The sequence below is a fragment of the Melanerpes formicivorus genome, unplaced genomic scaffold (assembly GCF_026170545.1).
Source record: "Melanerpes formicivorus ecotype bairdi unplaced genomic scaffold, bMelFor1.0.p_v2 SCAF_21, whole genome shotgun sequence".
Lineage (NCBI taxonomy): Eukaryota > Metazoa > Chordata > Aves > Piciformes > Picidae > Melanerpes > Melanerpes formicivorus.
The window spans coordinates 9,240,102-9,310,136 of record NW_027142373.1 but is presented as its reverse complement, the minus strand read 5'-3'; the positions used below and the strand labels follow the sequence as shown (position 1 = coordinate 9,310,136).

Sequence of the window (70,035 nt, the reverse complement as noted above, 5' to 3'; positions counted from 1 at the left end):
AGGCTGGATGAGGCTTTGAGCAACCTCATCTACTGAGAGGTATCCCATGGCAGGGGGGTTGGATATTTAAGGTCCCTTCAAACTCAACCCATTCTATGATTTTCTCTGCACTGATGGTGTCTCTTTAGCCCTCTCCTTGCACTGCCTTTTGCAGTGCCCTGATACTGTCTCAGGCAGAGCAGAGGGCAAGGATCACCAGGGCCATGGTGGACAGTGCCACGCTGTGTGTAGCAGCAGAGTCCAGCAGCCACGTCCCGGTGTGCTTGTCCAAGACCAGGAGTGATGATGGAAGGGAGGCCAGAGACTGGTTGTGTCCTCCAGTACCAAATCCTGGTACAAAGCCAGCTGCAGAGCAGCAGCCAGGGTGGTAACTCAGCCAAGCAAATCCTTCATCAGCTGAGCATGAAATGGATATTTATGTGTGCAAGTCAAAAATAATGAGGAAGGAGGCAGAGATGTTTGCATATGCACCCATGTTTCACCTCAGCTGTAGTCAGACCATATCCTGAGCACTGGGGTTGCACTGGGAGGAAAGCCAGACCCCATGAGAGGGCAACAGCTCCTGTGTGGGCAGGGGTACGTGTCCTGGCTGTGATGAATGGAGGCAAGGGGTGGGCAGGCAGCTGCCAAGGTGGGGCAAGTCAGTGAGCAGTGGGGGAAACTGCTCTGACCCCCAAGTACATCACAGCAGGTGCCTTGCTGTGGAGGTGACTTCTCCCCTTACACTAAGCCTTTAGCTCCCATAGCCACAAGGCCACTTTCCTCCTCTGCCAGGTTAGGCCTCAAGAGCTGACCAGGAACCAGCACCATGCAGGCATACGCCAGGAGCTTGGCTGTGCTCTGAGGTCACCTTCTGCTCTCCCCTCCTCTGTTCCTGGTTTGTGTTTAGGCTGGAAAAGCCCTGGTGTCTGTGCCTGGCAGGCTGGCCCTTGAGCAGGGACAGGAATGGGTTCGTGCTGTCAGCGCGTTCCACCGAGCACTGAACTTTGCACTGCTGGAAGAGGAAATGTCTGCACTTTTGCCCTGATTTGTACAGGAGCTGAGAGCCTGGAGAACTGGGGCTGGGTAAACTGCCAGGGAACTGCCTGGTTTCCACCTTTCCTTCCTCTCCACTGCTTGCTAAAGAGGCTCCAGCAACTCTCTTAAAAGCATAACACCTAGGACTAGTGCTAGCAACCACCAGTCCAGCCTAGATCCTTCCACTCAGCATCACTCAGCCTTTAGTGAAGGTTCACTTCTACTAAGGGGCTGCTTTTAGCTGCTCCCTTGAGAGCTGTTTTTAGGCCTGGCTGTAGTATTGGTTTTCCTTCAGCAGCAGATGAAGTCCTGTGTTCACTGCACAGGCTGCAGGGAGGTCACATCCAGGTGTCTCCCTGCTCTTGACCTTGGGGAAGGAATGCATTGCTTGGGGCCTTAGTTCCCACTTGTGGTAGGAGCTGAGTTCAGTCGCTGTACTGTGATGATGAAGGGAGTGGGGGAAGCAAAGAAACCACCTTAAAAACACCTAGGATTGGGGTTTTTTTTAAGCTGTAGCTAAGAAATCTGCCCTGGCTGCAAGCTGGACCTTCCAGGCAGAGGTGAACAGCCTGAATCTGAAAGCTATTTCTTAAATATTTTAAAAGCTGCCTGGAATAAACTGAATGCTTCCGAGTAGTGACCTAAATTCTGCTTGCTGTAAATTTCATTAGAAAGTGGATTTGTGTGCCTGCCAGGAGCAGGCCACTTTGCAGCCTCATTGATCTGCCCAAACCATGTGTTGTGCAAGTACCTTCCTCAGCAGATTTTTAAAGAGCTCACTGCTGCTTGCTCCTACCCCCAAAATGTGCCTGGTTTCCTTGCTAGTCTCCTCTCTTCCCCTCTCTCTCTCTCTCTTTCTCTCTCTTTTCTTTCTGGTGCAAATGCATCATTTGTTTACTAATCACGTTGCATCCTCAGCTGAATAGAGTCAGCCCACCGGCTGTGTGGGCAAGGATAGAGCAGCTGAGAAGGAAAATGTCACTCGTCCTTCAGTTCATTTGATGTGCTCTGCGCTCAAATGCCCGTCCCACGCTGTGGAGGCCAAAGATTTTTCACAACCCCTGCATCTCTTAGCTCTCCAGTGAGGTCACCTGTGGTTCTGACACCCCTTCGAAGAAGCTTCCTTCCCTTCTGCTGTCCCCAGAGCTGTCTATCCCTGTGCAACCACAGCTCTAGATCTTGTGGGGAGGTGTGATGGAAGCACAGATGGTATATTCTGTCTTACTAGGGAAAAAATGCCCAGGGAGCTGTGGCACTGCCAGACTTGTGGATGCACAAGCAACATGCACCTCCCCAAGGCTGGGCAGGGGAATGTAGCTGATGCTGAATCTCCTTTGCCTTACAGCATGTTTGCAGCACATCTGCCCAAGTTAAAGGTAATGCAGGGGGGTTCTGAGCAGCCACTGCAGGGGCATTTAGCCTGTGTGAAACTACAGCTGTGTCGTGAGACGTGGGGCAATGGCTGAACGTTGGGAAGAAAAGCCTGGGGGAGCCTCTGGTGCTCTTGGTGTATGGGTGAAAAACGTGGGAAGAAATCCCCGTGCTGGAGCTGTGGAACACAGGGATGTCCTGCCTCCTGCCAAGGACTGCCACAGAAGGGGCTGAGGTTTGGCAAGATATTGGCAAGGCTGGTCCAAAGCAGCAGCAGCTCTCCCTCCCTGTGGGCTGCCAGCACAGTTGATGCCCAGGCCTGGTGAACCTGGCTGTCCTCTCTGCTGGGAGAGAGGCTGCTTCACCTCTGCTGTACAGCTGAGAGTTATTTTGAGAAGTTAAACCCAGGGCCTGAACAAAGAAGCCACAGCCTGGGCCAGCAGTATGGGCTGGCCTGGGGACAGGGCCTTGCTGACTGTCAGCATCCAGACAAGGGCTGAATTCATTGCCCATAAAGCTGAAGTGCTCTGCTGGTTTCCTGGCTCCTCAGCATCTCTGCTGGAGCTGCCTGTTATTTATGTGCTTGCTGTCCAAGCAGATGTGCAAAAGCTTTCACTGAGGCAATGGCCTGGGTCCTGCTCCCTCCTGCCACCAGCACCTGAGCTCCTCCATACTCGGGCCAGTGATGCAGGGTTTCCCACCTGGCCATAGGTGGCTTCTGTCCCCAAGCCTTGTCTATCCCCAGCTACAGGAGAGGCAGAGAGGAAGAATTGGAGGCAGGTGGTCTCCTGGGTCTTTCCTGCATTGTTTGTTGGGGCAGTGTGGGTGGTTCAGCCCCTTTGAAGGGAGGCACACAGTGTGTGCCCACCCATCTGTGCCCAGCAGAGGCACCTGGGCACTGCACTGACTTGTGACAGGGCACTGGGCTGGCACTAGGAGCTGCCTTGCTTTGCTCCTTTGCCCAGCATGGTGATGCTGCTCAGCAGCCCAGAGCCTGGCCTTCCTGGCTGGAGCTAATGCAGTTGTTAGGCTGAGGAAAGGGGTGGCCAGGGTGCAGCTGCCAGGGGAATTGGAAGTGCTGGAAGCCTCCCCGAAGCAGCAGTTTGCTCTCTGCAACCCACGAGGGGGTTAAGTGAAAAATTAAATGTCTCTATCTCCTTCCTTGTGCTTTCTCATCTCCACCAACTGAGCTGAAGATGGGGGAGGATTTTTTTTTTCCCTTCTATATTTATCTTTGGAGAAATTGCTATAACTAATCGGCTTTAGGGTACTGGGGCTCTCTCTTTTATTTTATCTTCTTCTGTCACTAAGACCTCATCATGTGGCTGGGGACTGCAGCTTGCTGGCTTTCTCTCTTTGCCAGGCTCAGGTTCTGCTGGCTTTTTCTTTTTGTTGTTGTGTGTTGGCTCTTTTTTTTTTTTTGGTTATGGAGTCAATTAATAACCCATAAAAATAACACCTCCAGCTGTTCCACTTGCAGCTGCTGGGCTGGAGTCTAATTACCCTGCCTTGGATCCCAAAGCCTGCTTTGCATGTAAAAGTGCCAGTGGATAGGAGCAGGCAGAGGAGATGGCAATGCAGGAAGAAAAAAAAAGGTGCTATTTTTAGCCTTTTCAAGCCAAATGTAAAAAGACCCTTAGGCTGCTTGTGTCCTGCTGGATCTGATCCTCTGCACAATATTGTTCCCATGGCTTAGTACAGCAGCCAGGGTGGGCTGGGGTTTATTTTTGGCAGCTTGCTTGTCTGCCTTTGAAACGTCTTCCTGGGTCGGTTTGAGCAGTGCTGTGTCGATGTGTCTCGCATCCATGTTCTAATGGTTTTCCTGCAGCCACGTGTGGTTCTCTCTGTGATGCTGAGTGGGGCAGTGCTGCATGTGATGGGGGTGGCAGGGATGGAGAGGGAAGTGTGACAGTTTTAGGCTGTGCCTTTAAGCAAAGGACAGCTACTGAATTCTCTACTACCCCAGGAAGGGACACACGGTGGAGTTCGTACCTCAGAGTGGTGGTTAAGTGGTGCTTGGACCCCCTCAGGAAGTCCTTTCCTACTGACTGAGATATCAAATTGATTTAGCAAGAACACTGGTAGGTGCAGTGATCTTCTCAAGCCATCCTGTCTGTCTTGCACCCTCTTCTGAATTCATTAGGCAAACCTGCTGGGCAGGATGTCTTCTGCCACTCTGCAGCCTGGGGGTCTGCTCAGCTGGTGCTTCCTCAACTCCCCACACTGCCATATTCAGCTGACTCCTTGGGTGCTCAAGGCCCTTCTCCTTTCTTGCTCCCTGTAGAGGTGGTGCAGCAAAGGCTCAGGAAGGCCCCAACACATGGGGTTGGCGACAGGGCACTAAGGAAGCATTGGGATTGTTTCCAGTCTCTGTCCAGGCAGCTGTACTGGGCCATATTGGTTCTTGTCATCATTGGGCTGTTGTTTCATTCAGACTCTGGCTCGTTTTGACCAAAAGCAAATCCAACAGAACAGCTGTTCATTAGCTAATTTGAAACACTTAGTGGTCACACATCAGTCTGTCACTACCAGCTTGAAACCACGACTCCAAATAGGCTTCCTGTGCTGTAGCTCATCTCCTTCATTAAACCCAGTGATTCTGAGACTGCTGTTTGGAAGCTGCCCTCAAAAAAACCCAAACCAAAACAACCCAAACAAACCAAACCTCACCTCCTACACATCCCACTTGCACGTAGGTGGCAGAGCTAGTGCTTGGCTCAAAAGGCAACTCTACTTCTTCCTTCTCTGCTCAGGCTCTCCCTCCCCCATGCTGACAGCTACAAGAGCCAGGAGGTGTTAAATAAGTCATCTCTCATCCCTAGAGAGATGGAGCCTGACCCTCAGTGGATATCCCTTCAGTGGAGCTCTGCCACCACTTCACTTATCCAGGGATAGAGGATACTTTCAATCTCCCTTCAATCTTGCCCAGCAAAGAGATTGCAAACCTGGCTTTCCATCACACACTGCATTAGCCAAATTAATTCCAGGACTGAGAGCCAGGCAGCGGTGCTCGAGACCAAGGCAGATTAATGCTGCGGCCATGTCAAAATCAGCATTGCTGCTGCCAGGATGCAGCCAGCCTCCTGCCCAGCAGTGCCCTCCATCTCACACTTCCCAGGAGCACTGAACTCGCTGGGATCTGTGACATTGACAACTCAATTGGAAGGAACATCTGTCTCTAAACTGCGCTCCCCATTCAGGCCGCCGCCGCCACTGCAAGCGGGCGACATCTTTCATGCGTCCTGCCCGCTTTCTTTTAATCTCCCAAGCTCAGGCATGCCTGTGGAGCACAGGAAGGTTCCTCCCCTGTGACAAGGAAAAAGAAATTAGCGAGCAGATTGAGCCTGTGTAGCAAATAATGAGATTGCCTTGGATACAGGACTGGAATTCATGCGAAGAATCCTGCTGATCGGAGAAGATAAGCAGCATTTCTTGGGCGTCATAAGACTTATGTTCCTCGTGTGTTGTCTAAGAGACCTTTAGATGGAGGCTGCCAGCTCTGGACTTCTCCACAGAGAGTGTGATTTGAAAAATAAGCCCTGAAATAGCTAGACTGGTGGTTATTTTGGTGTGCCAGTGCCTCATAATGATATGCCTTCAGGCAGGAGAATAAGCTATACAGATAGAGGCGGTGTTGTGTTGGAGGAGCAACCACCACAAAGGAAGCTTGTCCTGACTGAGCTCCAGTGAAAGGCCCAGTGTTTACCCACAGGGTGCAGACTGGTGGAGTCAGGGCACACTTGAAAAGGAGCTAGATGTGTGGAAAACTTTTAATAATAAGTAATAGTTTCTTATTACTCTAAGGGTGTTTAAAATATATAAACATAAACTATCAACGTTTTACAGGCAGACAGGGGCCTGGAGAGCAACTCCCAACAGCTGGATTCAGCACTTGAAGTAGAGGAGAGTATTTGTATTATCAGGCTCATTAAAAAGAGGGATAGTAAACAGCCTTTGGGTTTATTTTTACAAGGAATTTATTCATCCTGCATTTGCTATGCCCCTTGGCTGAAATGGGTATTTTTTTTCTAAGGACTGAAAAGTGCTATTAAGAACTGATCTGATCCAGGCATCTCACTTAAAGGGGTGATTGGTAACAGGCTGTGTGCTCTGAGCTGGTACCAGGCAGCTCCTGGGCAGTGATGGGCACAAGGGGTGTTTCTAAAGACAATTACAACATTTGGGCATCCCCAACAGCTCAGTAAACCTCCCTTGCTTTCAGCTCCAGCTCCCTGTATTATGAGCATGACATCTTCAGCAACAATAAAATGTCCCAGCAAGTAAGTTACCATCTGAATGTTTTTTCCCTTTATACTGGGAAAAAGGTTGTGGGGAGTGAGTTCTCACTGATATTCTGCCCACCCTGTGCCACCTCCTGAGATCTGAGGGATGAAATAATCCTGTGGGAGCCCCAGAGGGTGTCTTTCCTAAGAAGGGAGCTAATGCCCTGGTTACAAGTATCCAACATGGGTACTAGAATGAGTGTTGGACTTGATGCTTCATTCACTCTGCTGGCTCTTCATGCTTCAGTTATTTCTGCAGGAGCAGCCCCCCCTTGCACCACCTGCTCTCTGCTTTACTCAGGAGCAGGGACACTAAATTCCATGCAGGAACTCTTGTATGGTTATGGGCTTTGCAGTGAGAGGCTGTGAATAAAGGCTGGGATGCTTTCCACACACTTCATCCTGATTCATCTGTTTTATGAATCAGGACTTAGTTCTATTTGCTAATGATTGGCTACGTAATGTTTGCTATGTCAATGGTGCCTGCGCTCTGATGTCAGCTGCTGGAGGCCAAGAGCTGGCAGCTGGTGTCTCTGGCCAGCTCCCAGCCTACAATTCAATTTCCCTATCAGCCACTTAAGAAGAAAGGAAAAAAACATGGTTCTGACTGTCTGTGGCATCAAAACATACAGGGCTCTGGTCTACAAGGACATTAAAGGCCTTTCTACACTCTGACACATGGGGAAAGTTCAGGTAACTCAAATAATGGTGTAAAGTTAACACACCTTCATTTAGGCTGCGCTTAACAGGCCAGTTTTATCCTTACTAGAAGGCTCACCACAAGAGTTGAACGCCTTCTAGGTTTTGTACATTAGCATCACTTCTCTGAACACAGATGGATCTGGAGGTATTTTATTCTGTCCCAAATCTTGTCATTGGTGGAAAACTATCACAGAGATCAAAGGCAGCAGCCTCTGGGAATCAGGGGATCACCTTGGAAGGGAAGAACTCCAGTCTGCTTTCTCATCCTGACTTACTGCATGGCTTTCCCTCCAGCAGTTTGAGAGCCTCAGAATTTGTTTCTGTGTCTTGTGATTATTAGTATCTTCCTGGCTATTACAAAGAGCTTTAAGATCTCCAGAGATGGGTGGAGAAATTTCTCCTGCGGTGTCCTTTCCCCAGGGAGCTTACAAAAAATCCCTAGAGATGTCACAGAGAGCACTGAATGCACTCAAGAGTGCCACAGCTCCTTTAGTTTCAGGAGTAAAGGAGTGAAGGAATTCACACCACCTCATACCCATTACCACCAGATGCTGGCTCCCTAGATTAACAAGGAAAGGAAAAAGAAAAGTGACACTAGTTAAGTACCTATAAGGCATTTAGGAACAACGCTGTATAAACCAGAATTGCCTTGCCCCAGGGCACAACTCTGTCCCATTAGCAGTCATCATGTTTATTTTAGCTGTAAATGTTGTCATTTGGGACCATTTTTGTGGTGCTAAAGGTTTGGGAAGCAGGGATTTATTTCAGTGTAGCTGGTGGTACAATAAAAAATATTCCACTGACTCCGATGGGACTGATTTATTAGGGAGCAGCTCTTGAAGAACTCCAGCTTATCTGAACTCAACATCTCATCCCTCTTTCACAGCCTTTTAATAAACATCCAGCTTAGCTGCAAGACCTTGAATGAACACATGTTCTCTCTTGTTCAGCACTCCTAACAGCCTCCTCTTTTCCATGCAGGAGCTGCAAAGATGAGACCTGCTGGACAGTAAACCAGGACCACTTCACTTTTAGTCACCATCTGTGATGCCAATAAAGGCACCAGAGCGAGTCCCTGCCTGCTGGAATTCCAGAGGTTTGCACTGAACTACAGCAAGGCCAGAGGCGTTTTGAATCTTGTACACACCACCCCTGCACTGCTCCCAGGCACAAGTTAGTTATTACTAAGGATAAACTAGCAATGGTTCTCATTCCTTCCTGTGGCAACATTGCCTAAAACAGCTTGGAGCTGTGTAACCACAGTTCCTATCGTGAAGGAATGTGATCCAGGAAAAGTGGAGCGGAGTGACCAACCTTGCATAACCTCCTGAACGCCCTTCTGCCCTTCATGTCTAGCAAGCAGCATTCCTCCTTTTCTGCCAGTACCAAACAGTTTGCACTTCCAGCCTGCATCCTCTGGGCTTTACTCTTCAGCATGCCTCACAGTTTTCCTTAAACATTTCACCCACCCTTTTTTTCATTTATATTCCTTCTAATGATGCACTGCTGGGGCTTCCACAAGAGATGTAACAGGAGCATAGGCAACAACAGAACTATTTAACCCCCCATTATTTGCCTTTTCTCTGTGTGTCTTGCTAAAATGATTCTTTCTGCAGAGAACAGGCAAGACACCTACCATGACTGATGTAGGCATTAAATTATGGACTTTCACTTTAATGCTTTCACTCTATCAATAAACTTCAGACATCTTTAAAAGTCCAAATAAAGCTTGTGGAGTTATGTGGCCATTTGCTTAAATCGAACAGTGGCAGTAACTAAGAATTCAAACACTTCCCAGAACCTAAAGAGAGAAATGTTATGAACTAAGAGGAATCTGAGTGGGTGTAAATTCCTTGCCCTGGTGAGATTGTATCTCAGGCTTTCAGAGCAGGAAAAGGATGTTACAGGCGTAATGGCATGGAATATCAATCAGATAGCCAAATCTAATTACAGAGCTACTAGATTAACTAGTTAACTTCAGCTAGACGAAGGCAACTGGCCAAGTGCCATGACAGAAACCAGATTCAGAGAGGCAATTTCACAACAGATTAAACTTCTTGTAATGACTAGTCTTAGATCAGACAACAGAGTGTTCCTCACCAACTTTAAAAGACATGTGGTTTGTGTAAGAAAGAACTGTAGCTGAATCACTCATTAATAGTAACCACAAACTCAGCCTTCCTAGAGAAAGGATCACACTAAAAGGACATGATAATGTCTCTACATTTTAGAAGGAAGATTTATTTTCCAAGGGGATAAGCCAGCACTAAAAAATACATTGTGGGGGGGAAAAATACCTTAATAGAGTCACTAAAGTGAACAGAGGCATGGGTCCCATATTTCCCAGTCCTTCTTTTAACAGTTTGTGATACAATGGTTCTGTGCAAAACACAGTTCCTGCTTTTAGTACATCATAGTTAAACTCTGTTTGGTATGGTCTAAGATGTAACTCTTTCAGACATCCCAAACTGCAAAGCACCCTGGGCTGGGTGACTGCTGGCTGAGGATAGAGACAGATGAGGCAGAAAGATTCTCAAGAGGTGACTGAGGCAGGTCCCTGCTCATGGGGAAGAGCTGGGCACCTACAGAGCTCCCTGCAGTGCCATGCCTTTGGAGTTCCTGGGACAGGTCCAGCACCTCCTCCGGTGATTAGCCGAACGAGTGCAACTGCTCACCGCTAATGAAATGATATGGTGCTTTGTCTTTTGTCCAGCAGATACCATCTGTGATCTCAGGCTGCAGACCTTTGTCCTTGCAGCAGCAATAAGCAGTATCCAGCAGGGTCTTTAGGGCAGTTTCCCTCCTGTTCTTGCTCCACCCTGAAGCACCCAGTGCACCACTACAGCTGCCCCATGCTGTAGCCATTACACTGGAGCCTCACACCCTCTGCTTCTAATCCTACCTGGCACCCACTCAGAGCCCCTTGGGAGCCACAAATCCAGGCAGAGCTGTGGCCTCAAGACCAGGAGGGATGTATAGAATCATAGAATTGTTTTGGTTGGAAAAGACCTTTGAGTCCCAACTAACAGTCGAGTTCACCACTCAGCCATGGCCCTCTGCACAGCATCTCCATGGCTTTTAAATAGCTCCAGGGATGGGGATGCCACCACTGCTCTAGACAGCCTGATCAAGGGCTTGACAACCCTTTTGAGATAGGATTCTCCCTAATGTCCAACCTAAACATCCCCTAGCAAGACTTGAGACCATTTCGTCTTGCTTTATTGCTTGTCATTTGGGAGATCTACCCCAACATGTCTTCAACCCTCTCTCAGAGAGCTGTAGAGAGCCAGATCCCCTTCAGCCTCTTTTTCTACAAACTAAACAACTCCGGTTCCCTCAGCTACACCTCATGAGGCTTGTTCTCCAGACCCTTCACCAGCTTCTGGACTCTTCAGCACCTCAACACCTTTCTCGAAGTGAGAGACCCAAAGCTGAACCCAGTTATTTGAGGTGCAGCCTGCCCAGCACCCAGTACAGGGGGACAATGCCTTCTCTAGTCCTGCTGGCCACACTATCGCCATACAGACCAGGATGTTGTTGGCTACCAGAGCACATGCCAGCCCACACTCATTCCCCGTGCCCCTGTGCGTAGGCTGCCTCTACCCCCGCGATGCCCCACGGCCCACAGCGCGCATGCTCACTGCCAACCCCAGGCAGCAGGCGGGCGCCATTGCGCGGGCGCGGAGGCAGCGCCCGCGATCCCCCCTCCCGCCTCCCGCTCGCGCATGCGCAGCCCTGGCCGGGGGCCAAGCGCCGCCCGCGCCCTGTCACCAGTAACAACAGGCGGCGGCGGCCGCCCGACGCCCCTCCCCCGCCGGAACCGGCGCGGCGCTGCTCAGCGCCGGCATGAGGCCAGAGAGCGGCCGGCCGGCGGCACGGGAGGCGGTAAGGGTCGGCGCGCGGCTTTTTGCCCCTGTCCTCCCCTGCCTTTCCTTCGTCGTACCCTTCTGCTCGTGTTCCCCGCTTCCCCCCGCCGCCTCTTCTCTTCAGCCTCATTGCCGCCGGTGCTCTCCCCCGCGGCCGGTTTCCCTCTGTCCGACCCCTGCCCGCTCTCCACCGGCTCCTCAGTGTCCGCGGCAGCGGGCTGGGGCTCGGCCGTGAGCCGCGAGGCACTGGCTGCTGGTGAGGGGTGGCGGTGGGGCTGGGGTTTACGGCCGGCGGGCGGGCCGGTCACGGCGGTCCCGGGGCTCCCGTGCTCTCCCCGGTGGGGCGGCCCTGTTGGGAACCCCTCAGGGGCAGCGTGGGGCTCTCCCGGCGCTGGGCAGCCGCCGCCACGCTGTCACAGGTGTCCGCCGGTTCCGGATCCCGTCCGCTCCCGGAGCCTCTCCGCCGTGGCCCGGCGCGGCCCGGGGGGACCCGGCGGGGAGAGGGCAGCAGCACGGTCCCGGAGAGCGGCGATAAGGAGCGCGGAGTTCCTTTGTTGTGTAACTCTTTTTGTCCGAGGATTAGGGAGGCTTCTTTTATTTTTTCCCCTTCTCCTGATTTAGGTGTGTGGTTTTTTGAATTCAGGGTAGTCATGGGTAAATTCCTGGCTGGAGTAGGATGTCGGGTGAACTTTGGTGACTGGAATTTATCGTTGGCTGCTTCTCGTGTCTGAGGAGCTGCCCTATTCCTCAGCTGGAGCCGGTTAACACTTTCCAGCAGCGCCGTAGATAACACGAGAAGGCGTGGAAAAAAAAAACGAACACCAAAAAAAGAGAGAAGAAATGCAGAAGTGAACTCAACTTGCTGCAATAAAACCATTTCTTGCATAAACGAGCCTGGCTAGCAGCCTGCGGGTACATCTGCAAGTGCTGCAGCCAGTGTTTTTCCAATCAGTAGAATTGAATTAAGAAGAGTTTGGGTCAAATACTTTGCTGGGGAAAGCAGACACAAAGCTTCGGGAATAACTCCTGCTTGCTTTGCCAGGGAATTTTCTTTCTTTCTTTCTTTCTTTCTTTTTTTCCCCCTGGCTGTATATTGGAATGTTGGTAGTTTCTCTGAAGTTTTTCTCCCCAGCTCTCTCTTAACTTTCTCTTTCCAAAGTCTTAATCCATTCGCTTCGGAAACGATGAAGGAATGCCTTAGAGCAGCGTGCTGTAGTGAGCTGTTGTTTGCTTTCTGAAAACAAAGATTTTTTTTTAAAATTATTATTATGTTTTTAACACTTGGAATGGTTTTTAACCTCCATTTTTGTTGTTTGGGGCTTTTTTTTTTAAGCCAATCCCAGTTCAGAATGCCCCATAAGCAAGGCCACCCACTTACCGTACTGGGAGCCTGGGTGCTGCTTTCCTTCCTTTACTGCTGTGTGTCAGTGTTTTTTTTTTACTTTCCTCTCAGCAGCAGCACAGGAAGTCTCACCATCCTGAGGAAGAGTCATAGAGGGTGTTGAAGATTGGTTGCTAAAACTGGGCTTGAAAATGTGCTAAATTTGCCTCGCCTTTGGAAGGCATGACAAGTCATTTCTGACAAAAATACGCGTGGCTTTTGCAGGGCCCCGGTGCCTCCCCCAGCCAAAGAAAAAGCCGTCAAGGAATTGTGAAGGATTTCCTGTGGGACTGCTAGCGTGATATCACGCAGAGAGTGCTTGTAAGAGAGGGTTGGAAATGGCTTCCTACATTTGACAGATGCTTTTAAACACTTCTTTTTCAGGTTTGAGTTGACCTCACTAAACTGCAGCCATGGTGCAGAAGTACCAATCCCCTGTGCGGGTGTATAAACACCCTTTTGAGTTAATTATGGCTGTAAGTATGAGTTTTTTTTGCTGCACTTTTCTTTCTTGACAGCTCCTTGGGTTGCTAAGCACTTACTGAGCTCGGTTTGATAGGTACTGTAGAATGTGCAAATCAGAAACTGAGCACAAAAGATGAGATGTGTGTGTTTTGATGGTTTCTTCTCTACCCAGAGTATATTTTACATAATGTGTTCTTTTTTTTCTTTCCTTCCAAAGTTTAGTCATAGTTCATGGATTTGTTTTAAAGTTAGAGCAAAAGTAGGCTCAAAGTGTGCTTGCCACTTGATTACTGGGGACAATCTGTACTAAGATGGGAGAAAGTGTCAAGTACGGTGATTAAAAGATTGCTGTGGTTGTGTCTTCATCAGTTGACAGGATTAGAGAGGGCAGAGAAAGCCCTGAAAGCAAGGATAAGCCTGAATGGAAGAGAAGAAAGCATTCAGCACTGGTAGTACTTTGAGGGGGAGGAAAAAACATTGGTAGGGTGCACAGTTGCTAATTTGTGTGTCAGTGTAACAAATAATAAGGACAACAACAACAAAAAAAACCCTAATTAAGTTCCCTATTCTTTCTTTCTTCTCCCTCTCCCTCCCTTCTTCCCTTAGAAAACAAAAAGGAAGTAGGTATTTGACATTTTAAAGTGTATTCAGCCAAACCGACAGCTGTGTGGCTGTCATGAGTTACAAAGAAGAGTTGAAGAGAACAGTCAGGTCAGCTTCTACCTGATAAAACCAGTGAAATAATAAACTAAATGAGAATCACTTTATTCCACTTGCTGAAAATATTATGTTTGATGGCTCCAGGGGAGAGTTTTAGTAGTGTTCAGAGTAAATATTTGGATAGATCACATGGTTTGGAGTGCAGAGTTCCTTAGAGAAGTGACTCTTCACAGTCACAGGGTAAAAAAGGCTTAGATCACTCTGCAGGGAATACTTCCATTTCTTTTTATCTTATTCTTACAGCTGCCTCCAGTATATTGCACAGACAGGTCTTGCTCTTGCAAACACTTCAAGGCAGAGAGTAGTTATTTTCATGAGTGGTGAAGAGCCTGACTGTGATATGTTTAAGGTCTTTTAGGACCTCACTATACTTTGACAGGGAGGCTTCAGATGGTTTCTGGTCTAAAATTGATTGTGTTTAACATCAGCCTTCAGTGAAGTATACTGGTTCTTGTTCTTAGTCCACCAAAATGAGCTTCTTGGGCAAAATTCTCTGGCTGGCTGCTGCACTGATAAGTCTTTATCTTGCTGTTGAGCTGAAGGCAAAAATTCTTCAGTTAAGTTCGTTCTTCATGGATATTTTAAGTCAAAATGCTGACCAGGACTTTTAACAATGCTTTATTGGGTGTAATTAGAAACACTTCTGGCTATTAATATAAACCCTGACTTCTCAAGCAGTTCTGTATCTTGGGGATAACATTGGAAGAATAATCTTTCACAAACGTTTCTTTTTCTTGCATGAAAGCTTTTCTCCTTTGGAAAGAAAGACACTTTGCTGCATGCACAACTAAGATAAAACAATAGTTGAAAAATGAAGGCAGTGAACTAAGAGGAGAAGAATGTTTATTAAAAGAAACAGCTGAAGTGGATGCTTTCAGAGCCTGGGAGTTTAGTGACAATACATGTGATTTATTTTGTCAATGTCAGGGCAGAGAGTTATCTCTTGAACTTGTTCAGAATGTCACTGCTGGCTGAACATCCTTCTTCTGCAGGGTTGCTTCTGGGTTGCTACCTTTAAAACTTGTACATTTCCAAGGTGTGATCTATCAAAACTGTTCCTGCGTTCTCTGAAGTGTGCAGAGTGCCTTTATGAGCCAAATTCATAAAGAATCTAAACAGTCTGTGATAGCTTGACAATCTTTATTACTGTTTCCCCTTGGTGAAAGAGGGCTTGCAGAAGTTGAAGTGTTTCTGGAAGGAATGTTTGTGTCAAATGTTGTGCTCACTAAAGGGGAAGGAAGTACTACCTCACATGTTCTGAACGGAGTACAAGTGCTATAATGTTACCCTAACAGGGCTAGCAGCTCTCCTAAAATGAGGAACATATCCTAGTATATATCAAGCTTGAATTTAAAGCACCCCAAAAATGACTTTGTGGCTTTTATTTCCACCCAATGTGTCCTCAACTAGAAGTTTGCTCATGCCAGGGGTGCGTGGCTGTTGGTAAAAAAGCCTCTTGAAGAAACCTTTGGTCAGCACGGCAGCAGTGCTCTTCATGCTGAGCTGTCTAACCAAACTTAGTGTTTCTGGCCTGGGTCTTGTTGCCAGGGATCTCATCTTGGTCTTAAAGTGGTGAATACTTCTGAAGTTTTATTTGAGCCATCATCTTCCCTTCCCTGAGAGTTTCATGGATCCAAAGAGGTAATTAATTCTTTAGAGCAGTAACGAAGATCATCAGTGTCAGCCAAGACCATGTGGATTGTAAAGATTTCCTGGATGCTATGTGTTCCAGTTACAAAGTGGAACTCATTATGGCAAACTCATGTTTAGCTTTCAGACAGAGAAATCAGCATAAAGTCCTTTTCTACAAGCAACCAAGTGAATGCCACTTAAATACAGAATCAGATCATTTACACTACAAACTTCCTATTTGCCCACTTTTCCTTTCCTGAATTTCTAAGAGGTACTTGAGGGAGAATGGAGTACAATCAGCATTCCATTCATGCTGCTCTAGTGTGTTGTGAGAGAACTTTGTTCTCTCAGTGAAGGGTGAGTGCAGCTATGTTAAGACAAAAAACTGGATTTAATTCGCCTTTGATCTAAGCCATGATTGACAAGGCAAGTGTTTTGCAGAAAGCTTATGATATAGAGACTTCTAAAATAGGCACAGTGAAAATTCTGAGTTGAATTCGTTTTTCTCTCTCATGTTCCTCCACTGAAATCCAAAGTTTGTCTGTTGAACCCTCTGTGACAATACACTTCAAGGCACAACCTCTTATCTCTCAGGAGAGAACTGAAGAAGTGCTGCTGTTGGGAGATCATTGCTGCATGCTTCTTGCCTTCCCTTATCATTAAAGGCAAGCTATGTCAAATCTTAATATAAGCTACTTCCCTTGAAGATTTACTGGTGAATTGCATGGTTCCAGATAATATCTAAGTTGCTTTAAGAGCAGTAAGAACTGGATGCAAATCTTCTAATGAAACCATCTCCTCAACTCCAATCACAGGCTAGAAGCGATCACATTTCAGCCCGACACCGCCTAACACCGGCAATATGATTTCACCAAACATTTGCCAGCTCTGATGGGATGACTTTTGCCTGCTCTGTGGCATATCTGTCATAATCAGCTTCTTGAAAAGTATCTGTCTGTATGTATATATTTAAAAAAACAGCCCCAACAACTTGCACAGCTGTTCATCAGGCTGAATAGACTCTCCCCTTGTTTTTCCTCCTGCTAGTGTTGAAGTTTACGTAAGGCTGGAAGCAGCTGAAATGTGGAGAAATGACTGTTTACTCAGCCTCACTTGTCAAGTTACCAAGGTTAAATATATTGGAGAGAAAAAACAACAACCAACAACAACCTGAGAAGCTGCTTTAATAAAACTTTTAAAGATTATAGAGAGGGCTAGAGCACCTCTCCTATGAGGACAGACTGAAAGAGTTGGGGCTGTTCAGTCTGGGGAAGAGAAGGCTCTGAGGTGACCTTATTGTGGCCTTCCAGTATCTGAAGGGGGCCTACAAGAAGGCTGGGGAGGGACTTAGGATATCAGGTAGTGATAGGACAAGGGGGAATGGAATGAAGCTGGAGGTGGGGAGATTCAGGCTGGATGTGAGGAGGAAGTTCTTCCCCATGAGAGTGGTGAAGCCCTGGAATGGGTTGTCCAGGGAGGTGGTTGAGGACCCAGCCCTGCCTGATCTAGTGTGGGGTATCCCTGCCCATGGCAGGGGGGCTGGAACTAGATGATCCTTGTGGTCCCTTCCAACCCTGACTGATTCTATGATTCTTTTTTTTTTTTTTTTCCATTGGCTTAAGGAGGTTTACAATGAAAGTAATATAGGGACTTTGCTGACTAAGTAGTTCTTAATATTAAAAGGCAGTTAAGAACTTGAATCTTTCTTAAGGCACATCAGGCTAAAATTAACTTTGAAGATTTACAGCTCATTTTCAATCTGACATGCATTAGATAATTCCCCTTGAGTTTAATATCCAAAGTAAATTCCAATAATGAATAATCAGCTGCTTTGGCATTCCAAGGGTGGAAATGGAAAATAAGGGAGAATATAACCCCCCCCCCAACCCCATATTGAATTGAACCATCGACCACAGGTGGGGTTTTTTATGTTCTGGAAGCCCTGGAAATACATTTCTCTTCAGGCCATTTAGAAAATGTCCTATTTACACAGCCACAAATTACTTGGTTTCAGAAATAAGTGTGAACAGTAATGTGTCTGAACACAGCGTGTGTGCTCTAAACCTCTCCTGTTACACTTGTTTCATGTAGCTATGAAGAAAACTTGTGGTTCTGTGAAAAGTTAAGACTTTATTTCAAAGCTGCTTGTGACAGGAGACAGACTTTCAAAGGTAGTTTGCAGTCTTTGCAATACCCAAAATAATGTTTCCACTTTGTGGCTGTTCCTGGCGTTTGTCAGCTTCCACTGGGGCAGAACAGTGGAAAGAAGTCTGTGAGTCAGGAGAAAAAAAAACAACCTAGTCCTCAATGTCAGGAGCTTGCAGGTGTGGAAATAACACATTTAAGTTTTAGTTGCAAATCAAAATTGCATTTCACCTTGTGCTGCCTTGAGGCTGGAAACTGCTTCCTTCCAAACTACATATTCTCAGGAAAAAAAAACACCAGCCCAGTTGGGTTTGTGTTTTTCCTTTCTTCTGAGAGAATGTCTAAAGCAGGAATGCTGATGTGTGGTGCCCTTTTGATGATGTTGTAGTTTTAATGCTTCATACTTGCTGCTTTGGGATGAGAGGCTGGCTGGCTTGCTTTGATTCCATAAATCTGAAAAGAATAGTGTTTAAGGTAAATCTCCCTGTATTAAAGTATCCCTAAATTACAGGGAAGTAATAAGGTTGGAGATGGCATAAATACACTTCAGTGACAGACTGGGTTGGAAAAACTTTATCTGGGTGGGTTTTTTTTTTCCCCCAGATTGTCAAATCAAAGTATAATCCCTTGATCTAGATGGTAATGAGTTTTCTGGTCAGGCAGTCCATCATCTTTTCCTTTGAAAGGTTATTACTTTGAAATATCATTTAAAAGAAAATAACTGTCTCAAGTTGTGCCATACCTGCCTATAAATCCCTACAGTTCTCATTCCTTCCTGTCTCATTTTCTTGGGGGGAAAAAAATGCGTTCTGCACCTCATGTGTAGGGGAGCTGAGAATCTGGTGGCAGAAAGGAAGCCATTCTCCAAGAGCTTTTGAAAGGACAAAGTAGGCTTTAGTGTATAGAGAAGTCAGTTATTCCCTTGCTGCAATGCATCTTCCCAAGGATTTGTCTTGGATACTTAGAGCTTGGGGATGGGAGTGTCCCCTCCAGAGCTCCCCACAGCTTTTCCCTTCAGTGTTGTGACTCCCAGACTCTGAACTCCTTTGTTTCCTGTCTTTGTTGAAAATTCAGGCTCGTTTATTGTTGTAGTGCATTGACAAAACTGCAGTGGAACAGTGCCTTGTATGGATTTTCTTATTAGTTATTAAGTGTCTGCAGTTCAGCTGGTGTTGTGTGTCACTCTTGATAGTCTCTTGTGCTAGCACACCTTGTAAGAACAAGCCGATTTGTGGCTGTTTGAGATGAGCCGTGCCTGGTTAACCAATGTAAGAGTTAAGTGTTGAGGACTAGGGAGGAACACTGACTTAGCAGCCTGTTTATTGTGCAGTTTGTGTTGTTTTGTGGCCTGCTTAGCTATTTCCATGGCTAGTTGTTTCCTGCTTTTTGTGGGCAAATGCATGACCTGACTGTAGCTGACAGCTGCAGTTCTCTTCCTCACCAAATGCTTTTAGTCAGGGTTGTTTTTTTTAACAGGTCTTTTACACTCTAAGAGCTAAAACATCACTACTGTCAAGCACTGCAAGGTGTCAAAAGAAGGAAAATGTATCAAAACACTTCTTGTTGCTTTGCTCTGAAAGCATTTCCAAGTCTTTTAGCCTTTGCAGGTGTTTTAGCCGAGGCTGGTGTGAAGTGCTGCTGCAGGATCTGTTGATCAGCCAAAGGATGTTGCCTTTGAGTCAAAAACCCCCACAGAGTGGTGGGAAGCTGGCAGAAAGGAAGTGGTTAATGCATCCTGCAGAGTCCGGGACACCCATGGTACTACAGTTCTGGTCTGGAAGAGTGCTTGTGATGTGACGTGGTTAGCCATGACGAAGCAGGTGTAAAAAGCCTTCAAAGGTGCGTGGGAAAGAGAGATGGTGTGTTTATTGTTTATTGTTCATTTTGAAAACAGCTCCAATGAGGAGCCAGGGCTTGCTTAGAGATCAGCAACGTCAGCTGCAGCTGCGGAATGAGGTGTTTCCGTGGGGTATGGCCAGTTACGGGCACCTCCAGCTTGAGCCATCCACCCTTCCTCTTCCTGTGGAGCTCTTGCTACTGTTTTAACAGCAGAAAGTTTGAGCTGCTGTGCTTTGAGGAGACAAGCATGCCATGAAAGAGGGAGTAGAAGGAGAGCCTGAGGAGGAGGCAGCCCCCAGGGACTTCCCTTAAGTCAAATTCAGAATCCAGATTTTGAACACAGAATTGGGGGTGTTCACTGTGGTTTTCATAGCCATGGTGATTTCACTTTGCACTTGGTTAGAATCCAGTGTTTCTATGGGGGGTGGGGAGGATGGCAGTGCAATCTTAAACCTGTTGTGTTCTGCATATAGAATGAATCTTCTGAGGATTTGTAAGGAAAGCTGTTAATTAGCTCAAGTTAAAACTAATTACAGGTTAGTCTTAAATGGTCTAGTTCTTTTCTCCCAAATGAATTTGCCTTCCAATTTTTCCTGCAGTTTAAAATGACTGTGTGTATATCCTAAATGAAACACTAGGCTCTTAAGCTGAATTATTAACTCTTTTTTTTTAATCTCATTTTTGTGATTTAGTTAAGACAGGTCAGGTCAGCAGCTCAGGTAAAATGTCAATGAAGGCCTGTTATAGGTAATTTAATAATTTGGCTTTCTCACAGTCCATTCACAGGCAGCCAGTTTCAGCTGTCTGAGGTGAGAGCTGTGCCAAGAAGTGATGGTGTGCTGGAAGGTAATGGTGGCAGCATGGTTGGAAGGACTGGCTGGCATCGTATGGCCTCCACTGCAGCGTGGGGCACCGCTGCCAAAGCAATGAGCCATCTAAATTTGAGATAGGTCTCAAGGTCTTAGCTTTTTTTCTGCATTGCTTTTGCTTGAGTGATGCTGATTTCAGCCCAGTCCACAGAGCTTTTCAGCTTGTGGTTCCTGGGCTCACTCTTCTAAGGGCAGAGGAACATAACCAAAGATGTGGTTTTCTATTACAGCGAGGTTGGGTTACCAGCTTGCTCTTGCAAGGACACATTCATCACCAAGCCAGTCTAGGGAGACAGGCTGGTCAAAAGCTGTCTTGGAGAAAAAGGAGAATGAATACCTCATCATTCAGATTTCCTCTCAGCTTCATGAGGCTGCTGAGCCCCTGTGGGGTAGGTGCTCATCCTGTCCTGCACTGCTAGTGAGCAGATGGCAGCTGGCCACAGAAAGAGCCAGCAACTCAGCAGGGCCTTTGTCAGCACATGTTGCACTGCAGGAGCCCTCCATTCCATGGGGAAATCAGGCATCTGCAGTCTGAAAAATGCTGAAACCCACTGCTGGAACAGTTAAATGAAGGTGCCATTAGAAACTTGATTCAGCAGTCTGCAGGCATGGTGGTATTGAGCAGAGCAAAGTATTTGCCAATTGTGCTTAATGGCATGGATCCTGGCTTTGTGAGATGCTCTGGCCTAAAGGGGAACCTGCCCTTACCTTACAAAAAAATTAAAATGAAAATAAAATGTGATTTTGTGTGATCTCATGAGGTGGCATGAGAGCTGACTGGTTGGGTTGCTTCCTTTTTATTCCTGTGTGAAACTGCACATTTGAACATTTTCCTGTCTTGGCTTCCTCTTTTAGGTTTTACTTTAGAATAATTAGGTTTGGGGACTATACATCAGTAAACTTGGAAATGAAAATCTCACAGGGCTGTTGGGAAGCTGACAGCTTTAAGGCTGGTGACAGCAGAGGGATCGTGGGAGGGAGCAGAGAGAAGCTCCCCTTTTGCATTAAAAAAAATCAATCAATTTTTATTTAACACTCTTTTAATTCTTAATTACATACATTTGGGTTCTCTCAGTCTGATGAAGTTAGTAGGTGTCTGAATCCATAGGGTTGTGTCTGTTTTGGATGACTTGCTGGATAATTACAACTCTTCATCCTGGTGTTATTTATATTATTTACAGTGGAGTGGGGATGCTTTTGGAATGCCTGCAGATCAATCTGTGTAACAGCTGAAATCTACATTCCAAACCTCTTAACGTCTCAGCCTTGCTGTGACTGATAGCTTTCTGCCTTGCCTACTGCTGCTGGACCATTATATCATATTGCTTTGGTAATAATAGATCTCATTTTGTGCAAATGAATATTTCTCTGGCTGTGGTCAGGATGGAGCCGTGTCATTTATATTTGTTTGTGCCACAGCAGAAGGGGAGCAGTTAGTTTCCTGATGAGAGCACTTCCTCCCTCTCTTGAGTGCGTTGTGCCTCTTCATTTAGTGTGAAATGTGAATGCCACAGACATTGAGTCCAGTTCAGGAACATCACTCAGCAGAATCCTTTCCAGAGGACATTTTTTTCCTGGCTAATTCGTGCAGTGTGTAAATTATGCTACTTAATTTGCAAAACTCTCTCTTTGCTCTGCAATTCATTGCCCTGTGGATAAATTCTTTATTGCTGAATTCATGGCTCTCTGAAATTACTTCTTTCTCTTGAAATGTTTTCATGGTCTGCATGGTGCAGCCACTGATGTTGTAATGAACAGGATTTAAAGCAATTCCACTTGAACTTGTTTGTTCTGACTGAGTCTTGGGTTTGTCTGCCTTCCTTTGCTGTAAAGGAGAGGAAAGAACAAAGAACTGATTCTCTGTAATCTATTATTTTAATTGCTTTTTAGGAAAGAACCAAAGGAGTCTGGACTGTTTGGTTTGGTTTTTAATTGGCTTATACAATCTTCAAGGCTGGAAAAGACCTTTGAGATAGAGTCCAACCACATTGTACTGGAGAGTAGATTTCAGGGGTGCAGAAGCTGTACCACCTTAACATGCCAGAGGTGCATCTAGCAGTGGTATTACCTGGTTATTGATATCCTAATGATGTGTTTGGATGTGGGGACGAGGATTGTCTTCTGCCTCTCAATGAGAACCACAGTGCTGATCTGCACCATAAGGCTGATCTAGCTAGCATGCTAGGCATTGTCTGTGGCCATGGGCAGTATCTGCCTCTAGGGAAGAGGATAAGAATGGGGTAAACATATGGTAACGCTTTCTTGGATACTCTTTCATCCTACAGTGACATGTCTTGACAGCCCTTCTGCTCCAGAGTGTGCCCGTTGTGTGTGATGGCACCGCATGTGCTTGCTTCCTTGTGCCTGCCCAGCTCCTTTCTGGAGCCCAGTGAACTCTGTCGTGATGCTCTCCAGCAGGAGTATGAGATTCCTGACATGCTCTGTCAAGAGCTGTATCGCTTTATCTAGAGCCTGGCTCCTTCTTGCTCAGCTTCACACCACCTGCTCCTCGTCTTGGAAGGGGCACTAAGACCCTGCTCCCATTCCTTGCTCCCATTCCTTCTGCTGCTTGCCCTGTTAGAGCTGTAAGATAGCTCCCTCGGTTCTTAAATGATTCTTTTTCATGGTGATGAGTCTTAATCTCTTTAATAGATTATGAATCCATCTGAGAAACCACTGTTGTTCTGGACTGTTGATCTTCCACCATCAGTTTCTAACCTCTTTGAGGATCTCCTGATACATCAGACATGTGAAGGGTTTTTTTTTTTTTCAAGTTGCATTTCACTTTCTAACTTAAAAGGTAAATTGTCTGTAGCCTTCAGACCCTATTATGCTGTGTTTTGATGACATTCCTTGGCTTGAGTGAGTGGTCAAGATTTAATTGAGGTGCTTAAAGCACTTAAATTGGTTTGCTTAATAGAATATAGCTGCTTTCTACCTGGCAGCTGATGTTTTGATGGTCCAAAAGCCAGAGACCTTTACAGTTGAGCAATGCTACTTAGCTGGAATGATTCCCTTTTAGCAAAGCTTTCTTTGCTGCACTAATTATACTCTTGGTAGAGTGAAATCACTCTTGCAGTGCTTAGAGGCCAAGTTGCCTCGGGGCCAAATGGAAGCCTGGTGGGTGCAGTCTGTGGCAATGAAGTCAAACCAGTTTCACTGAGCCTTTATGGAGGGAGTTGATCTGGATGGAGATCAGGAGACTTTGTTCTTTGTAGTAGTACAAGTCTCTAGCCTTTCAGACAATGCTTTAATGAGGATTTCTGAGCCTGCACTGTAGCAGTGCTGTAGTCATCTTTTACTCCTCCGCTTATAAATTAGATTTCTTTTTTCCCCTACGCAGTAATAGTTTTGTTTAAAACACCCTAACATATTGCAGATGTTAACCACATTTTAACAGACCTGCTTATTGCAAGTGCATGTGATTCTGACACCAAAAGAGAGTGACAAATACCCATTGTAGGACTCGTGAAAATGAGACTTAAGCAGGGCACAGTAGAGCAGTAAGGGATATTTGGCTGTTCCAAAAATAGGTTCTCGGTGGACACAGCAGGATTGCAGCTGAATTTTAAAGTAAAGCTGACTGCAGAGGAAGCAGACACACTATTTTCTTAACTGGAAACAGGAATGGGGAAGCTGAGTACCAAATTCTGCTTTTCAGTGTGACAGTGCCCTGTGCCTTTGTGAGATGCCTGTTAGCAATGCAGAAGATGCTTGTCGTTGTACAGCTGCTGTAAGACAAGTAATGGTTATTTACAAGCAGTGGTTAGACAAGCTTAATGGTTTACAGTCATTTTGATATGTGTATCTCAAAACTTCAAAGAAAGGTAAGTTGCTGCGTTGTGTAAAGGTTTCTCTCCTGCCATTGTTGCAGAGAAAGAGGAAGTGCTTGAGAACAGCTCACATTCCCCAGTAATCACATGTCAGTCTCCAAGCATTTAAGCTTTCCTTGGCCTGTTGCCAGCCTTTACAGTGGTGCTCTCTGGAGGTCAGCCTCTTCTCCATAGTACTTTAACCTTGAGGCAAAGCAGTCATGTCCGGTGCAATTGGGGTCAGAAGCCAAGTTTTCTATCCTAGAAGCTCCCACAGTTGACTCTCATTGCAGGGCACATTCTGTCCGACCAAGTGTTTGTGCTCGGTGCTACACGGCTTCTGGGCCAGAACTGATTTCCATCTGTCTGCTTGGAGCATGGGCAGACCAAAGGCTTGTTTGCTCTGTAGAGCAGTTCTGCCCATGCATTTACTATGAACAAGTTGAACTGAGATTGCAAGGCAGTCTGCTGCTGCCCTCACTAAGTCAGTCAAGCTCTTTATATAACAAGCAACTTAGTGCAGCAGGGCTGCACAGTTCCTTGATGTTCCATCTTCAGCCCAGACCACAGCAAAGCCAGCTGCTTTTTTTTCTAACCAGCAATTTGATACTGGTTTTTCAGTCACAAGCCAGCCTAACCTGAGTGGTCAGGGCTTCCCAGCTTGCTCTAAAGGAAGGGAAGATTAAGAGAGTGTTATTTACGTTCAGCATGTTTGGGTTTTTTGTCCTTACTATTTTAACTTGAGGAAGGAGTGGTACTTGCCCAACTTCTCTATTCTAGCTTCTCCTTTAAGATTTGTGTGCCACCAATGTGCAGAGACTGCATTTGGAGTTAGTCTTGCTCAGTCTTCAGTAGAGTGGCACTGTGCCTTGGCCTTTTTTGGCTCTCTGGACTACTTGAAGGGAGCAAGAGAATTAATGATCCTCTTGGGAGCATCTGGGAACCCAGTAGGTGTAACTCTCAACTTCTTCCACTGGCTACCCACTTTCTCCTCAAATCCCACCTTCATTCAGTTGTCCTTTGAAGATGGATGCTCGTCCTCCCCTATAAGAATCAAGTATTACCCAGGCCCAGCTGTGCAGATTTATTTAAGCAAACCACAAATGCTTGTATCTGTTTTAAAGAAGCCACTGTTCCAATTAAAGTACCGTTGAGGCATGCCTGTGGTTATTGGAGATCATCTTTTACAGATAAAAGATGGAATGTTAGCCCTTGTCTTCAGGTCAAATTCTTCAGCCCCAAACTGGTTTGTCTGCTGAATTGGTATTCCTTTTACCACCCAAAGTTTGAATAAAGTTGTATTAGATCATTGAAGAGCTTACTTTTAATCTTGGAGAAGATTGAATCTCCGCATGTAGGAAAATGATTAAGTGGTTGAGAGCCCTTTCCAGTGTCATTACACACAGCTGTGTGCAGCCATCTCCCACTCTTAATTTTGCATCTAAAACTTCTCTATGTGACTTCTCTGAAACCAAAATGTCCAGCTGTTGATCAGTATCCATGCAGGAAGGGTACTCTGAGGGGGAGAAGGTAGTGATCTGTACAGAAAGTGTCTATGTGGGTGTGTTGACTGGTCGCTTCCCTCCTGAAAATAGAGGTTTGTGTGTCTGGCCAATTGCACTGCAGGAGAGCAGAGCCCCTCTGCTTGGCCTGGTGAGATGGTTACCACAGTTGTGTAAGTCAGCAGTGAATTACCAGTAAAATTCCACTTCACTGGGAGATTGCTTCATAGCTTGTTCTGAATCTCCTGTTTTATTTATAAGGTCTAAATTATTTTAATGAAATATTAAAATATTAGAGTAACTTTATTCATGCTTGAAGACGCTGGACATGAAGCTGAGATTCACAAGCTCTGTAGTCTACACATTTGTGCTCCAGTACAGAGAATTTAGCCTCAGACCTTCTTTCCCGTTGCCCAGTAACTCCTTGCTTCTCCTTTTTGTTTTTCTTTTTCCCCTACCTTGCTTGTGGGCAAATGCTCTGTTCTTTTTTTGGTATAACTCAGATCTGTCAAGAATGCTTTGTGTGAATATATTATCAAGTCTTTCCTTGGGTAAGCTTAAAGTTTGCCTGATCCTTAGAGGTAGGTGCAGGTGCTATCTAAATGGAGCATCCTTTCAGTAAGCTGTCTGAGAAATCCTTCTGATTCCTGGTTTTCATGCTGGAAGGAAAGGGAGCCTTTCCTTGGTTCACATGCACTGCTCAAAGAATGTAAACTGAAGCTCTGAAATGTGTGAACTACTTAAATTATTACAAGGAAAAGGGATTAATGTTTTTTTATTCCTTCCTGAAATCATTACTGTCTTCTGGAGGCTTGGTTTGATGTCTTCCAGAACTTCTATAGCAGGAGAAGATAATTGGCTCTAACTCCTGTTAATGAAAGTGATATGCATAATCCTATCTAGTCAGTGCTTACTTAGCAGGAATTTTTCCAAACCATTCCCTGCCACAGCTATCCAACAGTGAACTTGTTGCAAACAGTGTCCTGTGATTGACACCTAAGATAATGTCCCAAAGTGCACCTGGTTTGAGGGGGAAATGTTCTGTGCAGGAAGGATGTTTTGATTTCCTCATGCTATGGTGGCCTCAAAGGAAAGAAATTTCAGCATGAGCAAGACGAAAGCTTTAGGAAGTGGTGGAGATGCTGTGATGGGATCTGATGAAGGTGATGCTTGAAGATCTGTCCCGTTTCAGTGGTTGGTTTTACAACCAACTAGGATGACATAATCAACATTAGGCTTGCTAAGTTCTCAGGCAGCACTAGAGCCTATTTGTGAGTGCCTTACACTTCACAGGGACTTGGAGCTGGTTCCCAGCTATTAGGGCTGTTTGAAATGACAAGCTATGCATTTGGGCTATATTTGGAATGTATGTAAAGCCAATAGTGATCAGCACTGTAACCATGGAGATGCTGCCTGCACTGAGGAGATGAACAGAAATGCCAGTGTTTGTGTGTTAGTGCAGTCACTTGAAAGTGCTCTCTAGCAATGTTAACACATGAAAGGTTCTGTTGTCAGCAACCCGGGATGGTGTGTGATGTGTTGTGTAAGCAGCGCTCTAGCTGCAAGCTATTGTGAGTACAGTTTCATTTATCATCCCGTTTCAGGGGTATTCCATTATTTCTGTGATTGGCAGTGTGCATAAACTATTGTTATGCCTGAAATTGAACATGAAGCTGTTTCTTTTACACTGCAGAAGACTTCCAAGAGATTAAAGATGTGTGAAGTAGTCTGGGCTGTGTCTACAGAGCTGAGTGGAGGGAAGCATTGATTCATGTTCAGCGTAACAGAGCTTTATTCCTTGCCAAAAGCCTCAGGGTCTTGAATCCCAAAGGTGCTTTTGCTTCCCCTGTACATCCCATCCATGTTTTGGTTGACTGGTGGCAAATGCTACTAGGAGTAATGGTGATCCAGAAGCAAAAAACCCAAACTTGTCTCTATGTTTTTATGGTCTCAACTAGAGTGACTTGAGCTAAAGGCACAAGCAGAGCTTCTGTGCTGCTTCTTCACTTCAGAGAGCATTTTAATTTATTGAATCGAAGCTTTTCATACAACATTCCCAAGCAGCTATTGAATTTGAGTTTAGTCTGTATGCTGGGCTGCTTTGTAATGGTTGTGGGCACTCTCCTAGCTGCTTTCAGACTCTGTTTCAGGAATTTGCAGAATGGATGCAAAGGTCTGAAGCTTTCTCACTGTTTCCAGGCTTTGAGGAGCGAATCGTTCTCTTTGCTTTGCTTGTGGCAGGCCTGTTAACCTGTTTGGTAGAACAGGCAGGCATTGTTTATTCTGTGGTCACATCCATGAGATGACTTCAACAGGTTTTCATTAGCTCTCTTCATGTCATCTAGGAGTAGAGTGTATTTGAAGTGTGCAAGAAACCTAAATGGATACTTAACTTAAAAGTACCCTGAGCTTCTAAAGCAGCTAAATGTAAAAATGGTCTGAAGAGTCTTGGTCTCTTCTTCAAAGTATTGAAGCCTAAGGCTTTATATAATTAAGCTAAAGGGTAAAATTAAATGTATTTGAATAAATCTGTCTCCTCATCCTCCCCTCCTCTTTGTGTGGAGGTTTGCAAGGTGGAAATGGGTCACTCACAGCAGTGTAGGGTCTGAAATCCTTTTCAGTGACACTTGATTAAATCAAGAGAACCCTTTTAAACAAGTACAGCAGCAAAAAAAGACGAGGAGCAGGGATTATGTTCTTCTCTGCACCTAATAACTTTTGTTCCATACAGAATTCTTGAGTGACAGAGGAGCTGCTAGTGGCAAGAATTTAATGGCTCTGGTGAAATGAATGTTTTTGTGTCTACCTCTTTCACTTTCCTCAACTCCTGGTTTCCTGAAATGTTTCTGAGGAATTTCATTTCCATTCCACAAAGAAACAAGCTGAGAAAATTCAGTGTACTGTCTTGTCTGGCTCTGAAATGCTTTTCTAGAGACAAGGATACTGTAAACATCAAGTCCTCTTGGCACCTCATATTCTTAGCAAGTGCAAGAGAAGTCCTGATGATGGCAATGAAATAGCTTCTGTAGTGACCAGGTTGGAAGTGACCTTCAGTGTTTGTAGGTTTGTATGGCCTGTGGAACACTGCTTGTTTAATACCTCTGGGTGTCTGAAGCACAGGCAATACTTTGAGGTGTGTGCAGGATCCAGTGATGTCTATGTCATAGTATCAGTCAGGGTTGGAAGGGACCACAAGGATCATCTAGTTCCAACCCCCCTGCCATGAGCAGGGACCCCCCACACTAGATCAGGCTGGCCAGAGCCTCATCCAGCCTGGTCTTAAACACCTCCAGGGATGAGGCCTCAGCCACCCCCCTGGACAACCCATTCCAGGGCTTCACCACTCTCATGGTGAAGAACTTCCTCCTCGCATCCAGCATGAATTTCCCCACGTCCAGCTTCATTCCATTCCCCCTAGTCCTATCACTACCTGATATCCTGAGAAGTCCCCTCCAGCCTTCTTGCAGGCCCCCTTCAGATACTGGAAGGCCACAATTAGGTCACCTTGGAGCCTTCTCTTCTCCAGACTGAACAGCCCCAACTCTCTGTGTGGAGTCTATATCGTCATGACTGATTTGATGTGTTAGCCTCTGTTGAATTAGTTGGCCCTTGATCTTCTGAATGTGAGAGGCATGGAGCTGAGCTATAAATTAGAGCACCACTTCAGTGCAATATCATAAATAGGCATTACAAGAACTTTAATATCATGCTGCAATAAGTTCTCAAACTACTGACAGCTTTTCTGCCAGAAAGCTCTGTTCACCACATTAGAGAGCATCTGAGATGGCTTTTCAAGCTTGCTTCTCCTACTACTTGAGAAATTAATTAGCCTTCAGTTAGAATTAATGAACAGAATCTGTGCAGAGCAGATTCTTGTTAGTACTTGTCTCATCATTTGGATAATTATGTGTGTTTGTGTGGTCTGTAGTTGCAAAGCTACAAAATATTAAGAACCTGCAAACCTGGAAAGCCATGCAGTTTGAGGATTTGATGTGTCAGTGCATAAAACTTTAACAGACCCCTCCCCCCTTTAGGAACATTTTAGACCACCTCCATCATGATGAAACTTGAAAGCTGGGCTGTGTTCCTGCACAGCAGAAGCAGTTGGGCCATTTTGGGGACGCTTGGCAATGCTTTGGTAGATTGCACGTGAGCCATGCAGGCACTGTTTGTTCCCAGTGCTGCAAGTTTGCACTCTTAAACCACTGATGGTTGTTTTGCCAGAGTCCAGAGTCAATAGCATTTGTTACACTTGGGTAGTAAACAAGAACTTTGTAGCCTCTGAATCAAAGCAGAATGCTTCTATTACTGAAATTAACTTCTCCTATTGATTTTATTTTTTTTTTCCCTGTGTAACTTACAGAAGGATGATTTTATGTTTGATATACTTAATAGGCATCATTAGTACTTAAAGAGGCCAAGTTTCATCTTGTGCACCAAGGAACAGGAGGTAAAGACAGAATATTCCGCTCCTGAGTGACTCGTGGCACAACAGGGTAAAATGGTTTGGGGCTCTAATGGAAGGAAGATAGAGGAGGAGCAAAGTAAAGTGAGATCAAAATGCAGTTGCAAATGTAGTCAAGTGTGATGAGTAGAAAGGAGAGGAGTTGTGCAGATTTTTGCTTGTAGGGTAAGGGGCTACTCATGCAAATGTCAGTCGGTTCTCACTCAAAGGGATTCACCGGAATCCATCCCACCACACAGTGCAGCTGTCCCCTCAGAGCCATCTGCAGGGCTGTCAGATTGAATGTTCTGCCAGTTCTTCTCTGCTGTTCACACCCTTCTCAAGTACAGCTCAGTTTGTAAAGGCTGGATTTTCCTCTCTCCAGCGAAATCCTGCTCTTCACAGAGCGGAAGAGCTTTTCCTGCTCCCAAATTAACACATGAAAATGGAGGTGTGTTCAGATGTGGGGCATTTTGGTTCTTTGACAAAACAAGATGGAGCACAGGAGCCTTCCTTTGTAATGGATGTTTGCTGCCTGCTTATTTGTCTTGACTCTTTCAAATCATTGAAGTAGCTCTCATTCAGGTTAAAGATTACGATGTTATCCAGGACAAGAGGCTTCCACCCAAGCTATTTCCTGGTGTACTTTCCCATTGCCTAAATCCAGTTCAGTGATAAGTTGTTATGCAAACATTCTATTTGTTGATCTTGCTGTGATAGCCAGCAGGTTAACCGTTGGAGAATCTAGCTGCAAAAGCTGTGGAGGAGGATGTTTTGTCCTAGTTCTGATTTGCTCCTTTTGAAGACTTTTCAAAGGTAGAAGTTGCAATTGGAGGTTTAAACACCCTTCTTTTTTCCCCCGCTTTTGGAATAAGTCAATGGTCTCTACAGTGCTGAGAAGCAGGAGGGAAGGACTCTGGCATCTAGTACCCACTTTTCCAAATGCCAGTTGTGTGTTTGGTTACCATCTCACCACTTTGAAAACCTGACTAGTTGAATCTTGATGGCATAGAATGGGCCAGACAAGTCAAAAATAAGGTTGGTTAAACTACCTCATACTTGTCAAGGGCCAGAAATGTGGATAAGGAAAAACTTTGTTTCAGATGATGTACAGCAGTTTATTCATGGGGCTGAGCCTGCCTCTCACAAGTTGGGTAGGTTGTCTGCAGTCCCCATAAGCCTCATTTATGTTACTAAAGCCTTCTTGGTCTTTCCCAAAGAGAGAGAGAGTACTGAGTTACTGCCAAGCAGCCTTTGTTTCCCAGCAGTAAGAGAATAACTTCTCTCTTCCTAAATGAGAGCATTTAATGAAGTGAAAACATGGTGGAGAAGAAACCACTTAAGCCTACTTGGAACAAGGGCTGCTGTGGAGATCTGTGTTGATGGGGGAAGTTAGATGCAAAAAGCACAACTGTGCTGTGTGCATGGCAGCAGGGGCTGCCTTCCAGCCGTGAGGTCAGCCTGTGGAGGAACTGCATGGCCTCCAGTACTGGCTTCCCAGAGATGTTCCTTTCCAAAGAGCTGAGTACCTGTTTTAAAGATGCTTTTCCTTTCCCAAACTGCAGCCCAGCTGATGTTCCCCTTCCTGTGCTACCTTACCAGAAAACTAATTCCAGAGCTTTTGAGGTATATCCGCTCTAACCATCTGCCTCCTTCCACCCACACGCCCCTGAGCTGATTACTAACATGTGAACTGACATCCCTGAGACAGAGTGGCACTGAGATGCACGCTTCTTTGTAGAAGGATTTTTAAATGCATGTGTGTGTTATAAAGAGACTGGGGAAGAGCTGTGAACAGCAGTATATGGGAGGCGAGAAGGGATTTACTGATTTGTGAGAGTTAATCCAGAATTGTTTCATTCCAAATGCAGCTGCCAAGAATTTGATACCTCTTGGTTGACCTCTCATGAGTCAATGTTTTTCCTATTGATCTACAGTGCTCTAATGCAGGGGAAGGCAGGGGACAGAGGGATACACAGCTGCTGGAATGCAGCCTGCCAGGCTAGGGCAGCATCCTGCTTGAGTGATAATTCTTATTTCATGTGTGTTTATGAAAAATTCAGAAATTCCACATACTGGAAGTGGAAAGGAGAGCACAGAGAGTGTTAGCAGGGCTTGCAGATCGGTCCCCAAAGATGGTCAGGTGTTGCAGGCAGCAAATAAGCTCTGTGTGCATACACAAAGTGCAGTGCACTAGATTTGATTGCCAGGGTGAATCTCTTCATGTCTTCTCTTGAGGTGACCTTTGAGGATGTTCTGCTACTCTTGGAAGGTTGCTGTTCTAGAAATTTGGAGCAGAAAACATCAAGCAACGCCCCAAACAGCTGAACAAGCTAAGCTGTTAAGAAAGAATTCAACATGCTCAATTGTCAGAATAGTGGCAAATTCCTACTTCCTACTTAGGTCTCTTTGGAGGATTCAGCTACAGTAAGAGTAAACATCACAGTGTAAGATTGTTTGCAAGTTTTGTTACATCTTTTTTCTTTATCTTAAGTAGAGAAATTATTTTTGAGTCATCCTGTGGAAATACTGCACAGTCTCTAGCCTTAAGGCAGGAGACTGGGAATATGTTAATCTGGTCAGAGAAGCTGAGTAAATATTTGCATAAATGACAGACTTTCCCCAGCGAGGCCTGAGCACATGCCTATTGTTTTGTTAGCCCTGGGCATGACTTGAAAAGCAAAAAGCCAGAAGAGAGTCCTTGGCCCTTCTGAAAACCGGGTTGGGGTCATACCTACACAGTGTTCTAAAGGTGGTGGTTTGAAAAGATCCTGTTAGTGCTGATACCAGAATCCCCAAACTCTCGGGGCAGCGGTGACAGCAAGTCTTAATTCCCTTGGGTATGAAACGCGACTGCAGTGGATTTAAAATAACCTCACTTCTGAATTGCTTTCATGTCTTTAAACATAGCTGAAATAGTAGCAAGGATAAAAGTAAAATAAATCCTGTTATTTTGCCTCTGCTCTGAACATGAGTTGCTAAGGGAAGCAGTTGGAAAAGCAGCTTTAATACGGTGCTATTTTGGATGAAATTATGCTTGTCAGTGCTCTCACTGTTAACATGCATTAAGAAAGTTAAGGGCTTATATAATGAGCCTGTGAAATTGGAAGTTCAAGCTGCTTCACTATTCTGTGGTGAGGTTTTTTTTTTCCCCCTTGATGCACAATGCCAGCTTCTAATGCATGGCAGTACACAAACGTTCCAGAGGCTGGTGGGGAGTTGTCAAAATACATTATTAGGGAACAACAGAGTTGCAGGCTTAAAATCTTGTTCTGTTTCTTTTTGAAAGCTCTGCACACAGATGTCTCTTAGCCAAAGAGGCGTTGTGACTTCTCCTGTCAAGCCCAGCACCAGCTGTGGAGGCTTTGAGGATGAGCACGCCTGCACTTTTTACTACTGTTACAGACCAGAATCTCCACACACTCTGTTATTTAGAATTGTGGCAGAAGGAAATCACAAAATTAAGTAACAGCTTTGCAACATCCTTGTGCTCAGCTGTGGAGACCCCAGCCCAAGAAAATTGTGGGCCTGTTAGAGTGGGTTCAGAGCAAGCCACAGAGATGATGAAGGAGCTGGAACCCCTCTGCTGTGAGGACAAGCTGAGAGAGTTGGGGTTGTTCAGCCTGGAGAAGACTCCTGGGAAACCCTTTTTGGGTGGGGGCTGGTCTTTTTTCCCAGGCAACCAGCACCAGAACAAGAGGACACAGTCTCAAGCTGCACCAGGGAAGGTTTAGGCTGGGGGTTAGGAAGAAATTCTACACAGAGAGAGTGATTGCCCATTGGAATGTGCTGCCTGGGGAGGTGGTGGAGTCACCATCATTGGAAGTGTTTAGGAGGAGATTGATAGGGTGCTTGGTGCCATGGTTTAGTTGATTAGGTGGTGTTGGATGATAGGTTGGACATAATGATCTCAAAGGTCTCTTCCAACCTGGTTTATTCTATTCTTGTGGCCTTTCAGTACTTAAAAGGGAGGGACTTTCCTTTAGGGAGTGTAGTGATGGGATGAGGGGTAATGGCTTTAGGCTATAAGAAGGGAGATTTCAATTTGGTATAAGGAAGAAATTCTTCACTGTGAGGGAGGCAAGACACTGGCCCAGGTTGCCCAAAGAGATTTTGGGTGCCCCATCCCTGGAAGTCTTCAGTCAGGTTGGGCAAGGTTTTGAGCAACCTGATCTAATGGAAGGTGTCACTGCCCATGGTGGGGGCTTTGGAGCTAGGTGATATTTAAAGTCCCTTCCAACCCAAACCTCCTTAGATGCATTTAGTCCTACAGCAACAGCATTCCATTCTGGCAGTGAATCCATCAGGATTGCTTTGCCTTTGAGGAAATAATTGCCCTCTGTGATTGTAGCTATATAGTGCAACTGAAGTCCTGAGAGAAAGGTGTGTAGTATCTAATGACTTGATTTGTAAAGAGAGCCCCTCTCATACAGGAAAAAATGTGTGTCATCTTGTATTTATCAGAGCACTAAAGGAATGTTGGATAATGCAGTCAGTTATTTCCTGTCTGCAAAGCTGGACTTGAGACACAATCCCTGGTTCAGGACACCTTCATAACACAGAAAATGCCATTCAGTTGTAGTATTAGGAAAGAAGCAACAGCATTTGATCTTTCTTTTCTCTTCTCATGCTCTTTTTATAGCTCTAGTCTTGGTGATGCATGTGCAGCTTGGACTCATGTGTCTCTGACTGTGGTGTACCCCAAACTACAGGTTTTCTTCTTGTCCTGTGTTGGTCCAGGGTGAAGCCAGATCTGTGTTGCCCATTTGAGCAGCTTTTTTTCTTGCCCTCTCTGCAGCGTGAAGGAGAACTGTTTGCCACGTGTGGCAGAGGCAGCTGTGCTTAAATCAGATGGAATATTATGATGGGGCTGTGGTTTACTATAATCACTTTTTCTCCAGACAAGGCAGTGCTGAGAAATGATGCACTACAAGAACATATTGGCAATGGTACATGAAGAAATAAAACCAGCCTAATTTAAGAGCCCAATAAAATTGCCTGTGAACGGTTTTCAATACTCTCTGTGCCTGTTCTTCAGGGAGAAAGAATCCTGTGTCGCTGTTAATCACTTTCAAGCCTTCAAGTACTTTGTTGCTGTAAGCACTGAGCTTGCCAGCTTTTGGCAGATAATTATTTTGTTCTCTTCCAAGATGAACACATTCAATTCAGCCTTCCCATTCAGAACAAATTCTTCTCGGGCATTTTTATGCTCACAGTTCAATAAACGCTTATGAACAGGTACTGTTGTGATTTGCAAGTGTTCACAGGATAAATGGGAAACATTTGGGGAGCTAAGATGAAGAAATGCAGCAATAGGTGCAATGAAGACTTGCAAAGAGGCAGAGAGGAGGCTGCTCACATGGGGAAAATTTGTTATCATCAAGAAGCAAAAATACTTTGAAGAGAGTGAGGAAAACATTTTGAGATCTTCTACTCTCCTGTCTGTAACATAAGCTCCTCAAAAGAGAAATAAGCGGTAAAGGAAGCAAGCTGAAGAGCAGGAGTGCTGCTCCATTCTGCCTCTTCTGGAAATCTTTCCTGGCTGAGGACAACATTGAACTGCTGTCAATAAAATTAAAATAGGGATTAATTCAGCAAGAATGCTGGGACTCCTTCAGGGAAAGGGCTGAGAGATTCTTGAACAACAACAAAATATGCAGAGCTTCACCAAAGAAATAAGGGACTCCTCATACCCTGTGAATAGGACCCATCCTCCTTTCTTCTGGAGCTCTGAGAGGTTTTATTTTTCCCCCCACTGCTCACTGTTGTGTTATGACACTAATGCTCTGTCACTTCTATTGTGCACATCTCTCAACCCAGAAATTGTTTCTGTTCTTCATTTAAACAAAAGCAGCTGTGCACAGATGCAGAGCCTCAAAGAAGGAGCACGTGTGCTTGTTCACTGCTTGTACTTCTAGGGGGCTACAGAGGAGCTTTATGAACAATTGGGCTGCAAAGTGGTTTAAAAGCCTGCATGAGGGGAAAAAAGCTGCTGCTGTTTTAGTGCATTGCACCACTGGCACCGTAGTAACACTGTTCAAGCTGTGTTTGAACCCTGGTAACAAACTATTTTTGCTCTTCTAAAGAGAGAATTAAGAGACCTTTTCTCTCCCAGAGCCACCATTGCATATTTTCTGCAGCTGCTGCTTGTTTTCCTCCACACCCTCTCCCTCTTGGTGCCATTCCTGTGCTTCAGCCCAGCTATATTCAGAGCACTTAAAATCATCTCAAAGGACAGAGTGGATATTTTAGCTCTTTTGAAGAATTGCTTCATGTTCTGCTCTCAAATTTACTTCATTTATGTCACTGACATTTTCTACTGAATAGAGACACCTTGCATATCCTTCCTTTTCACAAAGCCAACTAGGTTCTGATCAGTATCATAGAAGCCAGGTTGGGAGGGACCTCAAGAATCATCTGGGCCAACTGTGTCCAGTTCTAGGCCCCTCAGTTTAGGAAAGATGTTGAGTTGCTGGAAGGTGTCCAGGGAAGGGCAACAAAGCTGGGGAGGGGTTTGGAGCACAGCCCTGTGAGGAGAGGCTGAGGGAGCTGGGGTTGCTTAGCCTGGAGAAGAGGAGGCTCAGGGGAAACCTTATTGCTCTCTACAACTAGCTGAAGGGAGGCTGTAGCCAGGTGGGGGCTGGTCTCTTCTCCCAGGCAACCAGCCCCAGAACAAGAGGACACAGTCTCAAGCTGTGCCAGGGAAAGTTTAGGGTAGATGTTAGGAAGAAGTTCTTCATAGAAAGAGTGATTGGCCATGGGAATGTGCTGCCCAGGGAGGTGGTGGAGTCACCATCCCTGGAGGTGTTTAGGAAGAGACTGGGTGGAGTGCTTGGTGCCATGGTTTAGTTGATTAGATAGTGTTGGGTGACAGGTTGGACTCAGTGATCTCAAAGGTCTCTTCCAACCTGATTAATTCTATCCTAACCTAACCTTTCTAGGTGATAGTGCATGTGGAAAGAGGGCTAAAGAATCAGTTACTTTACTGCTACCCCATGAATTAAAAAAGCCCAAGAGAAGTGGTGGTGCAGTAATGATGAGGAAAGAAAAGAAAGGGGAAAGAACTAAGTTATGTTGCATTTGAGGTTTGGGCGAGACCTTTGGAGGTCCCTTCCAACCCAGACCATTCTATGAGTCTATGATTCTCCAGCCACAGTTGTTCTGAAACCAAAATGGGCAAAGCTCCCATTTCCCTGTTACCTGTTTGACTGATCTTAATAAGACTGACTTAAAAGACTTAGCAGCTTCCTAACTGCCCTTCCCAAGTGTGCCTGATTTAACACTGTCTTCTGTGTGCCAAGTCTTTAAGAGATGAACTTATTTACATGACTATATCCTTTAAGCAGAATCAAAGCTATTTATTGCTAGCTCTGGATTATTGCAGAAGAGGTTTTTTATATTTTGAGAGGTCTGAAGTGGCCTCATTGTAGTGGGGAGCCTGCCTGGGTGCTGTTGGACAAAACTGTGAGCTGACAAACCGTGCAGTGACGTCGCCGCAATGACTGTGTACAGGGAGCTCAAGAGCTCCGTTAGCTTGAGAAATAGGGTTTGGAATGGTTTTATTAGACCTTTGGGAGCTGTATGAAAACCCTCTAGAGAGCTTGGTGAAACACCAATAATTGCCATGTGGGTTTTCTTAATCCAACACATAATTGTTTTGTCTTGTGGTATTTTAGAACTAGAGGGTCTTATTTTGCTGGCTCTGCTGACAAGATGATTGGCATTGCATGGAATGAGCAATTTCCTCTGGGGAGGGAGGGGAGAAATGGGATATTTCATGTGTTTTAAAAGTTGTTTAACCTGGAAAGGGCTATATTAGTGACATATGGATTGTTTGGAATGCACTGTGACTGTTTTTCAGCTGTGATGTGGACTCCAGGAGGGCTCAGACAAGGTCTGAAGTGCATTGTGCCTCCAAATGCTGGTGGTGTCAGCAGAGCAGCCTCACGCATCCCCTCAGGACTAAATTGTGATGATAGTTTGTTTTCTTCTCTTTCCATCTTTACAGGCATATGAAAGAAGGTTTCCTACATGCCCTCTGATCCCTATGTTTGTTGCCAGTGACACTGTAAATGAATACAAGAGTGAGGATGATTCCATCCACGTGATTGAGCGGCGCTGCAAGCTGGACATCGATGCACCACGGCTGTTGAAAAAGGTGATTAGGCTGAAGTGCCTGTTTTATACTTCTGGTATTCTTCCACATAAGTATTGTACCTTAATGAATTCTATCTCATCTTCCTCAGATTGCAGGAGTGGATTATGTCTACTTTGTCCAGAAGAATTCTTTGAACAGACGAGAAAGGACTTTGCATATCGAAGCCTACAATGAAACCTTCTCCAACAGGGTCATTATTAATGAGCACTGCTCTTACACAGTGAGTAACAGGCTCTTGGTGGTGCCACAGATGGAACTAAATCAGAGTTTATATTTCAGGACTCACAAAGAGAAGCTGTGTTGTTCTTGGCTTTTGTCTTGCAAGAAAAAATGACGGTAACACACCATCATGAGTGCTAATTGTTGGTAGTGCTAAATGTAACATACTTGCTTGAAGAACTAAAGCAAGCTTGGCACCCTCTTGCTTGAGCATGTTCTCAGAGAGCAGAACACAACATAATTTGCTGTTTGACAGCTCTGCTTAGGCAAATCTGTGGTCCCAGTGTGGGACTTGGTGAGGCTGATGATACCCTGACAGAACTGTTAAAAGTTCAGCACAGTTTATTTGCCTTCTGCTCAGCTCAGGCAAATGTTTAAGTCAGCTGTGTTTTAACCTAATTCTTTCCATCACTCTTGGTCCTCAGTGCAGACCTTTTCTGCTACTAAGGAGTTTGGTGCTGCGCTTAACTGCTGTGCTCATTATTTTTTCTGAATGACTTAGCTAGCTATGCTCCTAAGTTCATACAGCACACAAGTGCGGCACTGAAACTTCAAATTAATGTTAAAGGTCACATCAAAGCTAGAAATATTTATTTGTCTGGCAACATCCTTTTTTTCATGCAGTTTTCTGTTGTGTGCAGAAGATGGTTAAAAGGCCACTGGATGTCAGACCCACTCAACACTATCATTTGATTGCAGAAATAACAATAATAAACCAATTATTTCTAAGGCACATTCAAAGATACTTTTTCCACCTGCATTTATTTTTTTCTGTGAAAGCTCTGTTTAAGCAAGAGAAATGCTAAACAGAAGATTCCATGTGGTAAGTTTGTACAAAGACACAGCACTTCTTGCCCTTGCTGTATTTGATCAAGGAGTTAGTAGGTAAATACAAGCCAGGTTTGGAATGGAAGAATAAAGTATTTTAAGAAGTTAATTCTTATTAAAGTTATTTTATAATTGAATTTATGAGAGGAACAGAAGGTTCTTAAATGTTATTACTGTGATTTGTACTTGTTTGTGCTGTGCAAGCTGTTCTTTTACCCCCACCCCCCCCCACTCCCTAATTCAAGAAGCAAATGAAAGGAAATGTTTGGATTTTGTTCCTGTAGTTGTCTCCTTGTAAAGTGTTGATACTGATCCCAATCAATCTGAACATGTTTTGATGGGGAAAGGGACCTTAAGGCATCAGGACAGCTGAATGCCCAGAAATCCAGCCTTATGTAATGTTTGTGTAGCCACAAATTCAGAGCCCAGCCTGGAAATTCCTTGCACAAGTCTTCTTTAGCTGAAAAGAGGTTAGAAAACAGATTTCCCTCAGTGTATCATCATCAATCATGTCATAGAATCATTTAAGTTGGGAAAGATCTTTAAGATCTAGTCCAACTGTAAGCAGTAAAATCTCTGTTTCAGGATTGACTCTCAGCAAGCTAATGAGCTAAGAAGAAAGCTGGAAGTGCTCTAAGCTTATTCAGCTGTCAACAGAATGAGAAGCTTCCCCTTCTTTCTGTACCATTATCATAGGACAACAAAGGAAAATGGTTTTCAGTCTACAAAACCTGTTTGCAGTCTGCGCAAACATGTCTAGACTACAGTGCTTGGAAGTGCTCGTGCTGCTGTTCTCAAGCTGGCTGGCCTCAGTCTGTTGATCTAACCTGCAGCAGCACAAAGGTCACTGTGGAGTATTTTGACCTGTTCCACAGATACACTACAGTCACAGCCCCTATCTAGCACGAGATAAGAGTTATTTGAAGAGATGTATTGGTCCTTTGGCTCTTGCCTGCTGCACTAGTATTTCTTCACCCTCTCCTTTCTTGTCAGTGTGGTGGCCCTGGGACTAGAGGAAGGCCTCCTCAGCCTTTTCTGCAGTGTCACCTTTTCTGAACCATGTTTGGCAAATGGAGCAAAAGGCTGTATGTTCCACTTGAATGCTTTTGACTCTGTGAACTTGTAAAATGAGAAACAGTCATTACAAATACTGTGAGGAAAAAGCACTAAATGGGTAACTAAGCTGTATGACCTCCTTTTAACTAACAGGTTCATCCTGACAATGAAGACTGGACCTGTTTTGAGCAGTCAGCAAGTCTGGATATAAAGTCTTTCTTTGGATTTGAAAGCACAGTGGAAAAGATTGCCATGAAGCAGTACACCAGCAATATCAAAAAGGTGAGCTGGCAGTCATGCAGGAGGTGCCTGGCTCCCTGTTACCAACAGACAGTGTAGCTGCTGCTAAGGAACAGGCTGCTCTTCAGCCTGGGGCAGTATTTTTTGGCGGTCTGCATTTTAAAGTGGAATCTCTAGAGAGGTCTGACCGCTTAATAGGTTTTCAGCCCAGTCCTTTCTGTGTCTAAATGAGTGTCTCTAGCAGCTAAAGTAAGTTTTCCTTTTTGAAGGGAAAAGAAATAATAGAATACTACCTGAAGCAGCTGGAGGAAGAAGGAATAACTTTTGTTCCTCGCTGGACCCCTCCTGTTGCATGTAAACTGGAGAGCAGCACATCCCACACCAGACGGCTGGTTTCACCTGCTATTAACATACCTGACTCTGCCACAAAGGAAGGCTTGAACAACAAGGAGATCCTCAACACCTCCAGCAGCCCCTCGGAGCCCACAGCGGGAACCCCTGATGGTATGATGGAGGGCTATGAGAATGAGCCCTTGCACTAAACCATTACATTCCTTTTGCTGCCCAACTACTGGGCATGAAGCTGCTGTCTTAATTAAGACAGTTGGACTTTGGCAGGAGAGTGCCGAGCTGAAGTACACAAAGAATATGTTTCCCTTCATGTTAAGACATTCACATTCCTGGCTCCAGTCACAGAATCACAGAATGTTAGGGGCTGGAAGGGACCACAAAAGATCATCTAGTCCAACTCCCCTGCCAGAGCAGGATCACCTATACCAGATCATACAGGAACACATCCAGGCTGGTTTTGAGTATCTCTAGAGAGGGAGACTCCACAAACCCCCTGGGCAGCCTGTTCCAGTGTTCTGTCACCCTGTTCCAGTGTTCTGTCACCCTGTTCCAGTGTTCTGTCACCCTGACAGGAAACAAAATTTTCCTCATGTTTACATGGAACTTCTATGCTTCAACTTCCACCTATTGCCCCTTGTTCTGTCATGGGGCATCACTGAGAAGAGCCTGGCTCCATCCTCTTGGCACTCACCCTTTACCCAACACCTCTTGTGTTATGTAAGCTCTCATGTAAGCTCTCATGCATTTTTTGCTTTTGCATGCCCTTTGATAATGGTGGTTTCTTTTGTGATGCTTGCATTTGTCACCCTGATGAAAGAGCTTAAGGTTACCCTGATACAGCATCTTCCACTTGCTGTTTGATTTGCTGTAAGTGGATTATTACACCAATTGTTTGGGCTAGTCCAGTTTCTGCATCTCTTAATGGCTGCGTTTTAGAAAATGAAGAGCAGACACAAGTGGTAAAACTCTTCACTTTGCTGCTGATTAGGTTGCAAATGAATGGCCTACTTCTTGCCCTGAATTTCTGGGATGGATTTAACTGTAGGAATAATGAGGAGGAAAGGGCTGAAGGCTTCTCTGGGCACTGTCTTCTGCTATACCCTCCTCCCCCAGTTAATAAGGGAATTTGGAAAAATCTTGCACTGTGAGATTTAGATCAAAGCTTCTCTTAAGTATTTCCAGAAGCAGCAAGCCCTTTGGTGCTGTGGATTGACAAATCTGAATCTATTGGCAAAATGCTTTTATAAATATTTGGTTTTACTCCTCTCTTAGCTGCAGAAGAATGACTCCTTTTGCTTCACGATGATTCTCTGTGTTGCCTTACTCATCTTTCAATTGATTCAAAGAAACTTTGTTCTGTTCTGACTGCACAGAACACAGAGCAGCTGCTTCTCTGCTTCAGATATCAGCAGACAGGATCACTTGCCGTTTTGACTAGGTCAGCTGAGGACCACTCTAATCACATGTACATCTCCTTGCAGACAAGCTAGACGCAGACTACATCAAGCGCTATCTGGGTGACCTGACACCAATACAGGAGAGCTGCCTCATTCGACTGAGACAGTGGCTCCAGGAGACACACAAAGGCAAAGTAAGTTACTCTTGGTCTCTTGTGTGATACACAAAGTGGACCAGATGGGACATCATGCCACAACTCCTGTGTCTAACAGTTCTTGTTAGTGGTCCCCCATGGTCAGAACCTAAGTCTGTACAGTGGCAGCAGATGAAGTTCATTGTGAGTGTCCAGCTGACATGGCCAGCAGAGGTGCTTAAATGATCAGGGTGACAGCCTCTCAGTGTTAGTGAGCAGCACAGGGGAATATCACTTTTATAAGTCTGCCTCATTCTGCAATAACCTTAATTTTACCTTTCTTTGTTTTGGCCAAACATCATCATCTCAAATGTATGTCCCTAAGTGCAGTACTGAGAGGGAAGCTATGTGGCCACTTAAATCCCTCACAGCAAGGCTGGGGTTTTCCAGTGCATGTGTCTCAGCTTCCTTTTACTTTGCAATGAAACACAGCCTGTGTTTTGGCCCTAGATTCATTGAAACTGAACTGGTTTAGTGTATTCACACAGGTGTAAGTGATTGCATTAGAGTTCATGAAGTATTTGTATCCCTTCTCTGACAGGGCATACCTGGTTTTGTTGCAAACAAAAACTGATTTGCTTGAGTAACTCGGAGGGTTAATTCCATCTGGGCTGCACCTTCTTCAGCTTCTGTTGTTTGTTTGTTTGGTTTTGTTCTTGTTTCAAAGCTTGAATCCAAAATCAGGTGGTGTTTTGCTGTGGTTTTCCTTAACAGATCCCAAAGGATGAGCACATTTTAAGGTTTCTGCGTGCCCGGGACTTCAACATTGATAAAGCAAGAGAGATCCTTTGCCAGTCACTGACGTGGCGTAAGCAGCACCAGGTGGACTACATTCTAGACACCTGGAACCCTCCTCAAGTGCTCCAAGATTACTATGCAGGAGGCTGGCATCACCATGATAAAGGTAAGCTCTATAGGGTGGATCCTGAACAGCCTTTTTATGGCCTTAATTAAAGGTGTCTGTTGTCCCTCCTAACAACTATCTTCCCAGTCAGCTCTAGTTATGTACTGAACGCATTTAAATCGATGTTGCCAACTCCTCAGTTGGTGGAGGCAGATTCCTAGGTCCTAATCTTTCTGACTAATGCTGAAGAGCTCTGCTTTGCCAGTAGCTTAAAGAAAGTTATTAGTTGCAGTTCTGTAGTGCTCAGAGATGCTTAGAAGGGTGTTATGCAAATGCTGAGTATTCCCTTTCAATGATTAAAAGATGTTTGTAAATAAGTGTATCTTTCTAATCAACTTATTTCTGGTGTTGTGCAAGTCTGCTGATGGCATAAATGAATACTTATTTGGCATTACAATCAGCTTAATGATGAGAAGTGAGATGTTGCAAAAACATCAAATAGAGCAGGTTTATTTAAGAAGAGAAGCAGCTTTGGCTCACTTGCCTTTGTATGGTGATCCATGGCCAGAGCTTTCAAACACGGTTGGCTGTGCCTGACACCCTCCCCTATCCCTTTGCTTGCTGTATCATGTGCTGATCTTGTTACTGACACATACATAGAAATGAAACATTTTGGAATTTGTAGCTTGAGGCAAGCTGGGCTCTTTAGATAAGGAAACAATCTTACTGTGAGCTATCTGTATTCTGATGGAGTCTTTTCCCCACTAGGCACCGTTGTTTCTGCTAGCTCTTCCTGGTGCGTGAAGCGTGTGAGACAGGACAGGACGCTGTCAGCATTAGTGGCCAGAAGACAGGGAGGACGCAGCAGAAGTTTAATCACTGTAAAGCTGAAGAGCTTGAATGGCTCTTCCCTGCTGCTTTGGGTTTGACAGCCCTCAGACTGAGAAAATGAAAAATGAGAATATGCTTGGAAAGATTGCAAGGGAACAGAGCTGGGAATACATTCTGGCTTTGTCAGTGCCTTGTCGTGCTTTGCCGACTTCCTCTGTCAATAGCACGTAACTGGGTCCTGCCAGGGAGTAGAAAGGTACAGAATGCATCAAAGGGTTGTTTAATGTTTTTTTGAGAAGTTCTTCAGTCTTGTGGTGAACTTCATGCCCCCCTCCCTTCCCCTCCAGTACCTTTGATCTCTCTGCAGTGTGCCCACAATGCTGCAAACAGAATTTCAAAACTGAGCAGCTCTCTATAATTTAAATTTTTACAGTGGAAGGTTCCTTTTTTTTAAAGCTTTCTTTCTAGTGTTTCCCCTTTCCTCCTACACATGCAAAATGTGCCAGCTTAGGCCAGCTGAGTTCTGTACAGCTGTTAGCACCAAAGCAAAAAGGCAGCAGGGATTGTGGAGCATGTTGCCTGGAATGAGCTGTTAGCGCAAGCGAATACAAGTTAGTCTTTTGGCTTGCAATTAGCACAGCTTTCTGTACATCTGAGTGGCTTTTATTTTGACAGGGCTGTTTCCACCAAACAGGGCTTTTTAAGTCACAAAGCTCTAATGGGATATGAAACACAGAGTGATAAGGCAGCTCTGTCAGCTGAGACCTTGCCTCGCGTGTCATTTGGGTGGAGCAGGGTTGGTAAGCTGTTGGTTTGGCTTTGGATGCTTGTGCATCTGCAAGGGAGGGAGACCTGCTGTCAAGCTTAATAACACTTTTTATTTAGAGTTTGGAAAGCTAAAGAGCACATTCCAAGATAAGTGTGTGCTGGGGTTAAAACAACACTTTCTCTTAGACTACCTAATAAAATACAGAGCAGTGTGAGCTTTCACGGGGGTAGTGTCTTTGCCGAGTAAATCATTTGCTTTGACTCTGCACTTTTGGTTGTTTGGGTTTTTTTGTTGGTGCTTGGGTTTTTTGGTAACAGCATGTCTTGAGAGTTTCTTTTTCATTGTGTCCCAAAGCACATAATGATAATTTGATACCTCTCTGCAGTTGGAGGAAAGAATCATAGAATCAGTAAGGTTGGAAAAGACCTCAAAGATCATCAAGTCCAACCTGTCACCCAACACCTCATGACTATTAAACCACGGCACCAAGTGCCGCGTCCAGTCCCCTCTTGCACACTTCCAGGGATGGTGACTCAACCACCTCCCTGGGCAGCACATTCCAATGGCTAACAACTCTCTCTGGGAAGAACTTTCTCCTCACCTCCAGCCTAAACTTCCCCTGGCGCAATTTGAGACTGTGTCCTCTTGTTCTGGTGCTGATTGCCTGGGAGAAGAGACCAACCCCTTCCTGGCTACAACCTCCCTTCAGGTAGTTGTAGAGAGCAATAAAGTCTCCCCTGAGCCTCCTCCTCTCCAGGCTAAGCAACCCCAGCTCCCTCAGCCTCTCCTCGTAGGCCTTGTGCTCGAGGCCTCTCCCCAGCCTCGTTGCCCTTCTCTGGATGCATTCAAGAGTCTCAGTGTCCTTCTTAAGCTGAGAGGAGAAGCTAAACAGACACCAGGACCTCAGGGAGATCTTTATGTAGAAAGCTTTTTCTTTTTAATATTTTTTTTTTTAATGGTGTATCCTAGCACATTCAGTTTCACAAGCTGGGGATTATTTAGCTTGTGTGCTAGAACAGATGAAGCAAAGATTTAAAAATGCCTCCCAGCTTTGGGCGGGGGATGGAAGCTGTTTCAAACTAGCTCCTACTCTGAAGAGCCAGGATGCAAGCTTTGATTCTCAAATTCAGCCAATGCAGATGTTAAGCTTAATGCCTTTGTATCCTGGACAGTACCAGGGTGCCCCAGTATGCAGCAAGGTGACTGTGAAAAGGCAAGGCTTTGAAGGCAGAGGGTCCATCTGAAACTGATCTCTGGAGCAGAGTCTGTTGTCTCCAGGCTTAACCTGCATAAGAGAGGCTGCGTGCCAGTTCCGCATAGTGTGTAATGACACCGCTGGGAGCTGTGACTTCAGCAAATCCTGCAGAAAGCAAGGCTCTGGGTTAACACTTGCTTTCATTGATTTCCAGAACTCAGTATAGCCTCTGCTCCAGAAAGGTTGCTGTGAGCTCTCCAGAGCAGTATTGCATCATGCTTGATAGAAGACTCACTCAGCCTTTGTTACAGCTCCTCCACTATGCTAATGGGTTCCACCTTTTCTTCCATCCAATTCTCCTGGCAGCTAATTAGTCCTTTGTCTTTAGCTGTCTATATCAAGATGATGTGTGTACCCATGTATTTGTTTAAGTGCATGGACTTTGGACTTTTCTTTGCAGATGGGGAGCTATTTTTGCATCCAGATGTCTCCATTAGACTTTGACATCTGATTTACAGGTCACCTTTGGGCGTAGCTGGACAGGGTAAAGTTTTTATGTTGCCATTTGCTCCAGGCTCTTCCTCTTCCCAGCTGTACAACAAAGTTTGGACTGACTGGCTTCTTTCCATCTGGATTTTTAACACAAAACTGCCTATTGTTGTGGGAAAACAAAGGTTGTATTGATGCATTTGTTCTTGTTACTCAGATGGTCGCCCACTGTACGTGCTGAGGTTGGGACAGATGGACACCAAAGGCTTGGTGCGAGCTCTCGGGGAAGAGGCCTTGCTTCGCTACGTAAGTACTTCTGCAGCCAGCAAGTCGCTAGCAATGTGATACTTTCATTTAGAAATTTCCTGCCCTGCCAGGATATTCATCACTCTGGATATTTTGATGTGCTTTCTGGCTGGCTGGTTTGGGTTTGAATACATCTGAAAGCTCCTGGTAGCCGATTTTCTGCGTTCTTTCCAACTGCAAACTGCTGGCGGAAAGGCGTAGTTCCTGGCAGCTGCTGGCGTTCTTGGTTAGCATTTTCACAGAGTCTTCTGCTGTTTGTGCAGTGCTTCAAGTCTCTGCAGTTGCACAGAAGAGAAAATGCTATGCTCAGATCTTCTTTATTTTTCCCCCCAGCCTTGTATTCCAAGGATAAGAGTCATTTACTGTTCCAGAGAAAGTTACTGCCTGTAGTCTTCCCTTCTCTAAAGGCATCGCTCAGAGCGTTGGTGTGGATCTGCTCCGTTTCCAAGCAGAGCGCTGGCAGAATTCCAGCTTTGCAAGGCTGTTTTTTGACTCCTAGTAATGACAGCCATGGCCATGGCAACCACTAGAAACAGGGGCTGGATTTTACTTTTTCTCTTCCAGTGACATTTCCAGCCACATACTGAATTTTATTTGCCCTAGTACTGTTCCAGGGTTACTTTCGTTGACGTAAAGAAGGTCTTTAATTTCTGAGTAAACAGTGAATCAATGCTTAAAAGGACAGAAGTGCAGGGAGACTTCTTGTCTGTATCACACCAGGGTTTTAGTTTTCTGGAGGACCTTGTTTACAAGTTGCTGCTTTTAGGGAAAGTCATGTTTATTTTTCAACAAGGTCAACCGGTGGGGTAAGCAGAGAGCTTTCTAGTTCATTCCTTGGGGGGAAAAATAAACATGTTTGAGCCATGTAGTTTTAATTAATCTTTGGAGAGAAACTTCTTTTCCCCTTTATCCTAGCTACTGAAGTTAAGGCTGTTCTCTAACCAAAGGGTTTTCTTGTGCAGGTCCTTTCAATAAATGAGGAAGGACTGAGGCGGTGTGAGGAGAACACGAAAGTGTTTGGCAGGCCAATAAGGTAAAATGCAACTGGTGGGTCTGCTCCTTGGGAACTGCTTGGTTTCATGGTGTGTGTAGGGGGGGGAATGTCAGGCAGTGTGATGCTGCTGAGCAAAGTTAGAATGGAACAAGTGAAGGCAAGGCATGTGTGCCTTGCAAGCAGATACAAGCAGTTACAGTTAACTGGGAGCCTTCCCAGTTACCACTAGAGGGAATCTGCCTGGTCAGGCCTGAGGGAACACCACCTGCTCCAGCAGTCTGTGTCATGCTCATAATAGTTCTACACAGAGTTACAGAATGGCTATGGTTGGAAGGGACCTCAGAGATATCTACTGCAACCTCCCTGCCATGGACAGGGACTTGGCTGCTCGAGGCCTCATCCAGTCTGGCCTTAAACATCCCCAGGGAGGAGGCATCCACAGCCTCTATGGGCAGCCTATTCCAAACTCTCCAGACCCTTGTACTGAAGAACTTCTTCCTAAGATCCAGTTTAAACCTACTCTGCCTCATCTAAAAGCATGGGGAGCATTCTCCTGCTACTCTTTTCTTCTGCTGAATGTCTGCAAAGCAATGCAGCTCAACTCCCATTTCTGTTCCTGGGGGAGTTTTTAGACAGATGTTGGTACAGGCTGCCAAAAAAGGCCATGATCATTTCATGGATAACCTTTCCAGTAGTCTGGGTATTGTTTTGGTGTCACTTGTTTATCCCTAGTGAATGCCAAGGCTCTATGCTCAGTTCTTGTTTGTATTCTCCTATCATTATATGCTCTTACCCAAATTTTGACCCAAGGCAAAGGCTTAAGGCTCCTGTGAAAGGTGGCATCTAGTCTTTCAAGTACTGGCATGACCTCACATGAAGTTCAGGCAAAAATTGCCTGCTATCCCATCATTAAGGCATTGTAGGGGTCACTTATGATAGTGTTATCTGCAAAATGGATTTAAGGGTGTGAAATGAATGCAGGAGTGGCCCTGAAAAGGAACAGTGTTTCTTGGACTCTCTTCAATTTGTGACTCTTTCCTTTAATCCCTAAGGGTTCAGGGAAGCACAGTATGTCTGCTTATCTTTTCCCTATTAAAGAGCTTGCTGCCCTAGCTCTCAGTGGGAGTCCAAATCCAAGAGATGAGGTTCATGTGTGTAACTGAAATGGTGCTGCCTACTGGAGATCTTCATTTGTAGCAGTAATTTTGAAGGGCTGGATATTAAACATTTAAAGGGAAGCAGAGGAGTGTTTGTGGTTTCATAGAAGCCTTATGCATAATTTAAGGGATGCTGGCTGGTGCAGCACAGCTGTGAATCTTGAATGCATGCCCAGGGTGAGACCTGAACTTGGAAAGGCACTAAAGCATATGCTGATGCTCAGTATTTAGCATTAAGAACATCTCTCTTCCTATAGAAAAAGCTTTTCCTCCCTGAGATGTGACAGCAGGATTAGCTGTGACGTGTGGCAGTGCTGGGAGTGGCGAATTGCTTCACAGCAGCAGTGTGGCTGCTGAGTTGATTTCCCAGTAAAAGCAATGGCTCAGTTTTGGGCTGGCTGTCAAAAGGGTCCTTTCTGGCTTCACATTAACCTTCTCCTGGAGTCTGAAATGTCTGTGGGAGAATGTGTGATGTGCAAGGGGATCATTGCACGTAATCTGTAACTCTACTGGTTGATAGTAGGCTGAACATAAGCCAGCAGTGTGTCCAGGTGGCTAAGAAGGCCAATGGCATCCTGGCCTGCATCAGGAACAGTGTGGCCAGCAGGAGCAGGGAGGTCATTCTGCCCTGTACTCAGCCCTGGTTAGGCCACACCTTGAGTCCTGTGTCCAGTTCTGGGCTCCTCAGTTTAGGAAAGATGTTGAGCTGCTGGAAGGTGTCCAGAAAAGGGCAACAAAGCTGGGGAGGGGTTTGGAGCACAGCCCTGTGAGGAGAGGCTGAGGGAGCTGGGGTTGCTTAGCCTGGACAAGAGGAGGCTCAGGGGAGACCTTCTTGCTGTCTACAACTAGCTGAAGGGAGGTTGTAGCCAGGAGGGGGTTGGTCTCTTCTCCCAGGCAACCAGCCCCAGAACAAGAGGACACAGTCTCAAGCTGTGCCAGGGAAAGTTTAGGGTAGATGTTAGGAAGAAGTTATTCACAGAGAGAGAGACTGGCCATTGGAATGTGCTGCCCAGGGAGGTGGTGGAGTCCCCATCCCTGGAGTTGTTTAGGAAGAGACTGGATGGGGTGCTTGGTGCCATGGTTTAGTTGATTAGGTAGTGTTGAATGATAGATTGGACTCAGTGATCTCAAAGGTCTTCTCCAACCTGGTTAATTCTATTTTATTGTATTCCTTGGCACACACTTCAGCAATTCCTGCTCTAAGGATCTTAAACTCCAGTGTCTAAAGGTAGCACGAGGCAAGGAGGTAAAACAGAAGAAAACCTAAGCATGCAGGAAGGAGGGGGGAGTCATCACATGTTCAGTACATTAGACACTTGCATAAGGAAGGGGAATTTTAATGCTGTTGAGATTTCCCCCTCTTTTTTCTTTAATTTGTGTTGTTCTGGGCTTCTTTTGTGTATTTTGGTGCTTGGGTTTGGGTGGCTTCAGTTTGGTTGGCTTTGTTTGGGGTTTTTCCTTTGGTTTTGTTGTTTGCCTTTTTGTTTTTTTGTAATGTCTCTAAAATGCTTTATTTTTATCTCACATTCAGCTCTTGGACCTGCCTGGTGGATCTGGAAGGCCTGAACATGAGACATCTGTGGCGACCTGGAGTCAAAGCATTGCTGAGAATCATTGAGGTGGTCGAAGCTAATTACCCTGAGACGTTGGGTCGTCTCCTTATCCTGAGAGCACCTCGAGTATTCCCAGTTCTTTGGACACTGGTAGGTTTGAAACTCAAGGCTCTCCTCAGCTCACTCTCCCCATGTTGCTGCACAGCTGTAGCTGTTTCCTAAAGCAGGAATGATCTGTGTTAGGGGACTCCTGGAATGGGTTTAGAAGCATCGCCGAGAGCTTGCTCGCACAGGGGGCTAATTTAGCTTCTTTGTGTGACAGGGATAATGCCATCCAACTGGTGCCTTCAGAATTGACTCAAGAACAATACAGGAGCCTGATCTGTTCTGTTTCTCTTTGTTTGTAGGTTAGTCCATTCATTGATGACAACACTAGGAAGAAATTCCTTATTTATGCTGGAAATGACTACCAGGGTCCTGGGGGACTGCTGGATTACATCGATAAAGAAATTATCCCTGATTTCCTTGGTGGAGAGTGCATGGTATGAATACAAACTACTGCATAGAGCAACTTGACTTGGGGGGAGGTTATCTTTTCCTTCCACTCTAAACAAAGAATCCTGGAAGCACAGAATGATTCCTAACATAGTTTGGAGCTGTAAGATGCCAGGCATAATGTTTTCTTCTGGATCCACTTTTCTCCACCACGAATAGCAAGCGGCTTAGCAAAACAGCCAGGCACAGTTCAAAGCCAGAGTCTCTGTTACCTGTCAGGTTCAGCTGTGGTAGCACAGCACTTGAGCAAGAGCTGTCACCATCAGCTAATCAGCAGAGTCTTTGTCATCACCTAAAAGAACTAACTGATGCCATAGGGAGCCCAAGGAGATGTGGCACATCTGCTAGCAGGGCTTAACAAACAGCCAGGTCTCCTAGTGCAATGTGTGCATTGACCCACAGCAAACAAAATGAAATGGGTGTACTGCAGGATGCTGTCATTTCTCAGTCCCTTGCCATGTGCCTTAGGAGCTGTCTCCTGCCTAGGCTGTGGGTGTCAATTGAATCTGGCATTTTAACATCTCCGTGCTGCTGCGAGGTTGATTTCTCTCTGCATTGTTTTTGCAAGCACAGGCTCAGTGGTGTGACTGAGGTGTAGGAGTGCAGCTCAGGCGTTTGCTGGAGCCTTTGCCTTTTTTCTGAACTCAGTTGGATTAAAATACCATTTCAGGCTTGCTTTTTTTAAGCCCCTGTAACACCTCTGAGAGTCGTTTCTGTACTGTTCCTGAGAATTCACCTAGGTCTGTTCGGATGGGGTCTCAAATGATAATGAAGTTACATATGGCAAAGTAGAATATGTGTTTGTCTTCAGTGGGCTGCTTTTTGCTGCAGCAGTAGCTTTCAGAGCAGAGAGTTTGTGCTAGCTAATTTGGAGCTTGGGAAGCTGGCAAAACCCACTGCTTAAGTAAGCAAAAGTGAATGCTACCAGAAAGCAAATTGCTTCAATGCTTCCTGCTGCTCACAGAGAGAGTCTCTTTCTCTCCTTTGCTTCTGGGTATTTGAACAAAAATGACTTCTCAAAGATCCTTTCAACTCTGCTGTAATTCAGTTATCAAACTGCTGCCCCAAACACTCCTGTGGAACCTCTTCCTGATCAGATAGTTGTCTGACTTCAGTGCTGGAGACTTTATAAAGGGAAGATTGCAGAGGGAAGCTCAGTAATTGGTTCCAATACTGAGCCGTCAGGACAGTTGGGGCTTCGAAGCTGTTACCTTCCTGACTGAAACATTCTTTTACCTGTTTGAGAGCTTGCTGTACTTCCTCACCATTCTTCAGCCTTAAATTTAGCTAGCCCAGTTCTTTCAGGTCTCTGCAGGCTGTGTTGCTATTCCCACTTCCCTAAGGATTCTGAAGTGGCTCACCTCTCTCTTCAGTCTAGGACAGCATGAGTGATACCCACAGGATTTGCACAGCCATGTCCTGTGCTGCTGGCTGTTCTGTGCATACCAGAGCTGCTGCTCTGATGTCTAATTCTGCAAACTCACCTCAACCAGATCACTGTAAAAGACATTTCTGTGTGCATGATGTACAAGCTGCTAAAGGACTTTCAAACTTTGTTTGCATTTCTTTCTTCAGAATACTTGCTTGAATGTGTTTTGTTTCTGAAGCTACTAGGCAGAGAGCATGGCAGGGTGGGGGATGTGCAGAGAGGATACTTTCTAAGGCCTGTTTATGCTTCCAGTGTGAAGTACCAGAGGGGGGGCTGGTCCCCAAGTCCCTCTACCGAACAGCAGAGGAGTTGGAAAATGAAGACATAAAGCTCTGGACTGAAACAATCTACCAGTCTGCAAGTGTCTTCAAAGGAGCTCCACATGAGGTACTACCTCCTACCCTCCTTGCATTACAAACTTCTGCTCTGGAGCATCTCTTGGGCTGAAAATGGGTTAGAACTTGATTATTTGGTTGCCATGCTTCCACCGCTGTTCTTCTGTGGTTCTGCTGCATAATGATGCTTTAGAAGCTGAAGTTTGTGACCATTCCTGGTATTGTCTTGTTGCCATTTAGACAACATCCCTGCTTTTCATCCTTTTCAAAGCCATACCCTTCTAAGCAAAGACACAGAATGTTCTCAGAAGCTACCTGCCAGCTTCTGAAAGCAGTGTGTTAAAATCAAGACACTCCCTCAGGAGAGAACTTGTATCTACAATGCCTTTTTTAACAGCCCACACTAAGCCCAAGCAAGGAGAAGTTCTGTTCTTTTGTCTCCTTTTCTGGTAAGGGTTTGTTACTGAGCAAATTGCTCATTGTCTCTTCTGACTTTTCTGTCTCAGGTTCTCATTCAGATCGTGGATGCCTCATCTGTGATCACCTGGGATTTTGACGTGTGCAAGGGTGACATCGTTTTTAACATCTTCCATTCCAAAAGAGCCCCACAACCTCCTAAAAAGGACTCTCTGGGAGCCCACAGTATCACATCTCCTGGTGGGAACAACGTCCAGTTGATAGACAAGGTCTGGCAGCTGGGGCGTGATTACAGCATGGTGGAGTCTCCCCTTATCTGCAAAGAAGGGGAGAGCGTGCAGGTGAGAATCCCTGTGTGGGAGCAAGTGAGGGCTTGCTCCAAAATGAGCAAGGTGTCCTAATTCACAATCATTATTGATGACTGAATGGTGATTCAGCTGCTGACTGCTTGATGTTTCCTAGCTGCGTGCTGCAAGGCACGGGGGTAGGGCTGACATGGGATCTGCTGCATCAGTGCAGTAGTGGCTGAGACTGATCAGCAAGGAGTATAGGGAAGCCATCTACAAGGAAGTGCACATCCAGAAAGCAGGCAGACACACTTTGTGCTGTGATTTTGACCCTTTTTTTCTGAAGTACACTTCATGTTGTGCTTGCAGGCTATCACAGTGTCTTACCTCAGTAATGAGAGAAGCCTGGAAATTAAGACTGAGCTGCTGTGGGTTTGTCCCTCTAACAGGCACCTTAAGGAGGTCCCTATGGCTAAGGTTCTTGAAGGTGGCTTTTTTAATGCCATTTGTGACCTGTCCTTTAATTACCAAGTTTGATGCTACATGCAGCATGTTTGCAATCACACTTTGCTGTTCCTTTTGACTTGAAACAAGAGCTGGGCAGCCTTTGCAAAAGGAGCTCCTGAAACCACCTAATTGGAAGACTGGAAATATGGGCAGTGACCTTTCTCTTTCTGAGGCAGGAACCTTGACAGTTCTTTGCACAGCCTCAAAGGACAGCCATTACAGAAAATAAATGGGGGGAAAAAATGGCTCTTGTTTTAAACAAGAACTTTGTCCTGTCAGGATATTTAAATCCTAACCCCTTGACACTGTCAAAAAGTAGGAGGATCTGCTGATGTGCAGCCACAACTTTGATCAATATGCTGTGTGGGGGGAGGTGACCAGCACTGCCAGTTGGTTCAGGAGCTGAAATCCTGGCATGTAGGCAGTGGAAAAGAAATGGCAAGCCTACAAATCCTGGGGGTGTTAAAGTTAACTTGGAATTTTTGCTGTATTTGTTTGCCCCCAGGGCTCACACGTGACCAGGTGGCCTGGCTTCTACATTCTCCAGTGGAAATTCCATAACATGCCTGCCTGTGCTACAACCAACCTGCCTCGTGTGGACGATGTGTTAGCATCTCTACAGGTCTCCTCTCACAAATGCAAAGTGATGTACTACACAGAAGTGATAGGATCTGAAGATTTCAGGTATGTCTGGCTGAGGCTGCTGAGGGTCAGCTGGTGTCAAACCCTTCTGATGCTTAGATGATCAAGCTAGTGCCAAGTTCACCTACATACAAGTAACTTGAGAGCACTTGTGTTTTCTTAGGCCTCAAAATCCCTCCCAAACCACAAACCAATAAGCAAAAGAATGCAGCCAGTACTGGCACTGGGGGCAGCTAATGTATCAAAGCTGTTAATTAGTTATTGGAATCATCACTAGTCACTTTGCTCTGCTTTGAAAGCACTGGGAGAGCTCTTGGGCTTGGCAGGTTGCCAGGTAGAAATAGGTGCAGCTCAAATTGAGTTGAGTCAGTTCAGCTGCCTGCCAGTTGGTGCTTGACTGAAGCAACTCCTCAGTCTCTGTGACCAGCATCTCTTTTTTTTGCAGGAAGGTTTTCAGTGTCTTCATTTATTCACAGAGTCATGGAATAGTTTGGGTTGGAATGGAAGGGACTTTAAAGATCATCTCATTCCATGGGCAGGGACACCTCCCACCAGCCCAGGTTGCTCAAGGCCTCATCCAACCTGACCTTGAACACCTCCAGAGAGGGGCCATCCACAACCTCCCTCAGCAGCCTGTTTCAGTGTCTCACTACCCTTACTGTAAAGAATTTCTTTCTAATCTCCAGTCTAAATCTCCCCTCTTATGTGATGAGGCAGAAAAGCTTTGGAGTGCCTGCACCAAACCTGCTTGCTTTTTATTCAGCCTGCAGACAAATCCCACATAGATACATAGCAGACATCAAAATCTTTGTCTCTTCTGGAGCTTAAAACTACCTTGTTTGCTATTGCAGGGGATCTATGACCAGCCTTGAATCAAGCCACAGTGGATTCTCCCAGCTCAGTGCTGCCACCACCTCTTCTAGCCAGTCCCATTCCAGCTCCATGATTTCCAGGTAGTGCCACAAGAGATGAAAAGCAAAAGGATGAGATGGCTGGACCCTCGCCTGTGGCACTGACTGCAACCCACCATATTCAACTGGCAATTGTGCAAAAAAACACCCCCAACCCCCACCCCCCAATAAAGCCTTTTATAGATAGTCAAGTAGCTCTTTGAATTTTAAACTTAGTGGATTTGGGCCTTGTTAGATCCAACAGCTTCTCTCTTAACTTTTAACCCTGGGTTTTTTGGTTGGTTTTTTTCCCCCTCCCCTCGCTCAGCCATAAATGTTTTTGCAAGTCTGCTTGCACAGATCCTAACTCTGAACACAAGGGCTCTCACTGCAAGGAGAAATAACCACTGCAGCAGTGTAAGGATCAGGTTTTTAACTCTGTCAATGCTAAAAAGCAACAAAAAAACCAAAAGGAAGGATAAAAACCCTACCAAAAATGTCCTGTAGTGCATTAGAGATCAACTGCAAAGCCTCCTGTCAGGACATTTCTTGCCATCTTAAATCCCCTCTGGTCTTCCAGTGCTGCAAACTCTTCTCCATTGCCACCAAGTGATGTCCAAGGCAAAGCAAAGCAGTTGCTGGATACTTGACTTTGTGAGTCCATTTGTTTTCAAAGCATGCCCATGGAGCTGTGGCCAGGCTGTCAACACTAAAACCTTCTGTATGAGCACATTTTTTGGGAGGGGGTAGGGGAGGGTTGGAATTGGAGCTTTTGGGTGAGTTAAAGCAATTAATTGTTTTCCTTGGGTTTGGACTGGAAGCACTGCAGAGAGAGAGGCAGAGAGCAGGCTCTCCCTCGCTGCATTCACGCCAGGCTGATCCAGAGCTGCTCTGAGGATCTGTGCCCAGCTCTCTGCTGGGCCTTCACTCCACTTAGTACACTCCATGGGAATTCATTGTACTGAGACTCTCTTCTTAGCAGGAATTTATACAGAGCTTAAGCTTGCTTCTTAAGGAGGTCTGCCTCACATCCTTCCTGTGCACTTTTCAGTCCCTCTCGCCTCCTCTCCTTCCCTCTGCTTCAGTTCTGAGCTGCAGAAGCTTTAGGGCAGGCAGGGAGCTTCCCTCTGAGGGATGCAGTGGAAGACTGAGCAGTGCCTGCTCCACCATTTTCACCACTGCCACTCCAGCAGCCAAGTGCCATTTTGGATTGCTGTGCCCAAGCAGTGCCACTTCAAGCCTTTGTTAAAGGCTGCTTAGTTTCTTCCACCTGCAGCCCAAAACACTGAAGTGCTGAGCAAAGGGCTAGCAGCAGACAGCTACAGACCATTCCTGGCAGTGGAGCAGAGAGGATTTCAGTCTGAAATGCAGCAGGAGTCACATATTTAGACCCTGCCTAGTCTTTCCTCATTGTCTTAGAGCTAGTGTCCATCCCAGCAAAAAGGAGGCACTGTGCTGGCTGCAGTCCCTACCAGCACGCTGGGTAGACTCGAGGGAGTCTTGTGGAGGCAGCACTGCCATGGGGAAGTGGTAGAGGAGCTTGTGGAGGTCTTGCACATTCAAATGACAACCCTTTTAAGATGCCCTGCCTAGGGAAAGATGGTTCTGGACTCTCCTTTATGACTGCAAAGCTTTTAAGAGGCAGGTTACACTAACCTCTGAGTAGCAGCACTCCTCCTGCAGACCAGAGCTGACGAATGTAGTAACAGATTTAGAGCTGCCAAGAGGCCAGTCTCCTGACACTGAACCAAACTGCTCTGTTTTGCCTTTTTTTGGACTTGAAAATGGAAGGTGGAGCTTAGGCTGTCACATAGGCTGCCACAGTGTGCTGCTGTGTGAGTCAGGCCACTCGCTTTGGTGTCAGGGAGTCTGCACACAGCATGGCTCTGGGGCTGCCGGGGAGCTGTCTGCCAGGAGGAGCCCAGCTTGCTGAAGGGGTTGGGTTGATGCTTGACGTGCAGGAGCCAGTGCTGCCAGGCACAGGGGAGTTAGTGTGGCAGGAGGCACGGTGAGGCTGACTCAGTGACACTCCTGGCTCTTTGCAAGTGCCACTTCCCATGTGCCAGGCTGTAAGGGTTGAAGTGGTGCCCTTTCTTTTCTCTCTCTCTCTCTCAGATGGCGATTTTGCTGACAACTGTAAAGAAACTGCTTCAGTTCAACACTCCACATCTGTCCAGAGGTGTCTGGCTTTGTAGACCTTTTTTGAGTTGCAGTCACTTTTCAAGTCTGAAGATCTGTGTTTTATTGTTCACTTGAGCTGGCTCAAAAGTGGCACTTTGGGGTTTTTCCTGCTCTTTCCGAGCTCAAAGCACACAGCAGCACAAACAGCTGGGGAGATAAAATGCCAGAGATACAATAGCTAACCCTCCTCTAAGCCAAGTGCTGTGGCAATATGACTTGATCACTGCAGTCTGACTAATCAATTTCCCATGCCCTGCTCTTCCTTTGTGTGTTATGATTGCTCTTCCTCCTCCTCTCCACCACTGACTCCTCTGTTGGCTTCTCTCCTGTTAGCAGCATCCTCCTTGCACTTCCCTGCCTGTACTCATGACCTGCATATCAACTTCTGTAAATGTTTTGTATACATAATACCTCATTCTGGGTAATTAAAATACAGACAGTCTTTAAAAGATTTTTTTATTGTTATCAATAAATGTGAACTGTTTGGAAATAACAGAAAGGGGTTGGCCTCTTGCTTTCCTTCACTTGGCTGAATTCAGCTCTGCCAGAGCAGCTCAGGGGCAGTGCTTCATGGGGGACAGGGGAGGTGGAGGGTCCTGAACTGCCATTTCAAAGTCTCCCACTGCATCCTACCTGAAAGCTGGGGAAGGGTCTGGAGAACAGGTCTGAGCCCCTCAGACCTTAGCTCAGCTGAGCAGGTGCTAGCAAGGTGGGTGAGGGCTGCTCCTCTGTGCAGCTCCCCTTGGCAGAGTGCTTTGGCTGAACCATGTACCTGGGGCTTGGGGTGTGGAGCTTTAGTGCATTTTGGGGTTTGAGACAAAACAAAATTCCTGGAAGAGATTTCACCTGCCCTCTTCCACCTGCCCCTCCTGCCAGCCCTCCCTCTGCTCCAGCTAGGAGTCCTTGGTGTCCTTTCTCATTTGAACGTAGACCTTGTCAATGAGGCCAGGGTGAAGGGTCCTGAGGTTCACAGTCACCCAAGGTCCTGAACTGCCATTTCAACATCTCCCACTGCATCCTTCCTGACAGCTGGTGAAGGATCTGGGGAACAGGTCTGAGGAGGAGCAGCTGAGGGAACCGGGGTGGTTTAGTCTGGAGAAGAGGAGGCTGAGGAGAGACCTCATTGCTCTCTACAATTGCCTGAAAGGAGGTTGGAGTGAGGTGGGAGCTGGTCTCTTCTTTCTAGTATCAGGTGATAGGAGGAGAGGAAATGGCCTGGAATTGTGCCAGGGGAGGGTTAGGGTGGATAGCAGGAAAAGTTTCTTTCCTGAAAGAGTGGTCAGGGATTGCAACAGGCTGCCCAGGGAGGTGCTGGAGTCCCCATCCCTGGGGGTGTTCAGGAAGTGTGTGGACATGGAACTTAAGGACATGGTTTAGTGACCATGGTGCTGTTAGGTTGATAGTTGGACTCAATGACCTTAGAGGTCTTTTCCCACTAAAACAATTCTGTGATTCTTCAGCTCTCTGCCACTGTGGAGAAGCAAAGCAGCTTCTTGTGGGGAGCAGAAACCTGAGCAGGTATAAATGGTGTAAGGAAATGCCGGGGTTGGGAGGGAATCAGCCTCTGCTGGGCACATTACTGTCACAGAATAGCATCTCTCTCTTCCCCACAGAACCTGTATCCAGGTTTTTAATGGTCTGGGAATGCACAAAAGGAACAAAATGCTGTGCTGGAAAGGCTTCAGGTAGCCCTAGAAAGCAAATGTCTGCTTTGATGGCTTCTGTGATGGCTTCATACTCTTTTGTCACAGTGTGAAAGGAAGCTCCAAGCTGAGCAGTTCAGCTGATCGCAGCAGTGTGCAGCATGTGATGTGTGTTATCCAGAGGCCACAGGGAGGGTACAGATGGATGTCTCTTTGCCTCTGTGCAGGCTGGAATGTGGCCACCACTGGCAAGTGCAGTAACTTTTTCCTACCAGTGGCCCTGCCAGAGGTTTTCTGGCAGAATAAAGGGCTGACTGTATCCCTAACCTAAGCACAGCCTGTCCTGGGGACACTGGAGTGCTCTTGGTGCTGTCACAGGGAGCTGAGCCAGGGAACTGCCCCTAAATCCTGCTCTTCCCCATCACATGGAGCTCAGTGGGCCTGGCCTTGCTGTGATGCTGGGTGAGAGCTGCTCTGCTCCCCAGGATGCTTGGTGGGCTTCAGGAGAGACTTGGCTCCTTGAGGGTGAACGTTCAGCTGCACTGCTCTGTGTTTTAGTCCAGCAGATGCAGCTGTTGTGAGCTTTGGGGGGAGTTAACTGAAATTTAACACAACAGGTACAAGAATTTTCTCTCATTCAAGAGTTCCCTGAACCAGGGGTCATAGAATCACAGAATTGTCAGGGCTGGAAGGGACCTCAAGGATCAGCCAGTTCCAACCCCCTGCCATGGGCAGGGACACCTCACACTACAGCAGGTTGCTCACACCCACAGCCAGCCTGGCTGCAAAAACCTCCAGGGATGAGGCTTCTGCCACCTCCCTGGGCAACCTGTGCCAGTCTCTCACCACCCTCCTGGGGAAGAACTTCTTCCTGACATCCAATGTGAATCTACCCATTTCTAGTTTTGCTCCATTTCCCCCCAGTCCTATCACTCCCTGACACCCTAAAGAGTCCCTCCCCAGCTTTCTTGTAGCTCCTTTCAGACAGTGGAAGGCCACAATTAGGTCTCCTCAGAGCCTTCTCTTCTCCACACTGCACAACCCCAACTCTCTCAGTCTGTCCTCATAGCAGAGCAGCTCCAGCCCTCTGCTCATCCTTGTGGCCCTTCTCTGGACACCTTCCAGCACTTCCAGGTCCTTCCTGTAACAGAGGCTCCAGAACTGGATGCAGTACACCGGGTGGGGTCTCACCAGAGCAGAGTAGAGGGTCAATACTGCCCATGTCCAGGGGTGAGCCAGCCATACAACCTGCAGGAGCTGAGCTCCTCAGCTGCCCCCACCACTGACACCTGCTTGGATGGGAGGCTGAGACAAACACATGTAGAGAATTCAGGTATCATTTTTTTATTAGTAGAAGCAGCCAAATGTCACAGAATCATAGAATCAATCAGGTTGGAAAAGACCTCAGAGATCATCAAGTCCAACCTGTCACCCAACACCTCATGACTAACTAATCCATGGCTCCAAGTGCCACGTCCAGTCCCCTCTTGAACACCTCCAGGGGTGGTGACTCCACCACCTCCCTGGGCAGCACATTCCAGTGGCCAATTACTCTTTCTGTGAGGAACTTTCTCCTCACCTCCAGCCTAAACCTCCCCTGGCACAGCTTGAGACTGTGTCCTCTTGTTCTGGTACTGGTAGCCTGGGAGAAGAGACCAACCCCCTCCTGGCTACAACCTCCCTTCAGGAGAAGCAATGAGGTCTCCCCTGAGCCTCCTCTTGTGCAGGCTAAAAGACAACCCAAAGATTGGGTTCTTGTTACACCAGGAGCCAGTGAATGCCAGGCTGTGGTGTTTCTAACCCCTGGAGCTGGAGCAGTGGCTGAAGCATCCCTTGGCAGCATCCATTTACAGTTGGTCTCTCTGATTTGATCCAAGCTGTGAAGTTTCTAAGAGGAGACTGACTAACTGCAGCCATGGAGGTCTGTCAGCAAGACCAGATGGCTGCCTGACCTACTTCAAGTTTTAACATGTGGCCAATGTTTTCATGCCAGCCCATAATTACCACGGACCCAGCTCACTGCTGCTCTGGATGTTACTAAACACAAAAGCCCTTGAAAAGACATCGTGCAGGAAGGTGGCTTTGGCGGTGAGCTGTGCTGTGCCCAGGGAGGCAGAGGGAAAGTTGCTTTGCCTTGGCAGTGCTCCCCTCTTGATGTGGCAACGAAACTGAGCCCCCCAGGCCTTAGCTGAGCTGAGCAGGTGCTAGCAAGGTGGGTGAGGGCTGCTCCTCTGTGCACCTCCTCTTGGCAGAGTGCTTTGGCTGAACCATGTGCCTGGGGCTTGGGGTGTGGAGCTTTAGTGCATTTTGGGGTTTGAGACAAAGCAAAATTCCTGGAAGAGAGTTCACCTGCCCTCTTCCACCTGCCCCTCCTGCCAGCCCTCCCTCTGCTCCAGCTAGGAGTCCTTGGTGTCCTTTCTCATTTGAACATAGACCTTGTCAATGAGGCCAGGGTGAAGGGTCCTGAGGTTCACAGTCACCCAAGGTCCTGAACTGCCATTTCAACATCTCCCACTGCATCCTTCCTGAGAGCTGGTGAAGGCTCTGGGGAACAGGTCTGAGGAGGAGCAGCTGAGGGAACTGGGGTGGTTTAGTCTGGAGAAGAGGAGGCTGAGGGGAGACCTCATTGCTCTCTACAATTGCCTGAAAGGAGGTTGGAGTGAGGTGGGAGCTGGTCTCTTCTTTCTAGTATCAGGTGATAGGAGGAGAGGAAATGGCCTGGAATTGTGCCAAGGGAGGGTTAGGGTGGATAGTAGGAAAAGTTTCTTTCCTGAAAGAGTGGTCAGGGGTTGGAACAGGCTGCCCAGGGAGGTGCTGGAGTCCCCATCCCTGCAGGTGTTCTAGAAATGTATGGCCATGGCACTTTGTGGGGGGAAGGGGAGATCTTTATTTAGCCAGCTCCTGCTGTTGTAAGGAGCTTGGGCACTGGGAAACAGAAGGTCAGGATTTTCTGGCTGCTTGTTTTGCTTCAGGAAGGTTATAAGAGAGCTGGGGAGGGACCCTCCATCAGGCAGTGCAGTGATAGGATGAGGGCTAACAGCTTTAAACTAAAAGAGAGGGGGTTAGATCAGCCATTAGGGAGAAGTTCTTCCCTGCGAGGAAGATGGGGAGATGCCGGCACAGGTTGCCCAGAGAAGCCCTGGATGCCTCACCTCTGGAAAGAACGTCTGGGGGAGAACCCCAGGAGTAAGGCAGCAGACAGGATGGGCTTGGGGCCTGAGGCTGCGCTGCTGTCTCCGGGGAGAGGGCACAGAACCTAGGCGGCTGCAGCAGAGGCAGTCCCTGGCAGAAGCCCCACTAGATGGTGCCAGCAGCCCACGCACGGCCACGGGCACCCAGCACCGCTGCCCGGGGCTGCCCACCTCCCGCTCCATCCCGGGCTCTGCTTCCCCACCAGCACCCCAAGGCCGAACTGGTCCATAGTGGGAGCCGAAAACAAGGCAGGTGTCCAGAAAAGAGGAAGCGTTTTGCAGGGCAGGGTCGTCACCGGCATCCTCATCCCGCGGCCACATCTTCACCCTGTGCCCTAGGGGCCACAAGCCCCAAACCGCCCAGTCCACGATGAGGAGATGCTGCAGAGTCCTTCAAGCATCAGCCTGCCTTGTTTTGCTCTGCTGCTACCAGGGCTCTTCCAAACCAGTCACCACTTCACAGGAGCAAGACACTGAGACACTGTCTCCACACTGGAGAAAACCCTTGAGGAGCTGGTAGGAGAAACCCTGGGGAAGTGGAAAAATGTCCTGCTTATTGCTGTGGCCCCGGGAAGAAGTCACCCAGAAGCTGCAAGGGGCTGGAACCAAACACTGAAGTGTTAATTATGTGCAGGACTCCACCAGGGAAAGGGAGCTGGAAAGAGGAGGAAGAGGAGAGGGAAAAGATGGGAAGTGAAAAGCCAGCACTGCTCCCCACAAGAGTACCACAAAGGGACCCAGGGCAGGTATCAGCCAGGGCCACCACGCTGTGCTGGTAGTAAAACTTTGTGTCCTTCCTGCCCCGCGGGACTGCAGGTGGGGGCACTGCTTCAGGCCCCACAGGTAGGGGCTGGGCAGGGAGCAGAGGCTGGACAGGCAGCAGAGGATGGACAGGGAGCAGAGGCTGGGCAGGGAGCAGGGGCTGGGCAGGGAGCAGGGGATGGACAGGGAGCAGGGACTGGGCAGGGAGCAGAGGATGGGCAGGGAGCAGAGGCTGGACAGGGAGCAGAGGCTGGGCAGGGAGCAGGGGCTGGACAGGGAGCAGGGGCTGGGCAGGGAGCAGAGGCTGGGCAGGCAGCAGGGGCTGGACAGGGAGCAGGGGCTGGACAGGGAGCAGAGGCTGGGCAGGGAGCAGAGGCTGGGCAGGCAGCAGAGGATGGGCAGGCAGCAGAGGATGGGCAGGGAGCAGAGGCTGGACAGGGAGCAGAGGCTGGGCAGGGAGCAGGGGCTGGACAGGGAGCAGGGGCTGGACAGGGAGCAGAGGCTGGGCAGGGAGCAGGGGCTGGGCAGGCAGCAGAGGATGGGCAGGCAGCAGAGGATGGGCAGGGAGCAGAGGATGGGCAGGCAGCAGAGGCTGGGCAGGGAGCAGAGGATGGGCAGGCAGCAGAGGCTGGGCAGGGAGCAGAGGCTGGGCAGGGAGCAGGGGCTGGACAGGGAGCAGAGGATGGGCAGGGAGCAGAGGCTGGGCAGGCAGCAGAGGATGGGCAGGCAGCAGAGGCTGGGCAGGGAGCAGAGGCTGGGCAGGGAGCAGGGGCTGGACAGGGAGCAGAGGATGGGCAGGGAGCAGAGGCTGGGCAGGGAGCAGAGGATGGGCAGGCAGCAGAGGATGGATAGGGAGCAGAGGCTGGGCAGGCAGCAGAGGCTGGGCAGGCAGCAGAGGCTGGGCAGGGAGCAGAGGCTGGGCAGGGAGCAGGGGCTGGGCAGGGAGCAGAGGCTGGGCAGGCAGCAGAGGATGGACAGGGAGCAGAGGCTGGACAGGCAGCAGAGGATGGGCAGGGAGCAGGGGCTGGACAGGGAGCAGAGGCTGGGCAGGCAGCAGAGGCTGGGCAGGCAGCAGAGGATGGACAGGCAGCAGAGGATGGGCAGGCAGCAGAGGCTGGGCAGGCAGCAGAGGCTGGGCAGGGAGCAGAGGCTGGGCAGGGAGCAGGGGCTGGGCAGGGAGCAGAGGCTGGGCAGGCAGCAGAGGATGGGCAGGCAGCAGAGGCTGGACAGGCAGCAGAGGATGGGCAGGGAGCAGAGGCTGGGCAGGGAGCAAGGGCTGGGCAGGCAGCAGAGGCTGGGCAGGGAGCAGAGGATGGACAGGGAGCAGAGGATGGGCAGGCAGCAGAGGCTGGGCAGGGAGCAGAGGATGGACAGGGAGCAGAGGATGGGCAGGCAGCAGAGGATGGACAGGGAGCAGAGGCTGGACAGGGAGCAGAGGCTGGGCAGGCAGCAGAGGATGGACAGGGAGCAGGGGCTGGACAGGCAGCAGAGGATGGGCAGGGAGCAGAGGCTGGACAGGGAGCAGAGGATGGGCAGGGAGCAGGGGCTGGGCAGGGAGCAGAGGCTGGGCAGGCAGCAGAGGATGGACAGGGAGCAGGGGCTGGACAGGCAGCAGAGGATGGGCAGGGAGCAGAGGATGGGCAGGGAGCAGAGGATGGGCAGGCAGCAGAGGATGGACAAGGAGCAGAGGATGGACAGGGAGCAGGGGCTGGGCAGGGAGCAGAGGCTGGACAGGGAGCAGAGGCTGGGCAGGGAGCAGGGGCTGGGCAGGGAGCAGGGGCTGGACAGGGAGCAGAGGCTGGGCAGGCAGCAGGGGCTGGGCAGGCAGCGGAGGCTGGGCAGGGAGTGTAGTCCCTGGCAGGAGCTATCACAGTCTCTCCAGGGCCAACTGCTCTGTGCCCACCACTGGCCAGAAGCTGAAAAGGGACGTGGGGATGTTCCCACCCAGTATGGTACCACGCTGGGTTTCAGTCCTGGTTTAGTCCTGCTCTTCCTAAGACAAGGATGTGACTGACCTGTGCTGCCACACTGCTGCAGCCATGCTGCTGCAGCCACACTGCTCCTCACCAGCTGGTGCAAGCAAGTTCTCCCCCACGAAAAAACAAACCTTGAAGGGATGACAAAGCAATTTTCCCCTCAGCTATTTTCATCTTCACACAATCAGTTGTGTTGTTACAAGGTACTGCCTCAAAGGGCCTGGAGATGTGAGTGCTGAGTGTCCTGCTGTGGGAGGTCCTTCAGGACAGCCACCAGAGTGCCAGGCTGGCTGGCTGGGCCAGGCTCCTTTGTCTGCTTTCACATCAGTTCTTCTCATGCTCATACTGGTCCTGGTGTGGGACAGGTCTGCCTGCTGCCCACTGCTCTCACTGGGTGCCAGCCACAGGGCCACCATTTGGTCTGTGCCTGGGCACTGGGATGCTCTGGTTCCAGCCTCCTGCTGCCCTGCACCAGCTCCAAGACGTGTTTGCCAGAGCAGAGAGAGAAGGACTTGCTCCTATCCCCACAGCTGGTCCCAGCACTGCCAGGTCCTGGCCCTGGGGGGTGATGGGCAGGTCAGTGCATGCCCTCATGAAGCTTTGGCCATTCTCTGGGGCCATCTGAAGAGGCCAAACTCTGCTGGCTGCTCTTGGGTGGCCGGGCTCGAGCCGCAGAGCTCATCTGCCACCGCTGGAGATGTGCTGCTGGAGGTGTGGTTAATTGATTGCTCTTGTTCCAGCAGATTCCCCTGAAATCCCTCACCAGTTGCTGAGGGATCTGTTTCATAACAGCTCCCAGGAAGCTTCTCCCATCACAGCTTGTTCCATCAGAGCATGGCTGGGCTCATGGCCACATCGAGCATCCCCTGCCCTGCTGCACGATGCACATCCCAAGCCAGCAGCAAACAGGTCCAGGCTTGGGGGGGAGGGCTGCCTGGGGGGAAGGTCTGCCTGGGGGACAGGGACCTGTGAGGACAAGTTCCTAGCCTGGGCTGTGTGATGCTGCTTGGCCACCAGCAGCAGCCTGAGCCGTGCTGCTCTCCCTGGGCTCAGCCCCCTACACACAGCCAGCACAGCTGGAGGTGGAGGCTCTGCAGGACCACAGCACTGACCACCACCCAGACCACACCCAAGCAAAGCAGCCAGAAGGTGTTTTATTGCTGGACAAGACAGTTGTAGGGTGGAAGCCCCTGGGGCAGCTGTGGCCCCAGAGAAGGGCCAGCTGGTGGGGGTGTCTCTGTGGAGCAGCCTTCCCCACATGGTTTCCCCTAGCAAACCCTTGTTTTCCTCAGCCAGGGAAGGGCCCAGCTCTCCATCAGCCCATTTTATCAGCCCCTCTGCAGCAATCTTGCTGAGGAGCTGCCTGTGAGCCTCCTCCCACCCCCACTTCCTTTCAGAAGATGAAATAGGACACAGTGGCATGACAACACTGATGCCCTGAGCCAGCTCTGGGCAGCCACAGACATGAGTCTTCATTTGTCCTTCACAAGAATTTCACAAGGAAATAAAGCAGAAAAGGCTGCTGTGGGCTCTCCTGGGGGAGAGCTGGAGTGGGGGCAAGCTGCTGGCTCTGGCAGAGACATCACCCCACTGCCAACAGCCACAGGAAGCATCACCAGACCCCTCCAGCCCACTCATCAGCACTCCCATGATACCCCTACAGCCACCCAGCATGCCAGCAGCACTGCAGCAGAGCTGCCCTGGGCAGGACAACCCTGTGGGCAGCAGAGCAGAGCTGCCAGCCCATCCTACTACCCTCCACAGCCCCTTGGGACCCTACAGGACCCTCGGCCTCTGAGGGCAGCCAGGAGATCCAGCTCTGCTTTGCGCCATCCTCCTCCTCCCTGGAGCTGAGGGTCTGTGCAGAGCTCCTCAGTGCTGCTAATGGAGCTGGAGGAGGAAGAGGACAGAGATTAATTAGTGAGGGATTGGGAGAGTGGGCATGGTGTAGGTCAGTGGATACTGAGCAGCACTGGGCTCTGGGAAAGCTGCTGGGGCTTTGTGACATGTTGGAGACCTGGTGGTGCCCACAGCTGCCCCAGAGCTCTCCATGGAGATCAGCCAGCAGATGCAGTCATCCACTCCCCTCCAGCCCACCCTGAACAGCAGCCCTAACCCACCCTTGGGAGGAACCACTGGGGTAAGAAATCAATTCAAGGAGCTCACTGGGAATGAAAAGAAAGACTGTGGGGTCCTGGAGAGACATCTGGCACATAAATACCAACCTCCCCCAGGAAAGCCAGGAGAGCATGGAGATCCTGGGGCAGGCAGGGATGGATGGGGATGGAGCAGGAAGGTCCTCAGGGCTCTGAGTCAGGCCACTGACGTCACATGCTGACAGCTCCTGCGAGCTGGTAGCCCCTGAGAGCCCCTGCAGCAGAGGGGAGATGCAGTTGGAGTCAGTGCTCGCTGGGGGAGACTCAGGGAGAGGTGCTTGCCAGGTGGGACCTGGAGAGCTCAAACCCAAGAGAGGAAGGCAGAGCAAAGAGCAGAGCTGCTGCCTTCATCCCATGAGTTTCAGTCTCCTGGCTCAGGGAGGGCAAAGTCATAAATTTCAGCTGTCTGCAGGTTGTAGCTCCATGGGAAGTGCTGCCAAAACCCTGTGTTTTTGGCCCTGGAAGCAGTGCCTGGCTGAGGGCAAAAGGACACTGAAGCTGAACAAGAGCCAGGCTGCAGCAGGGGAGCTGAGTGGCAAATTTAAGCCCCCTGACAGTGTGAGTGCTTTTCCTGACCTCCTGCAGCCTCTCTTGGCAAGGAGCTCTGCAAGGAGGTTTCTCAGTCATAGAATCCCAGAATGGGTTGGGTTGGAAGGACCTTTCAAGGTCATCTAGTCCAACACCCTACTCCCACCCCCCCCTGCCCTGAGAAGGGACATCTTCAACTAGAGCACCGTGCTCAGAGCCCCAGAGAACCTGCCCTGGAATGGTTCCAGGGATGGCATCTCCCACCTCCCTGGGCAGCCTGTGCCAGTGTTTCACCAACACCTGCTGAACTGCAGGCTCCCAGGGGCTCACACAATCAAGCACCCTCTGCAGCCCAGCCTGGCCAGAGCAAGTCCTTTCCAGTCCTTCACCCCAAGCTACCTTAGCTGTGCTGAAGGAAAGAGCACAGAAGCTATGTCTTCAGGCAGGAGCTTCACAAAGTGCCTGTATCCTCCCCTCCACTGAAAAATGAATTTGAGGGGCAGAAGAGAAGTGGTGGCATTTAAATGAGCCAGGATGGAGCAGGCAGCAGCTAGAAGCTTGCAGGAGGCTACCCCTGCAGCCCATTCTCAGCAGCAAGCTTTGCCCTGCCCTTAAGACTGCAAGAGCTGGGGCTGCTCAGCCTGCAGAAGAGAAGGCTTTGGGAAGACCTTAGGGCAGCCTTCTAGGACCTGAAGGGAGCTACTTGAAAGATGGTGGGGGGAGGGGGGAAGGGGGAGAGGGGGAGCAGTGCACTTTTTACATGGACTTCTTGTGATAGGAGGAGGCAGAATGGATTGAAGCTTGAGGAGGGCAGAGTGAGACTGGGGATTAAGAAGGAATTCTTTCCAGTGAGGGTGGTGAGACACTGGCACAGGCTGCTCAGGGAGGTTGTGGATGCTCTCTCTCCCTGAGGTGTTCAAGGCCAGGCTGGTGGAATCTTGAGCCACCTGGCCTAGTGGAAGGTGTCCCTGCCCATGGCAGAGGGGTTGGAGCTGGGTGATCTTTCAGCTCCCTTCCAACCCACCCCACTCTGTGCTTTGCTCTGCACTGGCACCATGGCTTTGCAAACACTCTGCAGAGTCTTTGCACTGGGTGTGCCCTGGGTGTGCAAACAGCACTCCTCTCCTTCACAGGCAAACACAGTCCCTTTCCTCTGAGTCCACCTGCGGGTAGGAGCAGATGTCAGCCCTCGTCCAGGGCTCAGCTGGCACCGGGGCACACGCACCGTGCCCTCTGGAGGGTGACAGGGCAGCAGCAAAGCCAATCCGTGCGGCAGCAGGGACAGAGCGATGCCAAACAACATCTGGCCGTGCCAGGTCACCTCGCACTGCTGGTGCCCATCACAGGAGCCAGGACAAATCCTCCCCTTTGTTTTCCCCTGCCTGGCAATCAGGAGCGTCCCGGGCTCTGCAGGACGGCAGCTCGGGAACATTAGCTCACCGTAGGGCTGTTTTGTCTTCATGCTAAACTCTTCCCGGAGATGTCAGCTGCCAGAATGTGTCATTTCTGCTTCATGGCACCGCCTTAGCGTCTCACGGGCGTGACAGAGTGACAAGAAGCAGCATCCTGCAAGGAAGGGCTCGGTCTGGATGGCTCCTCTCTAACAAACAAGCGTGAGCTGAGCTGGGCTCAGCTGGTCCTTCGGTGTGAATCCGAAGGGGGCAGGGATGTCCACGGAGGTGGCTGAGGTCCTGAAAGACTCACAGTCACCGAGACGTGCTCCCGAGTCCAAAGGCAAGAGTCAGGCTGCTCGTTAGAGATCTGTTCGGTGTGGTGGATGCTGCCTGCCCACCTCCTGGGTCCTACCGAGTCATGGCACATCACCCTGGGCAATGGGGGGGTTCCAGGGCTCGGCCGGGCTGCTGCTCCCCTTGCAGTGGGCAGGCAGGGGTGGCACAGCCAGCATG

At 47.6% G+C, this 70,035-nt stretch overlaps 1 protein-coding gene and 1 long non-coding RNA gene across 3 annotated transcripts in view; both read left to right on the top strand.

Annotated features, from left to right (window-relative positions):
- Positions 1-9,114, top strand: part of LOC137447669 (uncharacterized) — a 15,654-nt gene extending 6,540 nt beyond the window's left edge. For both annotated transcript variants that reach the window (XR_010988898.1, XR_010988897.1), the window contains one exon: positions 8,355-9,114. This is a non-coding gene — a long non-coding RNA (uncharacterized lncRNA). The remainder of the gene's footprint in view (positions 1-8,354) is intronic.
- A 2,039-nt stretch (positions 9,115-11,153) lies between these two features.
- Positions 11,154-58,365, top strand: SEC14L1 (SEC14 like lipid binding 1). The gene is made up of 16 exons (XM_068151432.1): positions 11,154-11,258; positions 13,005-13,096; positions 38,057-38,206; positions 38,295-38,426; positions 40,463-40,591; positions 40,819-41,053; positions 42,382-42,491; positions 43,206-43,395; positions 46,837-46,925; positions 47,888-47,958; positions 50,608-50,779; positions 51,037-51,171; positions 52,866-53,000; positions 53,455-53,706; positions 54,665-54,843; positions 55,653-58,365. The coding sequence occupies exons 2-16, from the start codon at positions 13,034-13,036 to the stop codon at positions 55,756-55,758; spliced, it is 2,148 nt and encodes a 715-aa protein (XP_068007533.1). The 5' UTR covers positions 11,154-11,258; positions 13,005-13,033; the 3' UTR covers positions 55,759-58,365.
- The last annotated feature ends 11,670 nt before the right edge of the window (positions 58,366-70,035 follow it).

Bases quoted from the DNA above. Each gene is read 5' to 3' on its own strand.
- SEC14L1 (XM_068151432.1), top strand. From the start codon at position 13,034: ATGGTGCAGAAGTACCAATCCCCTGTGCGGGTGTATAAACACCCTTTT. The intron at 41,054-42,381 runs GTATGATGGAGG...ATCTCCTTGCAG, and splicing joins CACAGCGGGAACCCCTGATG to ACAAGCTAGACGCAGACTAC. The intron at 51,172-52,865 runs GTATGAATACAA...TTATGCTTCCAG, and splicing joins TCCTTGGTGGAGAGTGCATG to TGTGAAGTACCAGAGGGGGG.